Below are 72,089 nucleotides of genomic sequence, written 5' to 3'. Positions count from 1 at the left end.
AGCACTGCTTTTGTCTTTATATTTCAGATTACTGTGCCGTTCAGTACTAAAGCAAAGGAATGAAGGATTTGCATTTCATTTCATGCATATTTTTAATCATGTCTCTCTCGCCCACCCTACCCAGCGTTCCCATTTTAAGTCTGCTGAGATTCTCGCTGAGTGAGTGGTGCAGCTCTGAGCCCGGTTAAGTGATGACTGCCGGTGACAGATTGTCCTCCGCCACATTGCGAGCACTTTTCCCCTGCAGACCATCCCTTTTTCATCTCTTCCCGAGTGGACATGAGGGCTCACCCGGCAACACAAGACAAATAACTCTTCTGCTGGTCTAATCACTCTTACCAACTACAAGTCAGCTTACCTTCTGCACCTGACTGCACTCCACATAGTAGCGGACTCCATATCAACCCTGCTTCCTCTGTCACTTCCTCACTGTCCGAATTAGACTCGCTAGAATCAAGCTGAGATGTGTGCGGGTGTCCAGCCACTTGCCTCAACTATGAGTCCACCGAGAGTCACACATGGAAATCAGACCTTTTACACACTGTCAACTATGAGTCATTATCCATTAAGTCGGCTACGGTGCAAAAACCCAGTTGAAATGTGGCTTTTAAGAATATTCGTTTTAACCTGCTGAGCGAAACCTCTCCAGGTAATAGAACGTGAGCCTTGAAGGAAGAGAAAGAGAAAGCCTATTTACCAGGAGGGGGATTTTCAGCAGTTACGGTATTTCGCAAGAAACAAGTGGGCTATCTGTAGTGGTAACTAGCTACTCTTAACTGCCTATTGCTTGGGCGGATGTGCTCGTGTAAAAGTGGATGTGAAAGAGGAACAACGGTTGAGTCTAGAGTCATGATTCATACTTTCACAGGTGCTTTCAGCGAATCTTGAGCCCCCCCCCCCCCTTCACTGCCCTGGGCAATTATGCTGTTTTGAAATGCAAATGTGTGGCATATATGTGTATGGTGTGGGTGTGCACGTGGGTGGATGCATGCACACCCATGTGTACGCGTACGTGTGTGCCTGGATACGCATTCACGCGACGTGTGTGTGCATGTCTGCATGCGCGTCTGCGGATACCCCAGCGCCCCATAACTTCACTTGAAAGCGTCTAAATCCACAGGCACTCCAGAGCGGCAGCAGTCAAATACATTAACATCAGACGGCTCTGCTACCTTGTGCTCAGTAGGGCCACTGAAGGACCCTTCAAAACGCAGAGCAGACAGAGAACATAACTTCAATTAGCTAACGATTAGCATTTTAGAGGAGTCTGTGTTTGGGTCCCTTGGGCTTCTTGCGCTCCCCACCACTCCTTTTTTATTCAAATACACAACTTAAAAGTTAGTCATATCTAATCCCAAAAATGGGTCTTTTTCCATTTTATTTTTTTTTCTTTTAAAGTTTTTGCAGGGTATATAATTGACAGGTTATGGAAGAAGGTGTACCGCTATGTTCAACAATCATCGTGGGCAGCGCTTCTCCTGTGCTCCTCGGGGACAGAGGAGACCGAGCTGAGGGCTTTCACAACTGCCACAAAGCCGCATGATATTGTCTTCTCTAATTTAGTCGGTGATTAGTCAGTCATACTAAGCCTCATTCATTTAAACAAACGCCTCTCTGGGGGTAGCCACAACGGTTGAGTGGATTTGTGGTCATGGCTGGAATTATCATGTTGTGTTGTGGTTTGGTCTTCTCCATAAGAGACGCCTCTATTGATTTGCTTCTTTTTTGTGTGTGTGAGTGTGTGTGTGTGTGTGTGTCTGACTGCTGTCACTTAAGTATGGCATCTTGGCGCTGGGTAGGCAGGGTATGCCCATCTGCTTGCCACTTTGATAGAGTGTGACGGCACAAAATCATATTGTGCAGTGGCCCTAAACTCTGAGTGAGCTTACACCTCAGTCCTATGCCATGAAGAGCAGGTGAATTTCTTCCCGAAGACGTCACCCGTGGTCCAATGAAGTGAATTTCACTCCCAACGAGTAACCCCCAAAGGGCAAATGCGCGGTACATTATTGTGAATTCAGAATCCATTCTTAGTCTCTCAACATCCATGGGAATATGATGTCAGCCCTTATTATTGCTAAATTCAAACTCCACTGACATTTGCATTTTATCTTCTTGCAACTCTATCTGGAGATTTTGTAATAATAAGAGAAGGACGTGTTGGCAGATATCGTTTATTAATGTGTTCATGGTTACAATATCAAACACAAAGGGAGATTAATTAAAAAGAATAACCTCAACCCAATTGATTGAGACATCGACTCAGTTAAGGGAAACACCCTCTGAAATGCCGAAATTATGTATTGATTTTCCTCCTGTCTCTCGCACCAGTGCTTCTGGGTAAGTACCTCCTCGATGCAGCTGCTACAGCTGCACTGAGAACTGTCAGGGTGTTTTCTGTCTCTGGCCTTCAAGGCACCTGGACTCTTACACCAGTGACTTGTACTATAACGTAAAATCTCTTCGGCATTTACGCTAGACGCAATTCACTAGCAAGGACCACACCGTCAACAAGATGCATTTGAATGATTTGTTGAAGGAAAATGGTTGATGTGCGTAGTTCTTGTAGTTCTGCTTGCTGACTGCGTTGTGGAGAAGCTTCATAGGGAATCCGTGGACCCCCTTGGGAACCTACGAAGAGGAGGAAAGAGGAAGAGACAGAAAAATAGGGTGGTGGTGGTGGTGGGGGGCAAATAATATGAGAGCTGAAGGTGGAGGAGAGGGTTAGGTGGGTATTTATAGGACTGCAGGAAGTGGCGCAGTTGAGGTGTGGTCCTGCCCCTGAAACTCGCTACATAAGCTTCAATTAAAGGCTCCATCCCATTGCTGAAAAATGGGTTTACGGCAAGAGCAGATGTTCTGTGTCTTAATAAGATATGTAGTGTACTACAACATAACACAGCACAACACACTGTGGCCCCTATCAGCTGGAGTTTGACTGCCAACGTGGCCTCCCGTAGTTATCCAATAAAAGTCGGTTGTAGCAAAGATAGTTTAAAGGAACTTCTAAAGGAGCTGCTTATCATATTAAGTTACAATTCAAAGGGCATCCGGGAAGCGTAACGGTCTTTTCCGTTGCCTACCAACACGGGGATCGCCAGTTCGAATCTCCTTGAAACCTCCGGCTTGGTCGGGCATCCCTACAGACACAATTGGCCGTGTCTGCGGGTGGGAAGCCGGATGTGGGTATGTGTCCTGGTCGCTGCACTAGCGCCTCCTTTGTCGGTTGGGGCACCTGTTCAAGGGGGAGGGGGAACTGGGGGGGTAGTGTGATCCTCCCACGCGCTACGTGGAGTCGTGTCTCTTCCCTGGACCTCGCTTTAGGTTGGAATGCTTGACTGCCTTCTGAAAATGGAAGACAATGAGTACCTCATATGAAATGTCTTTTTTAGGACAATGAGCCTTGTGGGCTTTAGAGAGAGATGAAGACAAACTGTTGATGACAGTCCCCAATTCCCAAGTTATAGAATAAATGTTTTCCTCTTTTTTTTTGGTCCAGAAAAGAACTCGATCCATCATTAAGTTAAGTAGCCCCCTTGCTAAAGACAAAACTTTTTTTTCTAGGTCTAGTTGCTGCTCATTTGGATGAAAGGGACCCAGAAAGAGGGCCATATGTCCTCGAGCTTTTCCCGCCACCTTTTTTAGTGTTCAAATTGTTCAGAACCCAATTTACACACAATATAACAGAATTACCCAGCATACTAAACAACAGACACACAAAAAGGGTAAAAATTGATTCAAATTCCAGTGGTGTGGCGTTGGCTCACTCGGTTGCAAAATTGAATGAAGAAATAGCTGTGGTAAATTGCTCTGAATGTGGCCACTGAAACCGATACTGTTTTCTTTGCTTTGCTAATTATTAATTACCCATCTCCATGCATATGTGTTTGTTCCTAATTGTATTTGATGGATGACTGGCAGCTTTGACACCTCATTAGACCAGATTAATTGGACGACACAATATTTATGTCTCGGCAATGGCCAGTTATCCTATCATCTATCATTGAGATGATCTCACTGATTGAAAACCACTGGTCCATGTAATCCTAATTATTTGGAATTAGAAAAGAATTTATAGCTTCTTGTGGCGTTTTCCTGTGATGACGGCAAATTGGAAACATTAAATGCATAACGAGGGGGAAAATGAGAGGGAGACACAATCACAGAATTAATGTGGATGAATGTCGGAGAAAGGGGGGAAGGGCACGTAAAACAAATGAGGCACACCATATAGATCCACGGTTTTTCACGGCACACTATTGTCATTGACAGAGACTGTCGGAAGCGATGTTTTCTCCAGATCTGGGTGCAAAATGTATATCTGTAACTGAAAGAGAATGCCCACAGGAAGCCAATTTTAGAAGGATGTGGGGTTTTTCATTGTCTTCTTCACTCTTAACCAAACCTATATACTCTCCAACTCCCTCTCTGCTCACTTCCAAATATGCTTCTGCAGAACATCTCGATCCATATTCTTGTCTTTTATTAAAAAGTTGGCTCGGCACTCTAAAACATTTCTACTGAACTTCATATAACCCTATAACTTCTGCAAAGCTTTGGCCCTCATGGGAGGAGCACAAACTAAAATCCAGCATTTGAGCTCACACAGAAGCAACAAGGCCCAGAAGAGGGGGGCTTTTACTATCATACAATATGGAAAAGCCTCAAGGAACAGACTTCTTTCCCAGGTAGCGAGAACGTCCTCAAGCTTATTTTTTCCCCAACTTTTTCAAGTTTATAACACCATTAGTTGGCTCCCTAGTGGTCTTGAATGTGGGAGCCCTGATTGAATTAAGCTGTTTCCTTCTTTGAGACATTTTGACAAGCTTACTTATACAGCAGTCAGTCACCACCATTGTACGCCCGATTCACACAAAAGCACACGTGAGTGCACTCTACATCTAAAGCATACGCCATGCACACACATATATGCAATTACACACACACACTCACACACACACACTGAGTCTGACAAACTATCTATACAAATCTGCTGACCAGAATTATTCAATGGGATATGGACCAAAGCCATTCTTAGAAGTCTTTCTATAATGCTGTTTACACTATAGTATTTTAATCAATTTAACTTCAAGATACACTTGGCTCAAAATACTGTTTGTAGTTTTAAAAATAGGACAAATGGTCTTTTGGAATCAACTAGGGAGAGGTTTAATCTCATTGAATGGAGCCAAAGCCAGACATTTAACTCCACACAGTAGAGAATACAAGATTATAGCGCCCTGATAAAACCCTTCCAACACCCGTTTATTTTTATCCTCTATTAAGGCAGCGATATCCTTAAAGGCTGCCAAAATTATCCTGTAAAAATGCTGACTGGGAAATATGAAAGGTTCCAGGCAGTTCTAGTAAGCAATCTGCGCGCATGGTGGAGCAATGTGACTGCTGTGCTTGCTATACCAACAGGGGTGACCCCGGCTGGATGGAGAGGTGAGACCAAATGAAAGTCAGCCCTGCATCTTAGGGGAGCCAAGTCTGGAATACCACACCTTTCTTCATAAATGAGATTTACTGTTAAGTGGAGACTCCTTTACATAGATGGCTGTTCAGGAGGTTATTTTAGGAGGACTTTCATCAACACCGTGTAAATATGCTTGCAACACTCACACTTTTACCACTGCTGGATACTGTACTACTGCCTCTTATGAGTCACAGCATCAGCTAGGTTAAATTTAAATGTCTCTTAAGATGCCTGCCGCTATTTAGTAGTCACGTATAATTAGCAGGTATATGAGCTTTATTTTGCATTACTTCATATCATAGATCGAAAACCTATATCAGTAACAAACACTTTTTTTAGTTTTCTGAATTGTGCTTTAGAACCTCATGTAAATGGCTTTTATATTTGAAAATACGATTTACAAGAAAAGATTAGCATTATCACTAAATCCAACCGAGCGCCGTTGCAGCCACAGAATATGCTACGACGATTTTGAGCTATTTCAATCTTCCTCATGCCCTGTTGAGATGTTATGATAATGATCTCGTCATTATCATGGGACTGAAACAAGCTAAGTGGATATCAAACACGCTGCTGCAGCTCATTTTAAACAAAGTTTTGTACCCAAGTTAAACATTCTGCAGAGTGAGGCTCATAACTGAAGAGTTGTCAGCGTCCTGGGGGTGTACTGAACTAGATGTTGGACTGAGAAACGAGCCCAGCCTCGAGCTGCGTGATGTGAATTCAATGAATGCATGCACACATTATTATTATAATATTATTATTATTACTATTATCAATCACAAAAGGTTGGCAAGCTTCCAAAGAGTCCTGCCATGCCATGAGAAAACATATATTCAGCTTTAATGACGACAGTGGAAACCGACTTGAGTTTCTGACCCTGGTAGTGCTGGACCCACAGTTTTCAAAGTGAGCATTAGCATTAGTATCCAACACAACTACATGTAAATTGAAATACTATCAGCAGTGTTTAGAAAAATATAAATTACACCTTACAGGGGCGTCCGGGTGGCATGGCGGTCTATTCCGTTGGCCTACCAACACGAGGATCACCGGTTCGAATCCCCGTAAAACCTCCAGCTTGGTCGAGCGTCCCTACAGACACAATTGGCCATGTCTGGGGGTGGGAAGCCAGATGTGGGTATGTGTCCTGGTTGCTGCACTCTGGTCGGTTGGAGCACCTGTTCAAGGGGGGGAGGGGGAACTGGGGGGAATAGCGTGATCCTCCCATGTGCTAAGTCCCCCTGGTGAAACTCCTCACTGTCAGGTGAAAAGAAGCGGCTGGCGACTCCACATGTATCGGACGAGGCATGTGGTAGTCTACAGCCCTCCCCGGATCGGCAGAGGGAGTGGAGCAGCGACCGGGACAGCTCAGAAGAGTGGGGTAATTGGCCAAATACAATTGGGGAGAAAAAGGGGGAAACATCCAAAAAAAAAGACATTCTGCAGAGTGAGGCTCATAATTGAAGAGTTGCTAGTGCCCTGTGGGTGTACTGAATGAGATGTTAAACTGAGAAACGAGCCCAGCCTCGAGCTGCATGATGTGAATTTAATGAACGCACACACACACACACTTTTTACTATTGTTATTATCAATCAGAAGATTTTGGCAAGCTTACTAATTTCAAAAAATCAGTCACTGCTATAACCACACACAGACCAGCAACAAAATGGAAATACATGCACATCACACACAAACAAAAAAACAACCACGGGCACCCCCCCCCCACACACACACACACACACACACATTCTACATCTGATTTGTACATGCATATGATATAGGTCTGTAAATCCTCCATTATGCTATCACTGGCCTGGAACCATGTCCTCTGACTGTTCACAAGGTACCATGGTATTTATCATTGGCTTTTTCAAAAGATGCCCTTCCTCTTGATAAGCACAGTAGTAGCTGCTTGGCAGAATCTGCTCATGACTAATTCCCATGCGTTGATGTGTACTCTATACATACTATTCATTTATTGTTTACCTCAGAAGGAGTTAACACCAATTTTCTCTGGGGAAAAGTCTTATTCATGCAATCGATCCCTTGGTTTGGCTCGTTTGTGCGGCCGACCGTCAATGTCAGCGTGTAAAGTTACTTATCTTAGTGCTAGCTATTTGAACTGTAGGGTCTAGACAGAGTGGGCTTGCTGCATGCACATAAGCATCGTAGAGCTTTAGAAGCTGACACTATGAGGGCGGTTTTTGATAGCTATCTTATTGGAATGAACTTGAGATGAATCTATTGATTAATTTTTTTCTGGATGACAATGATATCCTGGCTTTGTTTTAGAGGCGAATACATTGAGGCCATCTTGCGTTATGTAGGTGATGTAAGATAAGCAACCAAAGATTTGACTGTTGCCACTGAACTGTTGAAAAATAGAGCTAGGGGGTGAAGCATGTGGGGTTAAAATGGTTTTATTTATTTATTTATCTATCTATCTATCTGTTTGTTTTTTCGATTTTACCCCCTTTTTCTCCCAATTGTACTTGGCCAATTACCCCACTCTTCCAAGCCATCCTGGTCACTGCGCCACCCCCTCTGCTGATCCGGGGAGGGCTGCAGACTACCACATGCCTCCTACGATACATGTGGAGTAGCCAGCCAGTTCTTCTCACCTGACAGTGAGGAGTTTCACCAGGAGGATGTAGCGCGTGGGAAGATCACGCACCCCCTCCCCGAACAGGCGCCCTAACTGACCAGAGGAGACGCTAGTGCAGGGACCACGACACACCCACATCAAGCTTCCCACCTGCAGACAGGGCCAGTTGTCTGTAGGGACGCCCGACCAAGCTCACACCCACGGAGATTCAAACCAGCAATCCCTGTGTTGGTAGGCAATGGAATAGACTGCCACGCCACCCAGACACCCTTTTGTGAAAGCTTTTATCCAGAGTCTTGGAATGTCATGAGAAAACATTCAGCTTTAGTGACGACGGTGGAAACCGACTTGAGTTTCTGACCCAGCAAGTGCTGGAGCCACAGCTTTCCCAGTGAGCATTAGCATTTGTATCCAACACAAACTACATGTAAATTGAAATACTATACGCAGTGTTTAGAAAAATAAAAATTACATCTCACACATCAATCTAAATGTACAAAAGACAGGCAAGGCAATACATGCACCATTTAAATAAAGTGAAGATCCATTGATATTGATGTTTCCTGCATTGCTTGCTGCCAATGATTTCAAATCATATTCTCGTTGAAGTAAGAAATTGTCAATTGAAATTTCACATGGCTATACAATATGAAATGTGGGCCCTTTTCAAATGCTTGCCATCAACAGCAAACACTACCTTTCCCTAATTTTGTGAGTCCAGCACATCTTAATCAAGATATTCGAGTTGTCCCTAATTGATGCCACTGCTTATGTGGTTTAGTTTAAACTGTCCTCAGTTAAATACGAAATTAAGAGGCTATAGATAGAGGCTAATAGCATTTATTAACCCAGCGTAAATGGGCAGCGGGGCGAACATGGTCCTCTGTCGGACTGATCTACTCCTGGTGGCTCACTCAGCATTGCCCAAGGAGGGGAGAAGAACATAATGAAAAAATAGCAATTGCACCCAGCTGATTAATGCAGCCCCGTGGCTATAGCAATTATCCCTCTCCACACTCCTCCAACAGATGAAGGAAACAAGTATGTGTCCTAGGAAGAGAGAAGGTGTAAATGATGTAAGACTCAGAGGAGTAAGATTCACTTAGAAGGGACACTTGCAAAAAACAAAAAAAAAGAAGAAATTCAGATCAATTTTGGTTTCAAGAAAACGAGTAGCTCAGTAGGGGTCAGATCACAATGAGCATTAATCAGTTCCATTACAAACTACCTTGCATTGCTCATTGATAAATCATTCAAACACCACCAATCTAGCAACTTACTGCAGGTAATTGAATGTGTTGTTTAAAAACTGCTCCTTGTTCCTGCTAAATCGTGCTGAGTTCACACTTACACTGTCAGTTTGATAAATTTCTTGTCATTTTGAGCCTCAAGCTAAATAGAGTCCCTATGAGCAACGGAAAGTAATAAAACTTTGAATTATGCATCTCATGACACTTTCCATATGTTGAGCAATATATAGTGTAGTTCCCTGAACCCCAATTAGCGGCCAGTGGGCCAGGTCTGGCCCGCAAGAGCCAAATGTCTGGCCCGCGCCGACCCATTGGCACGAACACACCTGTCATAACATGTGAAATAAAGTGTGTGCTGCTCTACTTTATTTTGACCTCACCCCACACCGTACACTTGACCTGTGCCATAGAGCACACGTAGACGTAAGACATACTCCGCACTCTCTATGGTCCTTGACTAGACAGAGCCACTCACCAGCTAAGTCACAGATAATCAATAACTCTCCTAAACCAAGAACATGGCCTGCGCGAAAAAGCATAAAGTCGACCAGGAAAACCGTCAGTTCAAATCTGACTGGACTGATCAGTTTTGTTTTATTTTATCGGACCATACCAATGCCAAACCCGACATGCTTGATATGCATGCAGACTGTAGCTGTGCAAACCAGATAATCTCAAGGGACACTTCAACACTATGCATGCTGCCAGTTTTAACGCCAACTACCCTAAAAAAATCAGATCACTGCAAACAAAAATAGCAATATGATATCATATAAGCACTCTGTTTCTGTTATCTGTAAATCAACATCGGCACTAGAGTGCAACAGCAGCATCATTGCATGTTTCATGGAACCTTGCTAAAGCTAAGAAGCCATTCGCTGATGCTGAGTTGATTAAAACGTGTGCAATTGATATGGTTGGCGATGTTTTAAGTCATGAACAGTTGTGGTGCTATTAAAGTGGGTACCATTGTCAGCTAACATGGCAACAAGAAGAGTAGAAATTTTATTTGAAGAGTGTTTTTCCAGTCCACTCACCAATTTGAAGAAAGCAGAAACCATATCACTAGCCATAGACTCGTCCTGTGACCGAACCGATATGGAACAGCTATCTGTGTTCACAAGATTTTTTGATGGAAAGACCTTTCGCTAAGACCTACTTTGTTTGCTTCCTCTGCCTGGGTGCACAACCGGGGAAATTGTCTTTAACGAATTAACACAGTTCTTTGAGAAGAATGGCTTGGATGTGAGCAAAGTTGTGTCCATTGTCACTGATGGGGCTCCGTCAGTGGTGAGACAACACAAGGGCTTTGTAAGCAGTCTTTTCGCTGTCAACCCAGCACTCTTAGCATTTCATTGCATTATCCACAAATCAGTGTTGTGCACTAAACTATGTGGGGAATTTAAAGAGGTGATGGATAGTGTGACGAGACTGGTAAATTTCGCTCGCGAGAGTTCTAATCTGCAACATCACCTTTTCAGAGCATTGCTGGAGGAAATGTCAGCGGAACACAAGGATCTTTTGCTGCATAATGATGTTTGCTGGCTGAGCAATACCATGTGTTGGAGAGGGTGTGCAAGCTGCGCAATGAGCTTGTCATTTTTATCCAGACTCTGGAGCCAAAAAGCCCAAGAATATCAGAGATTTGTAAGTGACAATAAGGTGGTGGCATTTTTTTCCCACTATTCAAGCCACTTATCCCAATTGGGGTCACAGGATGCTGGAGCCTATCCCAGCAGTCATTGGGCAGCAGGCAGGGAGACACCCTGGACAGGCCGCCAGTCCATCACAGGGCCAACACATTCACACCTAGGGACAATTTAGTATGGCCGATTCACCTGACCTACATGTTTTTGGACTGTGGGAGGAAACCGTAGCACCCGGAGGAAACCCACACAGACACGGGGAGAACATGCAAACTCCATACAGAGGACGACCTGGGATGACCCCCAAGGTTGAACTACCCAGGGGCTTGAATCCAGGACCTTCTCGCTGTGAGGCGACCACGCTAACCACTGCATCGCTGTGCCACTTGATGGCATATGTTATTTTTTTTGTTGGACATCGTGTCTCATCTAAATATACTTAATTTGCAATTAAAAAAGAAGAACAACACTATTCCAGACATGTTCAAGGCGGTTGATGCGTTCCGATCAAAGCTGAACATTTTGTAGAGATTCACGGGAGAAAGTTGCTCTTTCCACATCTGCAGGAACATTGTGGGAAGAACAAAATGCGGCAGGATCCAGCGATGAAGGACTTCATGACGAGCTTGGCAGAAAACTTCAAGGAACGATTTGAAAGCTCCCCTAAACTCTCAGGTGACAGCCTCCTCTTTCTGAGACAGCCGTTCTCCAGTTTGGCTGACGGCCAGTGGACCGCAGAGGCCAAAAAGCTGGTACCTTCCATAGATGAGGCAAATCTTCAAATGGAGGACTTGGAGATGGGAACATCTGATTTGCTCAAAGCACAACATAAGGATGTTGGGGTGAGTGACTTTTGGATCAACATGATTCCCAAAGCTCGATTCAAAAACACGAGCGCTATTGCAATGCTCCTACTCACAATTTCCCCCGCACATACATATGTGAGTCATTGTTTTCTTCAATGGAATCAATCAAAAACCAGGAAAGAAACAGACTCTCCAGTGCACATCTTGGCCAATGCCTCAAGCTTGCCACAGTAGAATACAGGGCTGACATCAGGAGGATTGCCTCATCCTGTCACTCTCACTTCTCACTGATTGGTGAATGAACATCCATTTATTTTTGTCCATAATTAAATGGTTGGTATTGGACTAATTTTTTTTTTCAGTAGTGCACTTTTGTCTCTTGTGTGACCCTCAACACAGGCTTTGAGAATCCTTGGCCTAAACTACTACGAATAATAATAATAATAATAATAATAGCTAGCAGTTAATTTAAAAAGTGGAATGTTAGCGGTTCTGTGTAAGTAAAGGAGAAGATAAATGTAACAAATACATTTGCATATTACACTTTACAAGACAGGTAACACATATTACATTTTCTATCAAAATTTTAATTTCTAAATTATATTTTATTGTTACTATATAGAGGTGTGTTGGCCCTGTGATGGACTGGTGGCCTGTCTAGGGTGTCTCCCCGCCTGCCGCCCAATGAGTGCTGGGCTAGGCTCCAGCATCCCTGTGACCCTGAGAGCAGGATAAGCGGTTTGGATAATGGATGAATGGATAATAATAATAATAATAATAATAATTGTAATAGCAGCAACAACAACATCTGCACATAAAACAACTTTTGCAGGCGTAGTGCCTACCAACACTGGGCTCACCGTATCAAATCGCTGTGTTACCTCTGGTTTGGTCGGGCATCCCTACAGACTCAATTGGCCATTTCTGCAGGTGGGAAGCTGGATGTGGATGTGTCCTGGTCGCTGTACTAGCGCCTCTTATGATCAGTCGGGGCGCCTGCTCAAGGGTTACAATCGGATACAACTGGGGAGAAAAAGGGGCAAAAAAAAAACTTTTCCTGGCGTAATGGAGAAAAAAAGCCCAGGCGTTTTGGCCCTTGGCTTGACATGCATGACAAAATTTGACCCTTGGGGAAAACTAATTGGGGAACCTTGGTGTAGCTGTATCACACAGAAACTATACAAAACTGGCACTGTCCTTTCAATTGTGTGAAAAAACTGTGTCACTCCTAATTTGATATTCATCACTCAAGTTTTTCAACTTTTAGGAGACAAGGACCGTCTCATTTTGGTGTCGTGGGGCAAGGACTCTGAACAGTGGTGGTTCTAGGAATTAATAACTGGGGTGGCATAAGGATGTCTAGAGGTCCCAGAAAGTTGAATCAGCTCATCTGGACACAACGTTTAGTGGGAGAAATGTTTCATCACTCATGACTTCGTCAATCTCAGCTGACCGCAGGTATCCCCAACCTTATAAACAAAATACAGTTGCATAACGACCGAAACCGGCACAGTTGCATCACAACCAAAACCTGTGATTGGTTTCCTATGTAGATTGCTGTGACCATTAAATTACATTTACAATGGCCATGTATACTATTCACAGAGGACTGGGGAATAGTTGCAATCACAGCATTGTAGGTTGGTCACAGATGTACTCTTTGCCCCCCTCCACAGCGCGTGGAACTTTTTTATATGCATTAATTAATATTCTACTAATAATAGGCTTAAACATAAATAAATAGGCTACATGCATACACATAACTGTTGATGATCGGTCTCCTGTTTTGCAGAACCTTTATAGTCAAGTAGGCTAACATTAACAATGACAGATACACCGATCTGCCAAAACATTTAAACCACCTGAGGCCACTGCCATCAGGGAATACTGTTGCCATGAAGGGGTGTACTTGGTCTGCAACAATGTTTAGGTAGGTGGTACATGTCAAAATAACATCCACATGAATGCCAGGACCCAAGGTTTCCCAGCAGAACATTGCCCAGAACATCACACTGCCTCCGCTGGCTTGCCTTCTTCCCATAGGTCATCCTGGTGCCATCTCTTCCTCAGGTAAACAATGCACACGTGCACCTGGCTGTCCACATGATGTAAAAGAAAACGTGATTCATCAGACCAGGTCACCTCCTTCCACTGCTCCATGGTCCGGTTCTGATGCTCATGTGCTCATTGTAGACACCCTTCATTGGTGTAAAGGGCTCATCATGGGCACTCTGACTGGTTTGTGGCTACACAGCCCCATATGCAGCAAGCTGTGATGCCCTGTGTGTTCTGACACACCTGTCTATCATAGCCAGCATTTTCTTTTTCAGCAATTGGAGCTACAGTAGCTCTTCTGTTGCATCAGACCAAACGGGTTAGCCTTCACTGCCTTGAGCACTCCATGACCCTGTCGCCAGTTCACTGGTTGTCCTTCCTTGGACCACTTTTGGTAGGTACTGACCACTGTATACTGAGAACAACCCACAAGACCTATCGTTTTGGAGATGCTCTGACTCAGTCATCTAGTCATCACAATTTGGCCCCCAACAGTCGCACAAATCCTTACACTTGCACAGTTTTCCTGCTTCCAACACATCAACTTCAAGAACTGACTGATCACTTACTTCCTAATATATTCCACCCCTTGACAGGTGCCATTGTAATGAGATAATGTTATTCACTTACCTGTCAGTGGTTTTAATGTTTTGACTGATTGGTGTAAATAGGACCTTTTTCTGAGCTCATTTACAAAAGTTAAGGCTATTAAGTAGTCAAATGCTCTAAGCAACCACCAAACAAAATGCATGATTCAAACCCTGGGTTCTATCTTCCTCTAAATTAACTCAAAATGACTAATAATAATTATATAGCATACTGTACATTATAGCATATACTGATATAATAAGACAGCATGGATGTTTTTGGGTAAAGAATAAAGTTCTGACCATATTTAAAGTGGTTGACATTGACTTTCTTTCCGTGGTACACCAACATAATACCAATTTACAGGCTTATTTTAATGTGAGGAGACTAGCTTGAAGTGACTAGATAAGTAACATGCATCATTACAGAATTAGTGTGAATGTGATTTTTGGACAAAGCAACAATGTGTATTAACATCTTTAGGTTTCTGAGCTTTATTATAATAAATAATGCTCTGACCTGTAACTAAACCTGTGCAAGTATTTGTGGTCATGGCTCTATAACAACCCATTCAAAGAGCTGATGAGGCCTTTTGCCAAAAGGTAGTCTACTTTGAAATAATAATAATAATAAAGGCTATTTGTTAGATATGAGGTGGTGGCAGACTGTCTCAGGTTGTAGTCTTGGCTGTACACATTACATACTGTTCCCTAATACAGTGGTTCTCAACCTTTTTAGGCACAAAAGTCATAACAGAATCACAAGGCACACCAACTCACAGTAATCAATTATGCAGATTGTCTCAAATGTCATGATTATATATATATATATATATATATATATATATATATATACACACTCACCGGCCACTTTATTAGGCACACCTGTCCAACTGCTTGTTAACGCAAATTTCTAATCAGCCAATCACATGGCAGCAACTCAATGCATTTAGGCATGTAGACATGGTCAAGACGATCTGCTGCAGTTCAAACCGAGCATCACAATGGGGAAGAAAGGTGATTTCAGTGACTTTCAACGTGGCATGGTTGTTGGTGCCAGATGGGCTCGTCTGAGTATTTCAGAAACTGCTGATCTACTGGGATTTTCACGCACAACCATCTCTAGGGTTTACAGAGAATGGTCCGAAAAAGAGAAAATATCCAGTGAGCGGCAGTTCTGTGGGCGAAAATGCCTTGTTGATGCCAGAGGTCAGAGGAGAATGGCCAGACTGGTTCGAGCTGATAGAAAGGCAACAGTAACTCAAATAACCACTCATTACAACCGAGGTATGCAGAAGAGCATCTCTGAACGCACAACACGTCGAACCTTGTGGCAGATGGGCTACAGCAGCAGAAGACCACACCGGGTGCCACTCCTGTCAGCTAAGAACAGAAGCTGAGACTACAATTCGCACAGGCTCACCAAAATTGGACAATAGAAGATTGGAAAAACGTTGCCTGGTCTGATGAGTCTCGATTTCTGCTGCGACATTCGGATGGTAGGGTCAGAATTTGGCGTCAACAACATGAAAGCATGGATCCATCCTGCCTTGTATCAACGGTTCAGGCTGGTGGTGGTGGTGTAATGGTGTGGGGGATATTTTCTTGGCACACTTTGGGCCCCTTAGTACCAATTGAGCATCGTGTCAACGCCACAGCCTACCTGAGTATTGTTGCTGTCCATGTCCATCCCTTTATGACCACAGTGTTCCCATCTTCTGATGGCTACTTCCAGCAGGATAACGCGCCATGTCATAAAGCTCGAATCACCTCAGACTGGTTTCTTGGACATGACAATGAGTTCACTGTACTCAAATGGCCTCCACAGTCACCAGATCTCAATCCAATAGAGCACCTTTGGGATGTGGTGGACCGGGAGATTCGCATCATGGATGTGCAGCCGACAAATCTGCAGCAACTGCGTGATGCTATCATGTCAATATGGACCAAACTCTCTGAGGAATGTTTCCCAGTACCTTGTTGAATCTATGCCACGAAGGATTAAGGCAGTTCTGAAGGCAGAAGGGGGTCCAACCCGGTACTAGCAAGGTGTACCTAATAAAGTGGCCAGTGAGTGTATATATATATATATATATATATATATATATATATATATATATATATATATATATATAGTCATTAGAGATATTTCCCCTACATGGCACACTAACAAATGATTAAATCAGACAGGCAGCAATGACATCACTCATCAAAAATATGTAGGCCTATGAGTCCGCGGTGGTGTAGCGGTCTAAGCATCGGCTTTGAGTCGATGCAGTTGCACATTGGGGACCAGGGGTTCGCACCCCGGTCTCGTCAGATTCAACTATGGCCGGACTCGATGAAGCAGCAATATCGGCGACGCTGTCTTCAGGAGGGGGGTGAAGTCGGCTTGTGTTCGTCTCATGAATGCGTCTCTGTGTGTGGGAAAAAGCAGTGGTTCGGCCTGGATTCGCCTTGTCACGAAAGCAGCGAGACGTCTCCTTCGAGACTGCCGGCCGGAGAGAAGCAGTTGGCGAACGTATGCAGTACGAGGGAGGGTGTTTGAACTAAAATAGGGATCGATTGGCCAATAAATTGGGAGAAAAATGGAAAAGTCAGAAATAAATGTATAAAAAAAATATGTAGGCTTATTTATATGAATCAGTACAAGAACTTGCAAGATGTGTGCTACACATTATTGTTCAGATTAAATAGGAACAGCAAAAAATAATGATTATTATGATAAACCAATGTATTTTATAATTTGGGCACGATATCAAGGCCTATGACTGCAGTAAGAAAAAGATGCCTTGTTGATGTGCAATCAGAGATTGCAGAAACAGATACTTCTATGTGTAAGTAATAGGCAGCTGATTAAAAAGAGCAGATATTGTACAGCATTTGTGTGCATCTCTTATCCGGATTGAACAAGTGGCATGTTCATATCACTAGCACCTGTAATAATCATAATACAGAATTTACAGAGGGGTGTGGACTTGGGCAACAGTCATCAAAAATAAATAGAGAGAGCAGGAGAGAGGAAGCATACAGCTCTGGCAATACAAAATAGACTGGGCAATTTTATTTATTTACTCGCTTAATTTTATTTTATTGATTTTATATTTTTTTCAATTTATTCTTACTTATCTAAAATTCTTTTTATGTTTTTTAAAAAAAGGGGGAAAATAGACTGGGCAATCATAGCAGCCGTTATCTTTCAAGGGTAGAATTTAACTTTCAGTTTACAAAAATACTAGCTGACTCATTATGTGGCTATATCAGGACAGAATTAGTGGACTGGAGAAACTGAAAAATCAGTATTAATGTAGCTGTCTCATTAACATCACAACTTCTGGGGGGGGGTTACCTGAATCTACTACGCAGCTAACGTTATCTGTGGAAGGGATACTTTGTTTCTAAGAGCCTCTTTAGGCAAAGCGGGACGGACCAGAGGGGAAAAAAAGTAAATATATATATACACTGCTCAAAAAAATAAAGGGAACACATAAGCAATGCAATGTAGCTCCAAGTCAATCACACTTTTGAGATATCAACCTGTCCAGTTAGGAAGCAACACTGATTTGTGAATCAATTTCACCTGTTGGTAAATTGTCTAATTTCCACCAGGTGGAAATTAGACAATTTGCAAGACAACCCCTATAAAAGGAATGAATTTGCAGGTGGTGGCCACATACCATTTGCCTGTCCTCATCTTTTCTGGCCGATCTTTGGTTAGTTTTTCATTGTGCTAGTGCCCTCACCACTAGAGGTGGCATGAGGCGGTATCTGCAACCTACAGAAGTTGCTCAGGTAGTGCGGCTCATCCAGGATGGCACATCAATGCGTGCTGTGGCAAGAAGATTTGATGTGTCTCCCAGCACAGTGTCCAGAGCATGGAGGAGGTACCAGGAGACAGGCCAGTACACCAGGAGACGTGGAGCGGGCCGCAGGAGGACAACAACCCCGCAGCAGGACCGCTATCTGGTCCTTTGTGCAAGGAGGAACAGGAGGAGCACTGCCGGAGCCCTACAAAACGACCTCCAACAGGCCACTAATGTGCAGGTTTCTGCTCAAACAGTGAGAAACAGAATGCATGAGGATGGTATGAGGGCCCGACGTCCACAATTGGGGCCTGTGCTCACAGCCCAACACCGTGCAGCCCGATTGACCTTTGCCAGAGAACATCTTGGTTGGCAGATTCGCCATTGGCGCCCTGTGCTCTTCACAGATGAGAGCAGGTTCACACTGAACACATGTAACAGATGTGAGAGAGTCTGGAGACGCTGTGGAGAACGTTCTGCTGCCTGCAACATCCTCCAGCATGACCGGTTTGGCGGTGGGTCAGTGATGGTCTGGGGAGGCATATCCTTGGAGGGCCGCACAGACCTCTACGTGCTAGCCAGAGGTACCATGACTGCCATTAGGTACCGGGATGAGATCCTCAGACCCCTTGTCAGACCATATGCTGGTGCAGTGGGCCCTGGGTTCCTGCTCATGCATGACAATGCTCGTCCTCATGTGGCCAGAGTGTGTCAGCAGTTCCTGTATGTCGAGGGCATTGATGCTATGGACTGGCCTGCACGTTCCCCAGACCTGAATCCAATCGAGCACCTCTGGGACATCATGTCTCGTACCATCCGCCAACGCGATGTCGCACCACAGACTGTCCAGGAGTTGACCGATGCCCTGATCCAGGTCTGGGAGGAGATCCCTCAGGAGACCATCCGTCGTCTCATCAGGAGCATGCCCAGACGTTGTAGGGAGTGCATACAGGCACGTGGAGGCCACACACACTACCTTGCCTCATTTTGAATCATCTTGAAGAATTTCCACAGAAGTTGGATCAGCCTATGTTCTCATTTTCCACTTTGATTTTGAGTATGATTCTGAATCCAGACCTTAATGGGCTAATGATTTTGATTTCCATTGATCATTCTTAGGTTATTTTGCTCTAAACACATTCCTCTGTCTAATAAATAAAGATTTTCAGCTGAAATATTTCATTCATCGAGGTCTATATTGTGTTTTTAGGTGTTCCCTTTATTTTTTTGAGCAGTATATATATATATATATATATGTGTGTGTGTGTATGTATATATATATGTATGTATGTGTATGTGTATATATATATGTGTGTGTATATATATAATATATATAATATATATATATATATGTGTGTGTGTATATATATATATAATATATATATATATACACTACCGTTCAAAAGTTTGGGATCACCCAAACAATTTTGTGTTTTCCATGAAAAGTCACACTTATTCACCACCATATGTTGTGAAATGAATAGAAAATAGAGTCAAGACATTGACAAGGTTAGAAATAATGATTTGTATTTGAAATAAGATTTTTTTTACATCAAACTTTGCTTTCGTCAAAGAATCCTCCATTTGCAGCAATTACAGCATTGCAGACCTTTGGCATTCTAGCTGTTAATTTGTTGAGGTAATCTGGAGAAATTGCACCCCACGCTTCCAGAAGCAGCTCCCACAAGTTGGATTGGTTGGATGGGCACTTCTTGCGTACCATACGGTCAAGCTGCTCCCACAACAGCTCAATGGGGTTCAGATCTGGTGACTGCGCTGGCCACTCCATTACCGATAGAATACCAGCTGCCTGCTTCTGCTCTAAATAGTTCTTGCACAATTTGGAGGTGTGTTTAGGGTCATTGTCCTGTTGTAGGATGAAATTGGCTCCAATCAAGCGCTGTCCACTGGGTATGGCATGGCGTTGCAAAATGGAGTGATAGCCTTCCTTATTCAGAATCCCTTTTACCCTGTACAAATCTCCCACCTTACCAGCACCAAAGCAACCCCAGACCATCACATTACCTCCACCATGCTTAACAGATGGCGTCAGGCATTCTTCCAGCATCTTTTCATTTGTTCTGCGTCTCACAAACGTTCTTCTTTGTGATCCAAACACCTCAAACTTGGATTCATCCGTCCACAACACTTTTTTCCAGTCTTCCTCTGTCCAATGTCTGTGTTCTTTTGCCCATCTTAATCTTTTTCTTTTATTGGTCAGTCTCAGATATGGCTTTTTCTTTGCCACTCTGCCCTGAAGCCCAGAATCCCGCAGCCGCCTCTTCACTGTAGATGTTGACACTGGTGTTTTGCGGGTACTATTTAATGAAGATGCCAGTTGGGGACCTGTGAGGCGTCTGTTTCTCAAACTAGAGACTCTAATGTACTTATCTTCTTGCTCAGTTGTGCAACGCGGCCTCCCACTTCTTTTTCTACTCTGGTTAGAGCCTGTTTGTGCTGTCCTCTGAAGGGAGTAGTACACACCGGTGTAGGAAATCTTCAATTTCTTAGCAATTTCTCGCATGGAATAGCCTTCATTTCTAAGAACAAGAATAGACTGTCGAGTTTCAGATGAAAGTTCTCTTTTTCTGGCCATTTTGAGCGTTTAATTGACCCCACAAATGTGATGCTCCAGAAACTCAATCTGCTCAAAGGAAGGTCAGTTTTGTAGCTTCTGTAACGAGCTAAACTGTTTTCAGATGTGTGAACATGATTGCACAAGGGTTTTCTAATCATCAATTAGCCTTCTGAGCCAATGAGCAAACACATTGTACCATTAGAACACTGGAGTGATAGTTGCTTGAAATGGGCCTCTATACACCTATGTAGATATTGCACCAAAAACCAGACATTTGCAGCTAGAATAGTCATTTACCACATTAGCAATGTATAGAGTGTATTTCTTTAAAGTTAAGACTAGTTTAAAGTTATCTTCATTGAAAAGTACAGTGCTTTTCCTTCAAAAATATGGACATTTCAATGTGATCCCAAACTTTTGAACGGTAGTGTATATAGTGTATATATATATGTGTATGTATATATATATATTGCGCACAGTAGATTGTCTCGGCACAGTAGAAACAAACAAGCTGACCAAATGCCTGTCCCACAGCGAAGTGGAAACCGATGACATGGCTGAAATTTTGGGGTAGCCTCTGGGGTGGCCAGTCAGATTATAAGGGTGGCACTGGCCACCCCCTCAAAACCGCGCATGGCTCTGAATACAGAGGGACCTTGTAGTCCTGCAGAGAAGGTCTTATTTGAGGTTTGGCAATTTCCTCTAAACCAGATTCAAAATCGGATTCAAAATTCAATTTTAGTTTGATGATGTCATCAGTGGTCTTCTCAGGACTGTCACGACCCCGGCCGTGTCTCCGGTTGTTTCCCTCGTGTTTCTGTTTCTCTTTTTCCCAGTGTCTCCTGTTATCCTGTCTGTCTCTCTGTGTGTGTACCGTATTTCCTTGATTATAAGTCACTGTTTTTTTTTTATTCGTCTGGCCGGTCCTGCGAATTATATTCCAAAGCGACTTATACAATGAAATTTTGTGGGACAAATACATTGCATTTCAACTAAGGTCACTAGCCCTGTTTAGTCTTATGACTCAATTGAAAATACTGTACTATAGTGATGCGGGCGAGTTCAGGTAAGCTTACTAGAAAGTATCATGGGCTCGGGCGGGTGGGTCAAAAAGTGACAAAGCAATATTCCTAGTAAGCTATAAATAACTTACAGAAACATTGCGAGCAATAGGCAAGGCGGTACATTACTAGTCCACCTTCTCTTCCCCTCTGTCACTCTCTCTCTCTCTCTCTCTCTCTCTCTCTCTCTCTCTCTCTCTCTCTCTCTCTCTCGCTCTCTCTCTCAAACACACACACACACACGCACGAGCAGCTTTACCATCATTTTCTCAATGAAGCCATCCTGGCTACAACGACCCACCGGGTTTTCGAGATGAGGTGGTTGCCTCCCAAACTAACTGCAGAGAAGACGAGGATACATCACCTGTTTCTGCACTCAGCTGAAGAGCTTGGCCTTGTGTCAGAAAGTGAGACTGTCCCATAAAACACCGCTGAAGCGAATGAAGATGATTTCTTCATCTTCTCTGACCAGGGTATGGGTTAACTACTCTCACTTCAGTGTCTTGAGCTTAAACTGCAATTTCATGAATTAATCATCAAAAATGAATATTCATCAATCAAAAAATGAGTAGCTAGTTTCATGTTATGTTTTTGAATATTTTTGTGATATTAAAAATCTATATTAACAGTCTTGTTTCCCTGTTTGCCTCTACTGTTTCCAATCCCAACAACAGGAACTGAGAGCCAGTTGGGCAGAGAGATGTTGCCCAGCCACAGCAAAGCAGAGCTGGAGACCCTTCACACTCTGGAGGAACCCAGAAAGGACCTTCCCTCGCTGGATTCATATCCACTGATTAAGCTATTCTTTGTGAGATTCAACACCACTTTGACATCATCAGCACCAGTTGAGTGTCTCTTCTCCTTAGCAGGCATGGTTTACCACCCTCACAGAAGGCGATTAACAACTGAACTGATGGAGAAATTAGTTGTGCTAAAAAAACAACTAAAACAGAAATAGAAGGACTACAATGTTTGGGGGTACACAAAGGAATATACTCTCTTTTTTTAGGTTGTTGTTGGCGGCATTGGGGGGAAGGGGGTGCTTCTCTTTCTCTTCTCTTTTCTACTGTATCATACTCTGCTGTAATAGTACTGTTATGTCTTTTGCACTCGTTCAGTTGGTTGCTTGTAAAGTTGGAGATCTCAGAAATGTATTTACTCCACTGCACTTATATATTTATCGCTCTTGAAAAAGGCATCTGCTAAATGCCCAGTCTTATCGTCTTTTGAAAGAACTAACTGGCCTAACTGCTCAGTTCCCCCAGTTGCATTTCAACTGGCTGTTCACTCAGTCAGTCAGTGGTCGCTTTGACTGACAGAAACCACCCAGCATGCACCCCTGAATTCACAGCCTCCCACCTCCAAGATATCCTGATCAGCCACTTCAACTCTATGATGTGGGGAAATTAGAAGGGCTCATCTTTTCAATGCAGGGGGGTTAAGGTCAGACCTATATTGAGGCTACTAAATGCCTAAAATGTGAAATCGGTTTATCCAGAATGTATTTTTGTATTTTATAATGACAAATTACTTGTATTTTAATTAAATATATTTTCTCATATCAGTATTTTGTATTTTATTTTGATACATTTGATGAGCAAGTAACAAGATACTTTTTGATGTATTTGTGCCCGTCTCTGTTCTTTTTCTTCTTCTCAGTTTACAAATCACAGACACCCTCACATGGTCTCTTAACTCCTATTACGTCCTCAAGAAGGCACAGCAGAGACTATTTTCTGATGCGACTCGTGAACTTTTATGGCAGTAGCTTGGAGAGTGTCTTGACAGGCTGTATCACAGTGTGGTTTGGCAAGCTGACTGCTCCAGGACTAGCCGACTGATTCGAAGGACTGTAAAGATGGCAGCAAAAATCTACCACATCTTAATAATATTTATACCACTCGCTGCAAAAGGAAAACCCAAAACACCATTAATGATACCAGCCACCCCACTCATGTTCTGTTCTCGCTCCTTCCATCTAAAAAGCGAGAAAGCTAATCCTTCATCGCCACACAAACATGTCGACGATGAAGAGGACCCATCCCTTGTGTTGGTGGTCAAACTTATTGAAACTTTCTGAGCTGAAACCCGTTGCTCAATTGGCACTTTGCAATCTACTATGGACTCTTTTGGTTCATGTCTTCACTGTGGTTGAAACCTCACTGTAAAATTGTGATGACAGGATTACTGTACTCAAGGCCAAGTGTGAGGCACTGGAGAAATGCAACAAGTTGCTAATTGCTAAAATGGAGGACCTGGAGTTGAGGGGCAGATATCAGAATATATGCATGTTTGGTATTCCAGAGAACTTTGAAGGGCCACGAATCACGTCATCCATGACGGACTTTTTAGCTGAGACACTAGGTGTGGATATTCCTAACGGACCAGAGATGTTAGACTCGAAACATTGCCTCATTTCTTGGCCAGGCTCAGGACCAAATGCTCCCCCTAGACTTATAATTGTATTCAGGTTTGAATAACTGCACACACAGAGAATAAACAAAAACAAAAAAGTACTCGAGAGCTCTGTACCGAGGCTGCCATCTCCGCCTCCATCTTGATGATGAGTGACGAATAGCATAACAGTTAAAACAAATATCCCCTTCCTCTGATACATTCTGCATTTGAATCACTCCAAGGAGCCACCATCTTGTCCAAACTCAACCTCAGAAACTCCTACCACCTGGTCCAAATCAAGGAAGGAGATGAATGGAATACTGCTTGCCTTGCCTGAGCGGAACTGTGAGGTTGCAAACAGGGAACTTCTTGCAGTTAAGCTTGCCTTAGAGGAATGGAGATACTGGTTGGAGGTAGCAGAAGACCCATTCATCATTTGGACGGATCACTAGAACCTGGCCTACATCCAGAACACCAAGCAACTTAATGCCCATCAAGCCTGTTGGGCGCTGTTCTTTGGACCATTCAGTTTCACTCTCACTTACTGACCCAGTTCCAGAAACATCAAGCATGACAGTTTGTCCCTGACAGTAATCCATCTAAACCAGATACCATCCTTCTTTCATTGTGTGTGGTGGCTGCAGTGACCTGGGAAATTGAATCCCTCATCAAGGAGGCCCAAAAGACTCAACTGGGCCCGGGGAATAGCCCTGATTACTGTAATTTTGTACCTGATTCTGTCTGCTTACAGGTCCTTCAATGAGTTCACACCTCCAAGTTTGCCTGTCTTCTTGGTATCAGCTGAACCCTGTCCCTTCTTAAATGGTATTTCTTTTGGTCTTCCGTGGACGCTGACACCTCTGCCTTTATGCTCACTTGCACTGTATGTGCTCGCAGTAAGTCATCTCACCAGCCATCGACTGGACTACTCTGTCCCCTTTCAGTCCCAAGTCAACCATGGAGCCACATTGCCTTCAACTTTGAAACTGGCCTTCCACCTACCCTCTCAAGGTAATACCATTATAGGTTGTTTGCATATGACGTCACGAACTACAGATGGAGGGCAGGAAGTGGTTTTCTACATAGGAAGCACTATCACAAACTTTCAAAATGCCTATGTTTGGCGTCATTAACTCAGAAACCACAAGGAGTTTTTATTGAGTAACAAAAGTTGTTGTTCATGAGGGGGGAAAAATGCAAGAAATTTACCGAAAACGCCGGAAAAAATGGCTTGTGACCCGTCGTCTGCGGTTGATAACGCGTGTGTGTGCAGTGACCATTTTGTCAAAAAAATCACTCTTCATAACATAAGGATAATGTCCAAAATATCTTACTTTCTGTTTATACCTTTCTCTCATAATATCATCTAAACTAGCACAGTTCGGGCTAAACTAGCTCCATCTCGTCCATTCTGCTTTTCACTTCCTGCCCTCCATCTGAATCTCGCGCGCTATCAGTATCACGTGACTGAAAACAAGCTATACTCAGCATTGTAGACCTCCAAGACTGTACATTTCATGCCCTTACCCAAACTTCCCACAGCCTCAGAAACCACTTACCACAATATTATTCATCTCCACGAGATCCCAACTGACACCATCTCTGACTGTGGACCACAATTCATGCCCCAGATATGGATGGCATTCTGTCAGGCTCTTGAAGCAACTGAGAGTCTCTCATCAGGTTACCATCCTCAGACCAATGGACAGACGGAGCAGGCCAACCAGGACCTGGGAGCTGCGCTCCATTGTGTCAAAGCCCAGCACCCCTCCTCCTAGAGTAATCATCTTCCCTGGATTGGTTATGCTCACAATTCTTTACCCAGTGCTCTCACAGGCATGTCACCCTTTGAAGTAAAGTCTAATCAAGTCAATTTTATTTGTATAGTCAAATATCACAAATTACAAATTTGCCTCAGGGGGCTTTACAGCAACACAGCATCCTGTCCTTAGACCCTCGCATCGGGTAAGAAACAACTCCCGAAAAAAAAACCTTTAACAGGGAGAAAAAATAGGATCAAATCTCAGGGAGAGCAACAGAGGAGGGATCTCTCTCCCAAGATGGGCAATGTGCAATGGATGTTGTGTTTACAGAATTTACAGACAACATTGAAATAGGATAACAGAATTATGATGGAACTATAAATTATATGAAGAATATGATGAGGAGGATGCCAATCAGTGTCAAGATACCACTGGAACAGCACAGGACCAATGCCACGTGACCAGCATTACCATGTAGATTAAATAAATTAGTCACACATCTGAGTGAGAGAATGTTATAACATTGAAACAGGACAACAAAATTATATGGATTAATAAGATGTATAAAATGAGAATGTGATGAGGGGAATGCCAAGTAGTGTTCAGGTGGCAACCACCATCACCATGGAGACCTAGGAGGAAGATGGACTGCACGTGCACACAAGGGAGACTCACATCCCACCATTCACACACACAGAAGACGAGAAAGCGAATACGTCATTCAGAGAGAGACGAAAGAAGTGAAAGAAGAGAACAGTTTGCAATAGTCAATAATCTATATGCTATAATCTCATTGGCAGAATAGTGCTTGGTAAATTCATTGAGACAGAAACTGTGCAGTACAGGCTGTGAAGCACTCAAAGGCAACTAATTGTAGGCTAAAGCAAAAAGAAGAATTTTAAGTTTGGATTTAAAGGACTCAACAGACTGTCTGATGGCAGCAGGCAGGTTATTCCACAAGAATGGGGCCCGATAGGAAAAGGCCCTGCCACCAGCTGACTTCTTTTTAACTTTGGGTACACACAGGAGCCCTGTATTTTGAGAGTGACGAATTTGAGATGGGATGTATGGTTTAAAGAGATCAGACAGCAGAAGCACCTTCAAGTCTGATCTAACATGGATAGGAAGCCAATGAAGGGAGGCAAGAATTGGTGTAATATGGTCAAATGTTCTAGTTTTAGTTAGTTAGGATTCTAGCTGAAGCATTCTGAACCATCTGAAGACTTTTAGTACTAGCATGTGGCAGACCTGAAAACAATATTACAGTAATCAAGTCTGGATGAACAAATGCATGTATTAGAGTCTCTCTGTCAGCCATGGGCAGGAAAGACTGAATTTTGGCTATATTATGTGAGTGAAAAAAGGCAGTCTTGGTGACTTCTTTAATGCGCTTATCAAAGGAAAGGCTGGGATCAAACTTAACACCAAGATTTTTGGCTGCCACACTTAGTGAAATCGGGGTTGATGATTGTTGTTGTTACTTGATCAAATTGGTGTCTGTGTCTAGCAGGGCCAATGACCAGCATCTCAATTTTATCCAAATTTAAAAGCAGAAAGTTTAGTGACATCCACTTTTTCACAGCAGCCAACCAGGCCTCTAAATTAATCATTTGAGTATGATCATCAGCCCTAACAGGCACATACAGCTGAGTATCATCAGCATAGCAATAGATACTATGTATTCCATGACTGCGTATAATTTGGCCAAGAGGTGAAATATAAAGAGAGTTCCCTGGGTTATAAGCCACCCCTGTTTCCTGCTCAGGATGATGAAATTGCCATACCCTTGTTCCATACCCATTTTTGCTGCTGTCACAAGGTGTGGAAAGGTGCCAGCTTAGCTCTGCTCCACTCAGCCAACTGCAACCAGTGTAATGCTGACCGTCACCAGACTCCAGCACTAAACTAGCAGCTAGGTCAGAAAGTTTTGGCTTTTTTCCAAAGACATCCCGTTAGAGCCTGAATCCAGAAAATTAACACCCCGCTACATTGGACCTTATGAAATAGACTATATCATCAATCCCTTCACCGTTAAACTCAAGTTACTTCCCTTTGTGAAAATTCACTCCATCTTCCAAGTCTCCCAGTTGAAACCAGTTTCTGTCAGTCCCTCCTGGTTTGTGGCTCATTCACCTTAACTGCCCAGCCTGCCCACTTGTCTTCCATCAACTCAACAGTATATCTACTGCGGTTTTCCATCCACTCATCGCCAGATCATTGTTTCAACCACTGTGGTAGTCTTGTTCTCGGCCACTCTGCAACTGTATATTCAGTTATTCTTTGTGTTGTTTGCATGACCTGTGTTTATGTCTCCTTGTGCTTCCAGGATCACTACTCTCTGCTTCTCCTGCCTGTCTGCTTGCGTGCCTGCCTCACCTGCTCACTTTTCTTCTGCCGGCCACACTCACTTCCTTGTCTTTCTGTCCTGCTCAGCTCAGCTTTGCCATCTACCATTTAACTCAGTCCAGCTCTGCCATCTGCTATTGACTCTCTACTTTCTGCCTTGCCTGCCACTCTCATGCCCCTTTATTCCTTCAGTAAACTCCTTTTAAATTACTTACTTCCATCGTCTGTCTGTGTCTATGGCTGCTTTTGGGTCTGCCTCTACTGATCATAACAGGGACGGGCTTTATTCCATGGAAACACCATGATACATCTATGTGTTGAGAGGTCAGAAGGTCAGAGATGACCCCAGTTTACTCATGAATCAGTATTTTAATTACATATACCCTGCGTGACAGGGAAATTGTATCCCACGGCCCAAAACAAAATCTCATTACTGTTTATTGACAGATAATGATTGGCTCTTTTTTCACATTTCAGACACAAAACACCAACGCAGCACACCACACACAAAACATGAGCACAATCTCTGTTTCACATCAGCTTTTGGGATGTTCAGTTTATGTTAAGATCAGCCATGTTTTCTGTGAAGCCAAAAAAAGGTGTGCACGTGTGTGTGTGTGTGTGCACGAATGCAACTGTAAAAACCGTGAAGCCTGAGCCTGAGCTTATTATTGAAGTCATCTTAAACTACCTTCAGCAGTAAACAAAATTACCTGCGTTACTCGTCTCTCCAAGATAAAGGCCATAATTCAAATTTTGGAGGAATTTTGAGAAGGGCAATATTGCTGGTAATAGGAGTGAAATACACAAAAATGGGATAGAAATCAATATTGAGTACAAGCTGGAGAGTAATGAAAACATACATACAAGCCTTAACATGTTGGCCCCTGTTTATTTACATGCCATAGAGCACCAAGTTTGTTTCGCTGTTATTCTATTTAAAGATCCGATCCCAAACTCCGGGCCAGAGAGCTGAAAATCTGTTTTGGTTGAATACAGACTAAATGATTGGATTACTGCTCCTTCGTCCGGCAGTAGCGTGATGGCGGGATTACAGCCTGTGCGGTCTATGGATTTCCTGTCAGATGCCATGAATCCCAATGTCCCTTCTCTCAGTAAGCTGAGTGGCTGAAAGGAGGGATGCAGAGGAGGGAGGGAAAACGCACGGCCACAAAGCTTCAGATTTAGACTTCCAACATGGCCTGCCTCAGAATATCGCCAATGTAAACGGGCGTGAAGATTAAAAAATAAATATGCTGATTTATTTTTTTTTAATTTGTTTTTTGTAGGAATCAATAATTGAGACGCAAGTTAAAATCAGACACAGAGCACTATGATTATGAATATTGCTTACTGATGCTCTTTCCAATTGAAAATATGTTCAATTTTCCTCAAATTAGCTGCCCGAATATTTACCTAGGTCATAACACAACGTAACAAATGTGTATTTCAGTTAAGGTGAAGAGCTAATGGAAGCCATTAAGGGTTAACTTCTCTTTTAATTATCAGCCAAAACATTAGATAGCTGTAACAGACTTAACATTCCTACATGTGTTTACTACTTCATTTTTCTGTATTTAAATCTAAGGTGAAATGACACGTGCAGTAGGCTCTTCCTTCCTTCTCTCTGTCTCTTGCGCTCTCATTAAAAATAAAAACATATCTCTTGTATCGATTATGTCTGGATGTTTTCTTCTGACCACAAAAAAAAAAATCTGGCTTTTTTCCCCGTAGGAGAGTACATTAAATCCTTAAATATTGATCAAAAATTTAATTGAGAAAGCATGGCCCTTTTAATAAAGCAATCAGCTTTTGCTCCTCTGATTTTGATTTGGACTGACATGTAAAGAGAATGTACTAATTCATACATTCTTTTTATTTAAAAGACAGTTGGGAAAACAGACTCTGTCCCCGAGGCTTCTGGCGACATAGCAGCAACGCTGTGATCAATAAGAGTGTGTGATGGGTTTTGTATTGATCAGGAAAATGTGGGTTGATGAAGTATGGGGGGGACTTTGCTTCCTCCTCTGTCGACTGGCAACACAGCGCAGACGTTTTAACGGTGCAGGTCTCCAGCTGCAAGTCCACTCAGGCCTCTGTATCGTGACCATCGACGGCAGCACCGCTGTCATCTTCGTCGCCCTCGTCGTTATCAATGCTGTCATTCTCATTGTCACTCAGTTACGTAGTTCCTCCCTCTTGTTTGGGTTGTGATTTCACAGTCTTAGATTGTGAGACTCTGTCATGCCAAATACCTTCAGAGATGGCTCTGCCGTCACTTCTGTGTAAAGCTGTCTGTGGTGAGGGAAATACATTGCAAAAAAAAAATAGATTAGCGTTTAAGTGTAGGATCTTACCTCTGTGAGCTGCGTCACTGAACAGACGTGTCACTTAATGTTTCTCAGTCTCCCTCTTCTTTCTGTTTACTTCAGGTTAAAGGAGCTACGAAAGGGTGAGTAGTGAACACTGAAAATTAAGCCAACGATAACAATTTCTATCATATTCATGTGTTTATTATGTATTTGTTTATCACTTGGTGTCTTACAATTACATTAGATGAGTTTCAACTTTAACATTGTTGCTTGAGCATGATTTGGAAGACAATTAATGCTTACATTTATGTCTCTTTATTCTATGTAGTGTGTGTGTGTGTGTGTGTGTGTGTGTGTGTGTGTGTGTGTGTGTGTGTGTGTGTGTGTGTGTGTGTGTCCCCGTGCGTGTGAGCATGGGTGTGTGCATGTGTATTTTGTACTGTTCCCTTGTGAATGACGGGACACTGACTGGTTGTCAATTAGCCCATCCCCTTAGAGCAATCAGCTTACCCCATTGGCCACGGCCAGGCCGGCCCTCTTGACATCAGCCAATCACAGCTGTGCCACATCCATCAGGCCCCTCCCCCTTGTTCTTAAAGCTCTCCTGCCTCTTCAATGGAGACTCCCAAACCGGACTTGCTCTGCCTTAGTGCGCTCTCACCACTGCCACTCTCTATCTATCTATCTGCCTCTTTCTCTCTTTCTCTCCCTTTCTCACTCCCCTTTCTTTCCTTCCCTGGCATCTGCTTGCCGTGCCTGTTTTCTCTCCACCTCAGTTTCTTTTTCTCCCCCCTTCCTCTTCTCTATAAATATCACCTTAAATCTGTGCTGTCTTCATATACTCACAGCCTGAGGCGCAGCACCTGAGCAGACTGGAGTTTGTCCGGCCAAGGCAAAGGTGTTTTGGTGGGGTGCACAAGGGAGGGAGGGGAAACAACACCCAGGAACATCTGAAAGACATTTTGGCGAGAGATGTGGAGCCTCAGGAACTGATACTTTTCTCCAGCATCCCCCCTGTCATCTGTTTATTTGTTTTTTATTTTTGTTTTTTATTGCAATACCTGGAATGCTTAACGTGGACTGATGGATGTTTCCGAACTGTGCATCCCAGACCCTCTCTGCTACCACAACCAGTAGGTGCATCTCTTTTGATATATCTCTCAATTTAGTCTTTCATCACTATGATTTTCACCAGCTCAGGTGCCGTAGGAGTTTGTGTGTTTGCTTTGTTTGCTTGTATGTTTGCAAAAAAAGAAACAAACAAAAGAAGAAGAAAAAGCATCAACCAAAACAGTCTGTATCTCATATTTCAAGATGTCTTCATGCAAGATGTAAACAACTTATAAATGCGAGGGCGTTCCCCGATATTATCTTAGTTTCCCCTCCTTGTGTGAATGGGACGGCAGTACTTCACTTCTAGCAGGGGAGGATATCGACTGTACGCGGTGTTGACGGGCAGGAGAAGTTTGGAGTAAGGTACCCCAGCCTCTGGGAGGGTGTTTTGGTCTCAGAGTTGGCCCCACACATCCACAGCTTTGGATGAGGATACAGGGCTCTTAAGCTCAGGAGAGAGGTGCAGGGAACTGCCGGAGGCGGAGAGCGATCCCGTTCACAGCAGCTGTAGTCTGACAGTAGCTCCTGCAAACAAAGCTGCCACCGACCAAGTGTGTGTCAGAGAGTTTTTCACTGTACGAGGGACCAGAGAGCGAATGAGGGACATAATGTATAAACGGGTGGATGGGGGTTACCATTCGTCTGTATTTCAATTAATGTGCTTTATCATACATGATTAATAACCTACAGCATATACTCCTCTTCCTCAAATTTAACAGAGTTTTAAGACCATCATTTTGTGTATTTAGAAATAAGTTCCCCGCGTTCTGGTAATATACACAATAAAGATGATTTTAAAATGTATACCGATTTTGCGATGAATAGGTTAAACTTTCTCTTTTTTATGATTTATAGTTACTGAATAGCTTTCAAAGGCGGAATTATGTTGAAGTTCTCCCAAAAATGCAATGGAAGGTGCAAAGTGCAAACTGACAGAGGATTATATGAATTACAAAAACCAAATGAAGTTTGATAGTGTTGCAATTTCAGCAGACCCCGAAATAAAGGCCGAGTAAATGAAACACAAAAGTAACTCGTGAAATTAGCAATGGAATATGCAAAATAAAAAATGCATGGAGCAACAACGTTGACTAACTATGGCCAGTCTTTCTGCATGCCTGGAAAGAGCTAGGCCCTGCGCTTCGCCTCATTATGACTTGATGAGGAGACCCTTCATCGAGATCCTCTTAATGTTAAGCTGTAGATGGGATTGGAAAGGTTTAAACTGCTTGGCACTTTTTACCGGACGGTGATTGGGAGCGTCACAAACTCCATAGGGCTCACAGCACATCTGAAACCTGCTAAAAACCCGCTGTGTGTTGGTGTTAAATAAGAGTACGGGGGATTTTATTACTTCTATCTGCCGTGCATCTGTTACTTTGGCAGTGCATCTAAAAGAAAAGCCGTTTCTGAAAAATAAAAGAGTTTAATTAGTTGTACTTGTGATGAGCCATTCGCTGTGTATACCCTACAATTGTTTGGCCATCAAAGACTGATTTAGAATGAAGTTAGTGGGAGTTATATATATTTATATATCTTTTTTCTCTCTCCAAGAATTAAGATGCATACCAGTGTTGCAATGGGAGCATGTTGAATATTTCCATACAGCGTTGAAATATGTTTCCCTTTGATTAAAATATTTGTTTTTAAAATCCTTTTTATAACATTAAATTGTAAAACTTTGACGTTGGACCAGTGTTATCGGGCTGATTTGCTGTGCAGTAAATGATACGGTAGGATTAGAGATTTAAGTAAACCGTTCAGTTTAATGAGCCCTACAGGGAAGGGTACAGTCCACACCACCACTGTAAAAAGGTTTCTAAATTAATACGTGCACTGTTTAAAATGATTAAAACAGTATATTCATGACATTGTTTCTGTATGAGTGGATAAAGGTGGGTTTAGAGGGATATTTAACGACAAGTGGATGTCTGTAGTATTAACTGTACTCTGTAGAACAGGAGAATTTATCAACTGTTTTGACGTCTCAATAACAAAGAAGTAGCAGCAGTAATTCATTCCACTTTAATGTCTTCATATATATCAGGTTCATGCATTGTCTTCTGAAAGCTTTGATATTCAATATTGCAAATCCTGCGCAAACTGCAGTGCACTCCCAAAAAGCCACACAACCTTGAGATCTTATTTTTTGCACACTCATCAGTCCCAGATATGTATACTGCTGTATAAAAAAAAAGTGTTTAAGTTTTGTTTTGTTTGTTGTTGCAAGTTATATAACACAAAACGTTGAATTTAAAGAAAAGAGCAGATAAAAAGTTTTAAATAAGTTTCCAGTAAAGTCTGTTAACTGTAAGGTAGCTGTATATAAGTGTGCATAGAACGTGTGTTTGAATTTATTTTGTTTTGTATTCTGGTTTTCTTTGGTTTTTTTTGTGCACGTGTGTGTGTGTGCATGATTGCATGCACAAGTTTGAATGTATGTAATGTAAGGGGGGGCGTCCCATGCATGTGTGTACACACACACACACACTCACACACACACACACACACACACACACACACACACACACACACACACACACACACACACATATATATATATATACATATATATTATATATATGTGTGTGTGTGTGTGTGTGTGTTATATGTATATATAAAATGTGAATGTTTGATTAAGTGTAGTGTTCAGAGTGTCACTTTTGTTTATTGTGGGGCAGTCAAATCCTATTTGTCATATGGTGGAGGAAGAGAATGCATTTGTTTGGCTTCTAGACAATCTGTCCACACTGCAATCTCGACTGTAAAATCTGCAGGTTCTGTAAATGCTGAAGTTTTTGTTTTCATGCATTACTTTTTAAACCGGTCCCTTAGCCTGCCCACTTACGTTGCCAAAAAATTGGTCCTTGCCTTAAAGCTGTGTTTCCTCTTATAGCAGTAAAGTTGTTCATATAAGTTTATGATGTTAATCAAAGCTCATTCAAGCACCATTAAACTCTGGTTACAGTTACTGCAGGAAACTGAACTGCAGGAACTCTTCGGCTATATCTTAACTGAAGGTCTTGCATGAGGCGATACTGTCACATGAGACATTTGTGGGAAATGTACAGCGATGCCCATGCAAGTCTTTGTGTAAATCTGTGCTTAGATGGGTTTGGCCTCGGGGAATGCCATTAACCCCAAGGGGATTTTTTTGGCCAGACAACCTGCCCATTAGGCAGGGGCAAGAGGTCCTTTGTCTGTAATGTCCACTTCTCACGCTACACCTCTCATAGAAGACCAATGCATGCTTTTCATCAGACTCCTTGAAGAAGTGCCAGGATGTGTCTTTTGTCCACAGGAAGGATTCGTGCTTGAGAATGACTTCAGATGACTCTCAGGTTACGTATATATTTAAATTGAGCGACGTTTTGTACCCGAAGCCTTCTGCGCAACCATTTTTGAAGGTTTTAACTCAAAACTGCTTCCCCCTTAAGATGTGGCGAAACTCGGATGTCGTCACCATTGGCGATTAAATCTGAACTCATATACTTTTTAACGTTAAGTGTTGAAAATTAATCATTTTATATTTGAGTTATTGATGTTTTAGTTTTATTATAAGCGTTTTTTTTTTAAATTTTTTTTTAAGTATAACAGGCATGGATCCAAATTCAAAATCACTCGCACCCTTAACGTTTCTAAAAATTGGAGGAGAAAGGCTGGACCAGAGGAACCATCTACATAATTCTGACTCGTGCCATCCTCCACTGGTTTCTGTCAGCTTCAATCAATGAAACTCAATTTACAAAACTGCTAAGGGGAGTGAAATAGTTTCATCAAGCGAGAGAAAGTGTGTTTGCTGAGTGATAAGTTGTGTAAGATCCCCGTGATATACTGACCGTTTTGATACAATTCGTCATGGCACGTTTTAAGGGACTATAACGAGCGAGCCTTGTGCTAAACTGTAATTTCATTGGCTGATGTGCTTCTTCATGTTCCGTTCGCTTCATTTAATCAGACACCTGCCACATTTTTCGGTCTTTCCACCTGCCGTCCCAGTGTACTCGCCCTTACCAAAATCACCGACAGGAATGCACAGACACAACCAGCGAGGCGTATGTACACATGTGCATGAGTACACACACACACACGTGTGTGTGCTCATGCACATGTGTACATATGCCTCACTGGTACTCTCACACACACACACACACACACACATCAAACCAAGGAATCACACACACATTGGCCTGGGATCTAATTTTAGCGGCACCGTGTCATGGAAACACCTGGCTGTGTCTGTTAACAGAATCCCACAATCTGATCATGCATCTGCACAACATTTACTCTCAGTCTAATAGTTTACTTCCTCATTTAACCATATCTTCATATTTGAATGTGCAAACATTGTCCTCGTCTTGTCGGTCAGCTTGGGATCAGGTGTTTGCAAACCAGCGCCTGTCACGCCGCCTCATCTAACTATGAGATGTGCTCCTCCTTTTTTAAATTAATGAGGTGACTGAACAAAGAATCTCAACTCAGATCAGATTTGTGATGGAAGATCAACACCTTTTTGTAGACGAACAACTTCTCGAATTTATTTGCCTCCATCTATCCTTTTCTTGAACAAAATAGCAGTGCCTTAACATGTTTTTAATCCATCCCTTGAATTTGTTTTCAATCTACAATTTCAGAAAACAATAATTCAATAATTGCACTTTGTGAGATATATAGTCGAATAAAGTCACAATTGTAAGGAGGTTGAAGTTTCATAATTTAAAAAATTTGTCAGATATTTTTGACTCAAAGGAGAGCACCTTTTTCGGTATCGGAGTGATGTGAGAAGATCCCCCGTCTGATCTATGTGAGATTTACTTTCCTGAACGAACTTGTTAAATTCCTGTGTGAACGCTTACTTTTTCAACCGTCCGGCTAAAATGCACTGAGTTTCGAAGTCTCGGTGCAGGACTTTTTTTTGCTTTTAAACCACACCGGCAACGACACTGTTAATGGAAAATCTTGTTTCGACGGTTTTAAAAGCCATCGTTTCATATTGCCTCCCCTCTCTGCAACTGTGAGTGAGGGAGCCAAAGTGGGTCTGCTACTGCTGCTGCTGCTGCTGCTGCTGTGATTTGGCTTTTCTTCTCATAACACGCGAAGCACCTTCCTCCACTGGTTGAAAATTTTAAAAGGAAAAAAAAAATTCACTGCACTGTAAATGACACCGGGCATATTTCAGCCAAATTGAATGGAGTGGATTAAAACCAGATCTCAAAGGGGTGTTATCTGAACTCCCTTGTTAAGCTGGATTGGGGGAGGGGGGGTGCAGGGAGGGGAGGGGAGGGGGGGTGCGCCCAGTAAAAACCGAGCAGGACTTACGTGTAAGAGAAAGCCCAACAGAATCCATTAGTCTACTGACGGATGGAGGGAGCACATGGTGGAATAGTGCTGGATTGTGTTCACACTGTGGGGGGAAAAAAAAAAAAAATTAGAGAAATGTCTCTTGTCTTTCCCAAGAAGCTCCTCTTTTACCCCTTGGCATTTAACAATGAGGCTCGGGGGGGGGGGGGATTGCAAGAAATTGTTACCGAAAAAAAAATGTTAAGAAAAATAAAAAAAATGAGGCACATCCCTGTCTTTTGTGTGTGACACTCTTTCCCTGGCGTTCAGAGTGACATGTTTATTAATGACAATGGCTGCCGCGAGGGTACAGCTGAGCTCTATGGGAGAGTGGTGCCGTGCGACGGCGTTGGAGGAGAAATAACTTCATTACATGTCGTGACCTCCTCTTGATATAGATATATCCTTTAGGCACACTGTCAAGGTCTCAGAATTCATCAGGATGTAGATGGACGCTTCATGCGGCCACTGTACAGTCACAACCTGGATGCCATTTTTGTGGACAGGCTGAGACCGGGAGACACACAAGCTTATTCAAGGACTCCTCAGAATCGGAATGAGTTTGTTTTATTGATCAAATAAAATTAACACAGATATGCACACGGGCACGCACGTGCACGCCCGTGTGCTCACACACAGCAGGGTGTAATTATAGAGTGCGGGTTAGCTAACATGTCTAATTTAATGGGCCTCATCATTGCTTCACAAGGTCCCACATTGTGAACTTAATTCCACTTCGCCACGTTAATTTGCATTGTGTCAATTGACCGGAGTGCTTACTGTATCAGCCTGAGTCTCACTTGAAATTCAGCCTGTGCTCTAATATCATTAGGCAAATGCAAAGTTGTGTCATTTACACATTTGAAGGGAAGAAGAAAAAAAAAAGAAAAAGAAAGAAAAGCCAATTTGCGTCGGACAAGACCTGCTTGTGATTATCAGTGGATGTTATTACTGTGGAGAAGCAGACGTTTGAAGGTTACGTTCCTGGGCAGTAATTGAAATGCAAAATAACATTAGGATCGATGGCCATCTCTGTTTATTTATGAAATCAATATCGTAACTGTCCCTCCCGAGTACTCCTCTGATTCCCAATGACGGCTTAAGTCTTTGCTCGTTTATTCTTTCTCCCACATAACCTCCCCCCTCGGTCTGTTTTAAAGGCAGTTAGGGGTGTGTTTGACTTTGCAGGGAGACCAATTTCCTGGAGGTGGTTGATGTGTATGTAGATGGGGGTTGATACTCCAGGTAAGGAGACATCATCCATGTGGGAAATCTATGCAATCTCTCCTTGTGGCAATGACATTGAAGAGGCCATATGCTAGAAGTTCTGTCAGGGCGTGTGTGTGTGTGTGTGCGCGCGCCTATGTGTTTCAGTGTGTGCGTGTATGTGTGTGTTTGTAATGTATGAATTTCAGTGCGGCACGTGTGTGTGTGTGTGTGTGTGTGTGTGTGTGTGTGCGCGTGCATGTGTGTGTGTGTGTGAGAATGTGTTTTGGTGAGAAAGTGTACATGGAAAAGTAACACTGTAAGCGCTGAAAACTTATGTAAGATCGAGCCCACTTGTGTTAGTGTGAAGACATGCAGAGGCAAGAGACTATGAGCCAGATAAACAAACAAAACTGAAAACTTTGAGGGATAGTCAAAGTTGGTAAAGGTATGCAAAGTTAACATCCTTTTTTTTTCGGATTTCTTCACCCCTTTTTTCCCCAATTGTACTTGGCCAATTACCCCACTCTTCCGAGCCGTCCCGGTCACTGCTCCACCCCCTCTGCCGATCCGGGGAGGGCTGCAGACTACCACATGCCTCCTCTGATACATGTGGAGTCACCAGCCGCTTCTTTTCACCTGACAGTGTGGAGTGTCACCAGGGGGGACCGTAGCGCATGGGAGGATCACGCTATTCCCCCTCCCCCCCGAACAGGCGCCCTGATCGACTAGAGGAGGCGCTAGTGCAGCGACCAGGACACACACCCACATTCGGCTTCCCACCCCCAGGCACGGCCAATTGTGTCTGTTGGGACGCCCGACCAAGCCGGAGGTAACACGGGGACTCGAACCAGCGATCCCCGTGTTGGTAGACAAGGGAATAGCCCGCCACGCTACCTGGACGCCCCAAGGTTAACATCTTAATATGTTTCAAACACAGGTATTCGCAATATTAAATCAAATAATATTTTTGAGTTCTTCCTCACATGGCACAACGTGTCTTTCCATCTGAATAAAATATATACAGTATTCTGCACGGTAGATATTATTTATTATCTATTTACATTTTTAGAAATCCTACATTTTTTAATGACCTTCATTTGTTCCAACTGTTTTTTTTGTTAATGTTGTTTTTGCATTTTAACTGTTCAGCAACATATACAACCTCAGCCCCCCCCACTCCCACCCCCCTTCCATTTACATGCACTTTCCAGTCATTGCAGCCTCTGACTAACAGTGTAATCTATGTCAGGCGGGAAGGGACACTCAGTTTAAAGCTGATAGAGTTTGCCCCAAACAAGGACAGCCTATCATAGAAAGATTAATGAACTAATTTCATGCATGGCTCCTTGCCTCTGTCCTTCTGCGCTTCCATGTTGGAATGTGTGCTTGTGATTTACGTCGTGTGCCGTGCTACAAGCTTTACCCCCAACAATAATATTTCTCCTCAGTGGATAAATACATGCTGAAATATGGAGAACTGGATTAATTTTTTTTAACCCTTCAATGGGCAACCAAGCATAGCATGACGGCCCTGTCGTGTGTACGTTGAGTGTGAATTTAGGATTTTTTTTAATGTTTTTTTGCTTTTGTTTTTTAGGGGGCCTGCATGGCTACATATATTGTGCTAAAGACTAAGCCATAAAAATGCTTTTCATGGTTTAGAGAGGAGGTGGATGGACTCAGGATTAATGCAGGGGAGCGGGGGATCTGCAGCACTGCCAGCATGAGTAAGCATGCCAGCAAACACACACACACACACACACACACACACTAGACAGGACATTTAGACAGGACATTTTTACACCCATCACAATGAAATAAAAAAACAACTGGTGTGGCTACTGATCTGAGTGTTTTTGGCATTTCAGTCGCTATCTCGGTACTTGATCTCATTGTTCATTCTGGAGTGTGCCTTACTTTTTACATACAGTACCGTCTAGATGCTCTCCTTCAGTGTTGTGTTGGACAGACAGTACCCCACTTGTCTATTGCCCGGTGGCGCCCATTGTGGGACCATGCCGGACGTTCAGAAACGGGGAGAGCAGATGACCTTCACGTCCGTCTGATGAGTCCTGCTTGTCTGTTCAGTTTGGGCCATTTTTTTGGACAGCGAATCAAACGCTACCCCATTAGAAATTAGATAAAGTGCATTGGTGTTTGTTTGCGTGTGTGTGTATGGACGTGTGTGTGTGTGTGTGTGTGCGTGTTGTCAGGGGAGTTTGGGGAAGGCAGGCTGCTGCAGTAACAAAACTGTTTTCTTTGTGGAAAAAGGGGGAACCAAATTATGAAACGATGAAGCTACTATTTCTGTCTTCAAGAATTTGTGGTTAGTGCCATTATGTCATTTTCTACAGATTTGAAAGGTGCCATTAGAAATTTTCATTAAACCTAACAAAAAACATCTCCCTTGCGTTACTGCGTGCTAAGTGTGGAATGAACTACTTTTTACATATGCCACAATGTACTATTCCATAGGGGATCCCCCCTGTCTGGCTGCAATGAAATCAGGAATGATGTATTAACTGTAACCATGCCGCCCTCTCCAGTTCCCTCCAATGGGAGAAAAATACACCTTCTAATTGACTATGGGTGGAAGTTTACTACCACGAAGATTTACCTTGAGTCCTTTGAATCTTTTATTAACCGCAACAGCTCCTGAATCAAGCCCAACATAATGTAGTATCGCTCCATCTCAAACTATGTTAACAGTCCCGACTGATTAAAAATGCATAAGGAATGTCTGGGACCCATAAGAGGAGGGTTTATTTTTTCATGCCTCCATCTGAAACAGGAAGGAAGCAGAGGATCAATAGATCTGATCTGGGCCCTGGGGTAGAAGCTATCTCCTCCTCGCTCTACCCCTGCGCCCCATAGCAGTTAAAAGAGAGGTTTCATGTTGTCAGGACCTGATGACTTCATGGCTTTATATAAACACTTGCGCATCTAGAGAGCGGAGGTAACGGAAACGATTCGCCAACAAAATTGAATTTGAATAAGTAAGCGCCGCAACAAAAAGCTAAGATGTCTGAGGAACAATATCAGGATGCTGTCTGTCTGGCCACCGAGTTACCCAACTCTCATCCAATATTTGAAATTAATAAGCATGTGGACCAATGCTGTGCTTAGATCAGCTCCCCGCTACTATGGACATCAACTACGGTTCTAACATCAGTATCAGGTGGATTTCCTACCAGCCATAACTTGTTTCATTTAAATGAACTTATATCATTTAAACTGCAATAAAAATCCTTGACAAAATCTACTATCACAGACAGGAATAAAAGTAATGAATTTGTCATTTGTATCGCAAATATCAACATGAGTTCAATATGAGTCGTAGCATAATTTGAACACAGAATATAATGTGACATTTTTCAACATTGTTTACTCTCAAAAGGTTAAGGGTGAAATTGCAATTGGGTAATTTAATCCTAAATCATTTCCCAGGTGGGGGGGCGGGCTCACCCACACCACCACCCTCATCAAATCTTCCTCCAACGTCTCACTTAAGTCCACTGTAACCTAGCACCGTCCATCGGCGAACCAACCAGGACTATTGATTGGGTCATGTATTACCCTATCTATGGTCATGCATATGCTGAGCGTAACACCTCTCTCGGTCCATTAACGGCCTTCTGAAGTTTCCTCCATTCATTTACTTCTGGCATCCTACCAGTTCTGGCCATTGTTATCAAGATGCACGGGGCTTCTGTTGACATGGTCATTAGCTAGCATTTTGCCCGAAAGAAATAAGCCGCCTTGGTTTGTCACTTAGCATTCCAGCACATTATTGTTTGCTTCTGCAATATGATCTGTTCAACTCTCATCTGAACCAGTTTCATGCATAAACGTTGTGCTCCATCACCAGTAGGCATCTTGAAATGAAATGACCGCAAGATTAAGAGAGAAAGCAACATCTTCGGTGTGACCGATCAGACTAGTTATTGGCAGAAATGTCCATTATATTGAATTGCTGTCTGGTATATTTCTATTATTGTGTTTGGTCCTTACCTTAAACTATCTTTGTTTCGGGGCGTCCGAGTAGCATAGCGGTCTATTCCGTTGCCTACCAACACGAGGATCGGTGGTTCGAATCCCCGTGTTACCTCCGGCTTGGTCGGGCTCCCTTACAGACACAATTGGCCGTGTCTACGGGTGGGAAGGCGGGCGTCCTGGTCGCTGCACTAGCACCTCCTCTGGTCAGTCGGGGAAACTGTTCGGAGGGGAGGGGAATAGTGTGATCCTCCCACGCGCTACGTCCCCCTGACGAAACTCCTCACTGTCAGGTGAAAAGAAGCGGCTGGCGACTCCACATGTATCGGAGGAGGCACGTGGTATAGTCTGCAGCCCTCCCTGGGTCGGCAGAGGGGGTGGAGCAGCAGCCGGGATGGCGCGGAAGAGTGGGGTAATTGGTAAAATGATATTATCTGGTTAAATTTAGCCAACGTCAGTATTTTACAACCTCATTTCCCTAGGCTGCAATATATAAGAGAAACAGACATAAATGTAAGATTAAATGTTGACATATATGAAATAAGTGTGCTCTCAATTGTAGAAGTAACTCTATATGTTGTATTAACACATAGGCAAACTTAATGAGTACATGCGGGTACTCTATGATGGACAATGATAACAGCCAATGAAATGCGCTGAGATTGTCATGTGGTCTGTGCGTCTATAACGCTGCGTCTGTCAATAAAGTTTCTCTTTCTATGTTGATTCCGGTAAGAGCAGAACGGACGCCCCACTGTGTATTTATTCCTCCGTAAATTAGCATTTATCTCGGTCTAGCACTGGGTATGCATGCAAGAATCGCTGAACAATTAAACTCTGACAACATTAAATAAATGAAATGACTGAATGTATTTGCAATTACAAAGAAAGCTCAGCTCGTAGCCTAAAATTTTGTTTTATGGAAGCCGTGGTAACTTAGCTGTCATGACATGATCAGGGGGGAAAAAAGCTGGATTGGTCAGGAAACTTGCCTCGGGTGTTATCACTGTGTGTAGGACAACCAGGCCACTAAAATATAACAATTGTTGGCTATCTAACACGAGACTAGGCTAGTTTGGTGTCGCTAGCCAAGGGGAGGCACAACTAATGCCCCTTTCCCACCAAAATTAGCGCGTATAAACGGGGTTTTAAATGCTGGATTATCTGTTAAAAATTGGCGATTGACCCCTTTCCCAATGCCGGTAGACGAGTATGCCTTTCTTTTTTGACGCGTCACGTTCGACGCCACGAACGCGCGCCAGTGTCGTAAATGTCGTGCCAAAAAATTGATCGTCCGCCAAAAACTGATTGCCGTTCGCAAGCTGTATCCGTTTATCTATTTCAAGTTATTTTGAGGCAGAAACAACCTTTCAGTCACAAGGTAGGAGCTGCAATCCCTTTTTGGCAAGTGGAAACAAAAGCCAGATGTTAGCGGGAGTTAGTTGGGGGGGGGAGGGGTGTTCCAGTGGGAAAGGGGCATAAGCTATCATTGCTAATGGTTTAGTGCAATGCAAAATACGTTAGCTCTATAACAGCCTCTGCTCATTTCATTTTCACGTAACTTGGAACTCATATAGACGTTTACAGACCTCGTTTTCCTGGCTCAGCATGAGAGGATATTTGTGCTTCAGATTCAGCCCCTTTGCCGGTATAAAAAAAAAGGTGCACGTATCCATTTTTTTCTTCTTCACGCTGACTGATTGTGTGAGCTCGCGTTTGTAACCCAGACAGTCCTGTCAGCCAATAAGAGACGATTATTTTCAAATTTTCCTGTAAACCCTCCCTGATTGGTCTTGCATCCGTTCATTTGAGATAAAATACAACACCCCTTTCAGTGAAGATACAAAATTACAACACTGCCATCTTCTTTTACTGATGTTCAGTTATGCAGTGGCAAACGGCTCGAATTGGAGGATTATTCGGGGCTAAAGAAAAAAATGCCCGGCTGGGCGATGCCTCTAATCGAGGGTCATTACGTCAGTGTGTACCACTTATAGATTTGAAAATGGCCCTCTTATTAAACAAATTATTTTGGTTTGTTGAGTGTTTTATTATAAGTCATTACTGAAACTGACCGTAGCCCTTGCCATGTGATTGTTTTCCCAGGTTGTTAACCAGAATGCCCTCTGAGGACCGCCACCTGTCCTCCAGCTGTGGCTCCTACATCAAAACTGAGCCCTCCAGTCCCTCTTCCTCACTCGTAGACACCGGCAGTCACCACAGCCCCAGCGGTAACTCTGACGCCAGCGGTGGGTACGTCAACGGCACCAACGGACGCTCGCACGCCCTCGATTCCCCCCCAATGTTCAACCCAGGCATGCTCGGAAGCGGCGGCGCTTGTCTGCGTCGCTATGAGGACTGTTCTGGTGGTGTGGCGGACGACTCGCCAATCAAGTGCGAGTATATGCTCAATGCCATTCCCAAGAGGCTGTGCCTGGTGTGTGGTGACATCGCCTCAGGTTACCACTATGGGGTGGCCTCCTGTGAGGCCTGCAAAGCCTTTTTCAAAAGGACGATACAAGGTATTTCTTTTTCTTTCTTTTTTTATTTGCTCTTTCACCTTTCAGTCACCCCACCTGCCCTTTCTAGCCAATGTCCTCTCAATCAAACATGGCCAAGAATAGATTTTTTTTTAGAATCTATCTCTATCTATAGATTCAAGATTCTTTATTGTTACGTCTCATTATAAAAGTATAAGAGAGTAAAATTCTTGAGTTTAGGCTCCTCAACACTGCAGCAACAATAGTAACTGAGCAACGACAAAAAAGAACAAAAAAACAGCAACAATAATAGTGTGTGATGTATGTAAGGTCGTGTGTGTGTGTGTGTGTGTGTGTGTGTGTGTGTGTGTGTGTGTGTGTGTGTGTGTGTGTGTGTGTGTGGGTGGGCCCAGCCCCAATAAGTGTGCACGTGTGTGTGCGTGTGTAGTCTGTATATCCGTGCGTGTCTGTTTGTGCCAAGCTACCTCTGTGTGTGTGTGTGTGTGTAAACCGACGATCTGCTGAAGATGCCTATACTTCCTAGGCGATCAAGCAATACCCAGAGTATAAAATCTTACAGAATGAACAACTGTTTTGTCCTGCTCTGCTGCAGCTGTTGCAGTGTTATGAGAAAATCCTTTAAGTGTTAATACAGAAAAATACTATTTTTTTCAATAACATCAAAATACTGTTTTGTTTTTGTTTTTACCATTGTCAAAGAGTTGGAATTGCCGAGAGTAAATATTAACCTAACCAGGGATCTGCTGTCAGGGGTGGCACGTGTTGGCCTGTGCTGGCATCCAGTGCTGTGCCCTCTGGGAATTAATGCGGTGTGGTGATTATCAATGTCTACAGACAGCATTAGGTCTATACTGTAAATCTGCTGGGTTATGATTTTTGATGTGTTTGCGTGAGTTGCCCAACTGGCATGGACACTGCCATGTGTGGCTGATGTTACAGCATAATCACTTGAAAAGGGATAATAACCCCCCCATCCCCCGAAAAAAAAAAAAACTGTGATGCAGAAATATGAATGTCACTGTTTGTGACTGCAGCTGTGCATTCAGACTACAAGCATCCACATCCTCCATTCACTGTCCCCCCACTCGATTTGGCCCAGCTGCCCTGCGTCAACATCCACACATCATTTGCTGCTGTTTATGGGATGATGGCAAAATGTATTTTTAATTTTAGCGGTCACAATTCTCAGAGCTGTCAAAATCAGCTAAGTCGTCAGCTTGCTTGTAAAGTGAACGATAATGCTGACATCTTTCACAATTCCGCTTGCTGTAGGGATACTCAGTAATTTGAATAATATATTACTTGCATACATGCAGCAATTAGATACAAACACGCAAAATTTAGAGACCATGAGAGAAAATTACAGTGTAATGTGTAATCATGGCCTCTTACTTGAAAAAACATTTTTTGAAGGTTATGGTATAATCTGAGAAAAAGTTTTGTCTTACTTTGGTGGATAAAGGAGGAGTTGTCAACTGCAGCATAGAGGAATTATTTGAGCGCCCAGCCAGAATGATTCAATTCGATTCAAATCAATTGCAAATCACTACTTCAACTTAACTCATTCCTAGATTATCTTGATCATATCGCATGACCTTTTGTTCTTCTTTTACACTTGAAAGACTGCACGTTTCTAACTCTGCATAGTTGCCTCTAATGGGGGGCACACTTAAGAACTGTAAACAGCCCTCCTGTCTGACTTTGTGTTGTTGTGTTCGAATGCCCCTTCTTCTTTCTCTTGTTCTCCTTCTCCGAGGACAGGCCCGTAATGAACCTAATCTGTCCGTCATTCGTCCTGAGCCCCGGGAGTTTCAGTCAATAACAATCAGTGTTGGGTGACTGTAATTAAGAACCAGGCATTTTCGTTGGGAGAAAGTCGGCAAGGAGGGTGGGAGGTTTGGATCTGTTCTTTGCCCCCAGGCCCCTCCAACCTCCCCCACCCCCACCCCACCCTCCCCTTCCCCAACCCCACCCAAGGGGGAGGAGATAGGGGCCAATTAGAAGCTCGGGCACGTGTCGTAGGGGCATTAACAGAGCAAGGGGAAAGGAAAGGAGAGAGAGAGACATAGAGGAGTCCTCCAAATAAAAGAGAGCGGGGGGGACATGCGGTGAGGGACGCGGCCGTTGACTGAAAGGAGAAGCCCCTTTAATGGAATGGTAATCAGGGAGGGGGGGGGGGGGTCCCGGCCTTGGGAAGGAGGAGGACAAGGAGAGGTCCGGCTTGAGTGGAGATGAGTGTGTGGATAATAGCATGGCATAATAATATATCAACATGTAGAGGGAAAATAAGAGAGGTTAAGGAAGGATATTAGAGTGGTTGAAATGTCCTTTGAGGGAGAGAGTGAGAGAGCGAGAACGGTGGACACAAGACCTGATTAACTAAGAGGGTATGCCGACGGTGAGCTTTTAGAGGAAGGCAATTTGGGACTATTGTGGATATTTTGCCCCACCCCACCCCTCAAACACACACATACACACACACACACACTTGTCGATATTTTGTTGACAATAATATTAAAAGAAAAAAAAAGCTTTCATCTAGACAAAAACTGTCCAGGAAATTTGACCTCAGGTTCGGTGTGTAATTTAACGTGTTGAAATATCAGATGTTGCATCTTAACTGATGAATCTACTTATTCTTTTCTTTTTCTTTTTTTTTTGGCAATCACATTCAGTTTTTGTATCTACCTGAAAAAAATTTCAGACTGCAACTTTTCTTTTTATCAATGTCGGGCTTGTTACCCTCTCCAGAAAAAAAAATTAAATAAATTATCTGCTGCTTGTTGCACATTTCAAAAGTACTCCTTTCGCTTACGCGGATCACTCGCCTCGGTAAGAGTATTTTTCTGTAGCCTTTCAAAATCAGGATGACAGGTTCATCTCGTTCCTGTGTTTCTGTCTTGAGTGTTCAAGGTGACTGAATGGTGCCGATGTCCCATGTTCCTATCAGCCTATTCCCAGATGTTGTGGAAAATAAGCGGCGATACCTCCACCCAAAGAAAGTTAACTTTTCTGTCATTTCTCTTGTTGAATAATTCAACTTCAATCCAATATTTGAATGGAAGCTGCTGCAAATGTAAACCCTTTTTATTTATTTTTTCAATCTTAATGTTATGGGAAAAGTAGTAAAATTCAGTTTGCTGTCACATTGCCCTATGAAACGTGTGTTATCACCCAGCACCACTCTTAATGCACATTGCATTACATTAAAAGTTATCCCAACATTATTATTTTTTTCAATTATATGTATAATAATCAACACTAGCTGTTATAGCATTGTGGGGTTTGTTTTGTCATGTACTGCTTTTCCCCCAGCTTAAACCTCTCAGTTTAACCAACTTTACTCGCGCCAAATGCAACAGCCACCACTGCCAGCATCCTGGCGTGATGCCACGGGCCCCTTGCGGTGCATGTGACCCCGCTGGCACCGCCGATGCCGGGGATCTTGACAAATGTTGGCACCTTCTCCTTGACCAACAGGGTGGGGGTGGGGGTGTGTAACTGGCAGATCTGCAACAGACAACACCTGGTTTGCCATTTTTAGATACCATTAATACATCTTTAGACTTACGGGACATTGTTTAAACAGTCAATCAAGACATCTGCCGGCTCCGGAGAGAAGTTTTTTTATCACGGGGCTCTCAAGGTCACATCAGCTTTTGAGGGGGAGCGTAGTGGTCCAAAAAACCTGGTGATGAACAAAGAAAGAAAGAGTTTCACGACTGCAGATAGGATACAGCCACTTTTTTTTTTGGTCTGTTTTTGGAACGGGGTGATTATATTGCAGAGGAACTATCTTCCATAGTGAGCCAACAACTGTCTAGACTGAAGTGAATAATGCAGCGAGCCTTGCTACATGATACAGGATGCCTTGATTGGTATTTCTACACCGCAAAAACTAAAATCCTAGCAAGTAGAAGCATCTTGTACCAAGACAATGAATCTTATTGTGTGTCTAATCATCTTAGTAAGCAGTTTTTGTACAAGATAATTTGTCTAGATTTAAGAAAATTCATCTTGATTTGTCTTGCTAAGACACTGTACCTGTTTTAGGTATCTAATGAGTGTAAATTAGCTCAAAATGTTAGATTTCAGGATGTCATGTCGGTGTCATCTGCAGTGATGATATGAAATCCAGATTCTTTTGTGTTATTTCAAGAATCACACTTCTGCATTTTCCACAGCACTTGGTCCGCTGGAGAACATTGTGCTGAATGCTCGGCTGTGTGTCCATGTCTTGTGCCATTGAGGGAGGGCAGCTTTGCCATCATCCTTTAGGTTACAAAGAATGGGTTGGAAGAGGTCGTGGTGAGCCTTGCGGAGAGGACGCACTGCATTAATGAAGCTAATTTATCTCTGAATCAAAGTGGGGGTGGGATTCTGGGGCGGGGAGGTGCTTTTTACATGTCCCATCAAAATGCGACTAAACCCTCCTCCTTTGAGACTGTCACATGGGGGTCACCTTGGGACAGGTGTGTGTGTGTGTGCGTGCGCGCGCGTGCGCTAGTGTTTCTGTGGCCCTGCGTGTGTATACCTGTGCGTCTGTGTGTGTAAGTGCTCAAGTGTGAGTGCATTTATGTCTTTATATCTTATGTTTCATTGCTCACCTTAGTCTGTTATCTTAATGTGATTGAATGGTTAAAGATCGATTTTGTATACATTTACTTTAATTTTGTGTACTATTTCATGCAATAATCTATCCCTTCTACAAAAAAAATGAGTTCGTGAATTTAATTGTTGACGCTATTATTTTTTTTCCTTATTTTCCATCAGGGAGCATTGAGTACAGCTGTCCAGCCACCAACGAATGTGAGATCACCAAAAGGAGACGCAAGTCTTGCCAGGCTTGCCGCTTTATGAAATGTCTTAAAGTTGGCATGCTGAAAGAGGGTGAGTCTTAATCATCTCAACCATTGTGTAATTTAGTTTTTGCTTTTATGATGTTAACTCTTTCACCCTCCAGTGTAAAATATGTAAGATTTCTTTATTTTTGGTATCTTATACCTTTTTTGGATAGCGACAGTGGAAGTAGACAGGAAATGGGAGAGAGAAAGCGGGTATGACTTGCAAAAAAGGTTACTGGCTGGATTCAAACTGGCGACCTTTGTTGTGACCATGTGGTATGTGTTGTAACCATTCAGCTACGGAGGCGCCCCAATATGTATGATTTCGGGCACCCGGGTGGCGTGGCGGTCTATTCCGTTGCCTACCAACATGGGACTCTCCGGTTCGAATCCCCACGTGTTACCTCTGGCTTGGTCGGGCGTCCCTACAGACACAATTGGCCGTGTCTCCAGGTGGGAAGCCGGATGTGGGTATGTGTCCTGGTCGCTGCACTAGCATCTCTTCTGGTCGGTCGGGGCACCCGTTCGGGGAGGAGGGGGAACTGGGGGGAATAGCATGATCCTCCCACACGCTACTTCCCCCAGGTGAAACTCCTCACTGTCAGGCGAAAAGAAGCGGCTGGCAACTCCACATGTATCAGAGGAGGCATGTGGTAGTCTGCAGCCCTCCCCGGATTGGCAGAGGGGGGGGAACAGTGACCAGGATGGCTCAGAAGAGTGGGGTAATTGGCCAAGTACAATTCGGAGAAAAGGGGGGGGGGTCCCCAAAAAAAAGTTTGATTTCAAACAAGATTGTGGACCTTTGATTCTTCCAAGAATGGCTGGCTCTCAGCACATTGAACCTGATAAAACAGAAGCAACATGAAAAGGACTCAATGTATTCACAACATTATTGATTTCTTTGCTGGTATCGGGAATAACTACAAACATCAGAGGAGCCCTGTGGAATTGCGTCTAAAACCACGTTAGATAAACCTCGGGTACTTCCCATCTCTGTTTGTATGTTTTGAATCAACACAATACACCTAGAGATGTTTACACGTGTGTCTGCTTTGTGGTGGCTGACTCACCCGATCCTCAAATCTTATTCCAGCCATGGACTTAGCTAGGAGGATGATCAGTGGTGGTGAGACGAGGCGAGCCAGCCACCGAGCCTCAGGGAGACACGTGACATCACCCACCATCTAATGTCTCCACTCGCTGCCCAACCAGCTCGGTATTCAGCGTGGAAAACTGCTGAGCTGGTCGCTCCGAACAAATCCAGCTGAGTAGAAAGTGTAACAGTAGTCTTGAAAAGCACAAGCTGTTCCCACAAGACTTTCCTCCTCTGGGTCTCTCTCTCTCTCTCTCTCTCTCTCTCTCTCTCTCTCTCTCTCTCTCTCTCTCTCTCTCTCTCTCTCTCTCTCTCACTCTCTCCTTCTTGCTCTCTTGTCCCTCTCTCTCTCTTGCTCTTTCTCTCTCTCGCTGTGTTTCTCTCTGCTCTTACCTTTCCCTCTCTGTGTCCATCTCCTCCCTCCTACTCTCTTGCCTGGCATATTGATCCGATAAATGGTTTCCAAACATCCCACCTCACTTCCTGCGTGTGTTGTTTCTCCCCCAGCGAGAAACCTTTGGGAGTTCGGGGGGAAAGCTAGCCGATAGATTTTCTCTTTTTTTTTTTGTCTCTCTCAGCTGAAGAGGTGTGGGGTGTTTTTTTTCTTTTTTCTTTTTGTTTTTTGCATCCTGAGAGTTTGGCTAGAATAAACCATTGTAAGCTCACGGAAAAAGGGTTTTATATTGAGTTGACTGGTAGCGCATGGAAAGTTGAGCAATAGTTGTTAGAAAACTAGTATAAATGGTCCCAGTTCTGGAATTCAACACACTTTCATTCACATGCACAGCTATGTGATATGTTGTGTTTCAATTTTAATACAGAATTTAGGAAAAATAGTTTGTTTGGTTTTTTTTGTTTTTTTTTGGAATCCCCCCCGTTTCTCCCCAATTGTATCTGGCCAATTACCCCACTCTTCCAAGCCGTCCCAGTCACTGCTCCATCCCCTCTGCCGATCCGGGGAGGGCTGCAGACAACCACATGCCTCCTCTGATATATGTGGAGTCACCAGCCGCTTCTTTTCACCTGACAGTGAGGAGTTTCACCTGGGGGATGTAGCGCGTGGGAGGATCACGCTATTCCCCCTAGTTCCCCCGCCCCCTGAACAGGTGCCCCGACTGACCAGAGGAGGTGCTAGCGCAGCGACCAGGACACATACCCACATGCGGCTTCCCACCCGCAGACACGGCCAATTGTGTCTGTAGGGACGCCTGACCAAGCCAGAGGTAACACGGGAATTTGAACCGGCGATCCCTGTGTTCGTAGGCAACGGAATAGACCGCTACGCTACCCGGACACCCCAGAAAATTATTTTAAAAACATGCTAATTACTCATTTTCTAAAAAGAGGAGGAATATGCTAACAGTTTTCATAAGACTGCTTTATGTTAGAGGCATACAGACTGAACTGTATGTCAGGATTTTGGTATTCTTCTGATAATAGAAGTCACCTTTAATTAGTGCAAGTAGTTGTATTTGTCCATCTGGAAGGACAGGCCACCCTTTGCACAATCAAGACAATCCTAATCATTCGCAAGCATAACCTTTTCTCCACAGACTGATAGCTCTCTCCATCCTCAACGTCTCACCACGAGGCTTTGACCCTCAGCCAAAACAAACCATGTTGCCAAAGAAATAAAGCTGAGACTATTAGCGCAGGCTGAAGGGGGAAAATCGCCGGGCATTGTTTGTAGCGGGCCATGCTAAGCCGTTGATGCAGACAATATGTGTGGAAGGGAACCTGACTCTGTAGCCTCTGCTGGCCATCGCTCTTCACACCGCATCACAGCCACCGCCATGTGCTGCACAGTGGGTGATTCTCTGAAAGTGACGGCGTTCAAGTGAAAGGAGAAAAAAAAGGGCATTAAATCACTTCACAGTGCTATGGAATGGCTTTTCACAGACTTGGGGGTGGTGAGGGAGGCCGAGGAATGGGGACTTTGATCACGGTATCAGTGGGGGATGAGGCCTGCCCTACTTCATGTAATGAGATCACCATAGAACAAGTGGCGGAGGGCTGGTCATGGAAAATGAATAATCACGTAGTGAAAGATGAGCCCCAAGTGTCATATATGAAGAAATCTAATCTTAAGGCATCTTGGATGAGAGATGACTAACAACCAGGCATCCACGGGACAAATGAACACGAGAAAAGGAAAACATTTTCATGTGTAACCTAGGATGACATCACTGGCTTAATACATAGTACTAAATACAACTTTTGGGTTGCATTGTAAACAGTCTAGACTCGGACATTTCATAACAGTTATCACAGCATCTTTGTTCCTGTGACTTTTTCATTAAGAAAAAAAAAATTCCCTTTGTTATTCACCCATTCATGACTCTGTATTCCAGGGTCAACTTGTTGTAGACCTCTGTCAGTCACCAGTTCCCAAGACCCCATATTTATGTGTGGCATGATGACATGACATCAGTCCTGCAAAAGAAAAAAATCCCAGAACAGTCCAAAAAGTCCCTCTAAAGTCCTTCTAAAGTTTTACAAATGAGGAAAAAAATCACAGAAGCATGTTTCCATTGTTGCATTTGAACACATGTTTGGGGCAAAATTTTACATGCAAAACATTTTGTGTCAACATTTTCCTCCATAATCAACATTTTGTTTTGACATGGCTTTATAATGGTAACAGTGAAAAGCATTTTTTTCAATATAAATTTAGGTTAATTTGTAAAACATATTTGATATTGATTTTAAATGACAATGGGGCGGCACAGTAGCAAGAGGGGACCTAGGTTTGATCCCAGCCCTGTTTTATGGAGTTTAGCTGTTCTACCCGAATTCACCCACATTTCCTTCCAAAGTCCACAAATATACCTGTTAGTTGAATTGGGGACTTTGAAGCATTGATAGATGTGAAGGAATATGTATGTGTGTGTATGGGGGGGTGACTGACTGACTGGCTCTCTGTTCAGGGTCACCCAAAGTCTGCTGGAATAGCCCCATGTGACCCTAAAATAGATTAGGCGTGTGTGTATACTAAAATTTGAAAGAAAACTGATGTATGTAGGTTTAGTTGTGTGGTTTTATAAATTGCCTCATGATTATTTGTCAGTTTCCAAACACCGGAAAGTTATTTATTTGTTGATTGTGGAATAGATGTGTGGATGGTGGGTTGTTCTCTGTGGGACACATTTATTTATTTACGATATTGTGTGTGTGTGTGTGTGTGTCTGTCTGTCCTTGTGTTTATGTGCGCGTCTCAAGTGAGGGCAACATCAATAGGAATTATAGAAAATTAATGGATAACACGGGCTCTTTCGCAAACAAGACTTTGTTGCTGTGTTACTGAGCAGTGGGTTGGCTGCCTGGGAAACGAGCCTTGCTCATTGGCCCCGAACACGTCCAGCTGAGCCCGATAAAAGGTCACGGGCTCAATGGAAAAACTCTCACGTAATTATAACTCACAGAAGGTATGGTGTTGCTCACCGCTGCCAGAGCCCTGTGCCCAAAGCTAATGTCAGTGCTAATACCCCATCGCATTACTGTATGGTGTTTAATGTTTTAAAATAAAGTGAGCACAATAAAGATTTGTTTTCGACTGATATTTTATCCAGCATTTTCCATACCAATCACTGCTGCGCCATTGGGACTACACACGTTTTCAGAGTACAAATTAGCACGTAAGAAAATGCACGTTCTGAGTTAGTGTAAACAACATGTAGGGAACGTTTCCGACATTTGAATCTAAAATCCAAACTAAATGGATGGAAATAACGTGCCATCTTTGGTCTGAAGTTCACACTTGCTACTTATAGGTTTCCTACGGTGTGTGTGGTGTATTCTGTGCTTGGCGGAGATTTCCCGACACCGCTGTAACATTGTGGATGAATACAAGCGGCCAGACTATTTTGGCAACCTATCCCACTGTCTCGCCCTCGGCCCCGACCACAGATACGAATCAGCAGTCTTTCCTGAGCGAACGTGGCCCGCGGGATAACATTACAGCCTTATTTTCATCCAGCCACATACACAAAAGATTAGTAAAGCCATATCCAATATCACAGACTGTCACGTCCCTTCCCAATCAATACGCTGAGATCAGAAACCAATCAATACACCGAGATTACACAACCAAAATAAAGAAACGGCAAAAGTGTATACTATAGATGCCTGCTTGTAAATTGTAACCCCGTAAATTGGGGAAAATATACAAGCTTATTTGAGGAAAGGAGTCGTGTGGATGTAGGATGGATCAGGAGACATTTAGTTTGGTTTCTGAAGAAAATTTAGATTGCGCCTGGTGCCCAACCCATGTCTGTACATTCATCATACATTAAAGACAGACAGCTACATGAGCCCTTGGCACCTGCTTTCTTTGCCCTTGTTGTACCACCAGCCTGCCTATCTTTTAGTGCGTGTCATGCAGCCTTGTGTGCTTTCAGGGGTGTCAGAGTAACAGGCACATTGTGAGCCCACCCGGGCGGCCTGGTTTGGCCTGTCCTCACTGTCTGGCAGGTGATAGATCAGATGCGGAGGCTAACACGTGTTCCTCTGCAGAGGGGGATTTAGAGAGGTGCTGACCCCTTTACAACCCACTGCTACACACACTGGAGTCGCAGTACACAATCGCATTTTCATGTACGTACACACGGCAAATTTATATCACCTCTGACAAGTGACATGAAATGGGGCCCCGAGGAGCAGGGTTTCTGCAGGTTAACCTCTCTCTTGTTTTTCTCTGTCTGTCTGTCTGTCTGTCTGTCTCTCTCGCTCTCGCTCTTGCTCTCGCTCTCTCCCTGTCACACTCTAACACAAACAAATTTGTGTGAATACCACACAGCCAGCTAAACACATGCTATGCCAATACACCAGGGGTCCCAGATCGACCCATCCATCTCCAGCCGTGCATATGTTTCCGATTACGAGCACATTTGTGGTCAGGGTGGCTCTGTAATACGCAATAATACCCTCTCCGGACACGGTGGCTTAAATTTATGAAAAGGGTAAAATGGGATAAAGAGAGGGACGTCAGTGTGTACTGTCGTGGGAGAACAACCTCCGCTTTGTCTCGTCATCCCGCCGGGAGTTAGCAGGTGGGACGCAGTCTCGACACAAGATTCCCCCTCATCTCATGCCTGTTGTTTTTTTTCTCCTAACCTCCCTCCCTTTCTCTATCCATCCATCTCAGACCCCATGAGAAGGATGGATGACGCCGAACATGCAATGTTAGACAGTCTGATGTTGGCAGTGATCTGCAGGATTTCAGGAGGAGGCTCCCTCCTCAGTTTTCAGTAAGGGGTCCCCGCAACTTGATGGTAGAGAGCAACCGTGTGTAAGCAGAGGGAAGTGCGTGCGTGCATGCGTGCGTGCATGCATTTGTGTTGAGGGGGATGGCATCACTCTGACCAGCTAAAATAGGGATCTCCTAATCTCCCTTTGGCAGCGTTCGCTAGCCACCCCATTCTGACACATTCTCTAGAAAGAAGCGTCTCTGACAGGTGAGGCACTGAAAATAGTTCATTGCGTGAGATAACGTATGCCCACGTGCAAATGTTTGCGCACACACACACACACACACACACACTAACACGCATACACACATGCACATACACACATGTGGACACGGTGGAAGAGAGTAATGTGCACACCGTACGTACTGGCAGCCACACAAAGCAAAAAAGGTGCTTCGCAGGGAATGCTCTTCAAGGTAGCGCAGGTCAATACAGGTATTGAATGTGGAAGCGGGTGCTGGGGGTCAGGTGGCCCTAAAGATTGCTCTGATTCCTATGCAAACACACTGCATCCTCTTTCTTTATTCACATGCACGCACATGCGCGCGCGCGCACACACATATATATATATATATATATGGGGGGGTTGGTTGAAGGACTGACACCCAATAAGCTTGCATCCCAGACTGCCCCTCTTATAGCTGGTAGTAAAACACAATCATTTGCACAGATCTAGTCACAGCCAACACATGCACACACCCATACACACACATGCACGCACGCACACACACACGTACCCTCTTACACCACTCCCGCCTACCCCTCCTCCGTCCCACTCCCCATCCACTTTTGCCACACTACCTAACCCCCTATCCACATTTTGGCTGCCACACTTAACCATAACCGTAAAAAATGGAGACAGATGCTTTTAAGATGATCTGTGCACCCGCCTGGTCTCCATGTCACCATAGCTCTCACTACCAAGACACGGGCTCACTCTTGGACCACAATGTGTCAAAGCACATATGGGGCCAAGGTTTGGGCCATGAGAGGCGTGGAATGTGGTGTGGATGATGACACAGGCCCAGAGAGTTGCCCCCCCGTCCCACCCCACCCATCCCCCATCACCCCCCCCCCCACACACACACACACACACACTCGCCCCCTCTGCAAGGCCTCATCCAGCTGTCTTGTTGTGGTCAGATTCTCAGTACTGGGCTGTATCACATGGGGAGGGGAAAATCCTGCAGCGGTTGGATCAGGCACTGGCAGAGGACAGGGAGGGCTGTCGGGGAGGAGACGTATACCTGGCACATAGGATGAGAAAGATGCAGACAGACAGAGAGAGGAGTGATGAAAAAGGGCAAAAGGGGAGAGAACGCAAGATCTTACAAAAAAAACCCCAAAATGAGATGTTAAGACAAAACCAGCTTGTTGTTTGGATTGTCTGTCCATCCCAATCTTTAGCATCTTCTACTCCCTTTATCTCGTTCCTTTTCTGTCTCTTTCTTTCTCCACACGCGATGCCCCTCTTTCATTTCCTGATGTTTTCCTCTCTCATTCATTCTGTTTGCTGCTCTCTGGTCTGTGGCTTTTGCCATGCTGCCGAGCTGTAAACTGAAACCGGTTAGCACCGAGCTCTTAATTCCTGTCAGCGTCTATTAATTATGGACCAGTTGGATGTTCCAGTTCAAACAGGCCCCCGCGGATCTTGGAATTCTGACTCCGGCTGTTTGGTCGCTTGTTGTTTGTTGCAGCCACATGACCCTGCAGCCCACAGCAGGGAAGCCAGTGTGTGTGTGTGTGTGTGTGTGTGTGTGTGTGTGTGTGTGTGTGTGTGTGTGTGTGTGTGTGTGCGTGCGTGCGTGCGTGCGTGCGTGCGTGCGTGCGTGCGTGCGTGCGTGCGTGCGTGTGTGTGTGGATGTCAGGGACGAGTCTATACTGTGGATTTAGGGCATATACCTGCTTAATATATTTCTGTATTAGACAACCTCATTGTCCTGGAAGCCCATTCCCACTGCTTATTCTTATTTTCTTATGCCACAGACTAGTGTCGTCATTCACTATGGAGGAATTACTGAATTAATCTAAATGTCTGAAATACTGCAAGGGTTCCTGTGTGTGTACAAATTATAATTAAAAATGTGCCTTAGCAAAGAATATTAGTACATATGACTGCAAAAGCTCCTGGTATGGCAAAGCCAGAACCCAGCAGCCTAACTGACTAATTAAACCCACATCCACGTGTGTTCTTAGAGGAAGAAGTCTATTTACAAGCCTTATTGATTACTTTAAGGCGTACAAATGGAAAGCTGTGTTAGGAGAGGGGCTCTCGATTTAGCTTCAATCTGCCAGGCATAAAATGATCTCACTGTGTTTGCTGGGAAGAACGAGCTCCCTCTGGGCATTGTGGGTAATTAGGTTAGTGGATAGTCGGTGTCAGGAAATTGAAAGACCATCCTAATCGGATTCTTTTGTTTCCAGGGGAATCAGAGGAATTTATGTGAGTCACTGGGAAAATCTCACACGACTCAATTCCTCTTGTCTATGTAAAATCTGTTTGCTCTCCCGCCACGTGCAAACAACTTTTAATACCACAGCGTAACGCAAGCGCATGAAGTGCATTTGATATTACCCGTGCCCTTAGAAAGCGTTCAAGGTAATCCCAGATTTGTTGAATTTGTATTCTAACTGGATACTTACAGTCCTTTAGCGTTAACAAGAAAGTATTGAACGGCTTTTTATTTTGAGTCTAAGACTTGAAAGAGAAGTAACAAAAAAAAACCCTCCTTTATGTATGTAATACAAAACAATTACTACTATATTTAAAAGTACCAGATGTTATATGACACATTTTCTATTGTATTCATGTTTTCCATAATAACAGCAGCTGTTGAAGAATGATAATGTTAAATTACAGTGAAACTAATGATTTTGCATCCTACCATTATGCAGTATTTCCCCTCTAGCTCACAATAAGCAAATGTTATTGTGTGTTTTTTTTAACTTCTTCTTATTTTAGTAGTAGTAGTGGTAAGGACTTGCAGAGGAAGAGGAGGTATACAAAATGTATTTAACACTGAAGATTGAATGTATAAAAATGGTCAAATTAAGAGAATTGTATATTTGTATAGTGTAAATTGTATATTTGTATAGTGGCTGGCCGATGTGACTGAACAGCCCCCCCAATACACACACACACACACACACACACACACACACACACACACACACACACACACACACACACACACACATATACACCAAAACATTAGAGGGGCCTCTTTAATTTTTGCTGTTTTGGTATTCTGTATAATATTTGTTTGGATCATTTGTGGTACACTGTGATAGACCTGATTTTTCTGTATATGTTGGGAGAAATATTACCAGACATTACTTGAATTCCAATCTCAGAACTTGTTTAAAAAAAAGTTGTTCTCAGTTATGCTGTATGTTACTGTCATCTACATGATGATAAATTGTATATTACAGTGATAATAATATGATTTCACTTTGCAGGGGTACGTTTGGACCGGGTGAGAGGAGGACGACAGAAGTACAAAAGGAGGTTGGACACAGAGAACGGGGGTTACCTCAGTCTCACCATCCCCCCTCCAGCAAAAAAACCACGTGAGTCACTCTGGTTGTTGTTGTTGTTGTTGTTTCATATCAAGCTTTTCTCCAACAGTGAATGTAGTGTAACATAACTGCTAAACTTAGTTTGGATCATCATACACTGGGAAAAATTAAATCTAAGCAAATCCCAAAATCTCACATTCATTCTTAATTATTTTTTCTTAAACTGAATAAAAAAGTCCATCAGTGTCTTGATATAATCCTTTGTGTCTTTGGGGAATTTTCTTAAATCACCAAAAGTGAGTTGGAATAATGCAAAATTAATCCATTACTAACAACAACAAAAAAAGATATATATATATCGCAAAGAAATTCCTGAAATAAGATTATTAACAATGGAAACAAGTAAAATTACAAATTCTACACCATTTTTGTTGTACTTTTGAGAAGAAAACATAATTTTAGCACTGAATAGAGGCTCAAATCACTTGTTGAGAAAGATTATCTAGAATAATACTTGTAGTGTGCAACAAGGAACTTCAAGGGCTTGTGAATTTTTTTAATTTCATAGTTGTTGTTGTTTTTTTTTTCATTTTAATGCATCCAATTGCTATGATTATAACTGGGCATTTTTCCGATATATACCCCTGTATTCCTGTAAGACATGCAATATTTGGACATGCAGGACTTGCATTTCCTTTTTTCTCTCTTTTTTACCATTCCTCCCTCCCTTCCCTTCTCTCCCAGTGACTAAGATCGTCTCCCATTTGCTGGTGGTGGAGCCGGAGAAGATCTACGCCATGCCTGACCCCACCATGCCTGATGGTGACATAAAGGCCCTGACCACGCTGTGTGACCTGGCCGACCGCGAACTGGTGGTCATTATCGGCTGGGCCAAACATATCCCAGGTATGTAAACATGATCACAAATGAATAGTTAATGATGTGATCCTAAAAAACAAGTTTCTTTAAAGGAAAATTAAATTGCAAGACTATTCAGTATTTCTTCATTCTCAACATTTCTCTTTTTTTGGGTTTTTTGCCCCGCTGAAAGTGTGGTGTGAGGATCTATATAGTACCAACGAATACAGTGAATTGCAATTGACAAACTCAAAAACACAACCCTTTATTACCATTTAACCCCTCCTATTATTTTGAATTGATGAGATATTAAATTACATGAAAGTGGGTCTGGATTTCTTTGACTTGACTTTGATAATATTAGCCAAACTGATCACTGATGTTGAAAACTGTACCATCAGGGGACTATGGTAGCATGGTCAATATGGAGAAAAGTAATTATACTTTTGATTGTGTAAGAAGTGTGTTAGTCCAAGTCCAGTGTTGAATTTTCTGATGTCTTACAGTATAAGATTGTTGGAAAAAGTTCATTGGTTGTTGCATGCATGCACATTTGGGCACAAGTACACACACACCCAGGCACACAATCAAACATGCACGGGGATGCAAACACATTCACAGACACACACACACACACACACACACACACACACACACACACACACACACACACACACACACACACACACACACACACAGGTTGATTAACATCTGCTACTCATCTGCACCTAAGGGAGAAGCCAGCCTCATATTCTAAAATCTAATCAATAAAGAGCAGCTGAAACCTTTGATTTGACTGGGTGGGGTGTGGATGGAAGGGGGGGCTTGGTCTTGGATGGGGGGGGGCGCCCCTATGTCAATGTATTCCATTTCAATCCCAGACTTAAAGAAGGCAATCCTCTTACTTACTTAAGGAGACTACACAGGGTTTGTGTGGTAAAATTGATTTATTCAAGGCAGTAATACTTTCAGATTTTGTCCGTCTGTGTTGACGAATCCTTAAATAAGGCTTGTTATGGAAAGATGCTTGGATCTTTTCTTTTAACCCCTTTCACAATGGGGAAAAAAAGATACTTTCAAATCCAATATGTGTAAATGGAACACAGGAATGTGCTCTGGAGAAGATAAACTGATGAAATTTATATCCATATTTAAAATTACACACGTAATCAATTCAACAGGGTGCCTTGGAGTGATTTGCCAAGCACGAAACATATACAAGGAAATATAAAAGTATTATATTCTATAGTTTAGTCGTTGTAGAGTCAAATACATTTCTATTACTTCCATGTTGTTGAAAAACAAATCCCTTTTTGAATTGTTGTAATGTGCGTTGTTGTTCATTGCCGTGAAATTCACATCCTCATTACAGATGACATGTATATCATGGCTTTTTGACTTTTTTGTACCCGTAGAAGTCCCGTATTTGTTCATTTCCCAGCTGGCACAACCCTAGGCAGCTGTTTAACTTTCCTGCCCACCCATTGTTACCTCTAATCACTGATCTGTGGTCAGAGTTACCTTTTACACCCTAATTAATGCAATTTGGTGTGGGTGAAGGTGCCTTGGTGTCAGATCTGCATTTGGACCCTCTGAGGATTGACGCTGTAGAGCCGCAGGGGAGTCGTGCAGTCTGATTAGGAGATTAGGTGGTGGAGTGGCCTTGGGGTGGGAGGTAGGGGTGCTGGCTCAGCAGTCTGGAGTTTACACAGGGACTAGGCTTAAGCAGGGACAGAAGGAGCATTACTGACCCAAATGCCCACTTCTCTCACAGATGCCTTTTTGACCCCGAGAGCTCACCAATGTGGATATGTTGCGAGCCCGCTTTGTTCCAATGAAGAAAATACTCGCAAATCTTTTTTTCTGAGTTTAATAAATATTTCGGTTTTAAGCATGCGGAGGTGAATTCAAGAAAAGACACAGTCGAGGCATCCGGGTAGCGTAGCGGTCTATTCCGTTGCCTACCAACACAAATCCCCGTGTTACCTCCAGCTTGGCCGGGCGTCCCTACAGACAATTGGCCGTGTCTGCGGGTGAGAAGCCGGATGTGGGTATGTGTTCTGGTCGCTGCACTAGTGCCTCCTCTGGTCGGTTAGGGCACCTGTTCAGTGGGGGAGGGAGAACTGAGGGGAATAGTGTGATCGCCCCATGCGCTGTGTCCCCCTGGTGAAACTTCTCACTGTCAGGTGAAAAGAAGCGGCTGGTGACTCCACATGTATCGGAGGAGGCATGTGGTAGTCTGCAGCCCACCCTGGATCGGCAGAGGGGGTGGAGCAGTGACCGGGACGGCTCGGAAGAGTGGGGTAATTGGCCAAGTAAAATTGGGGAGAAAAGGGGGGGGGTAGTCCAACAAAAAAAATGTAGAGAAGAAATAAACTCAAGCTGACCATTTCTCCCTGTAACCGTTGATCTTGTTTGCTGCGAACGACTAAATCTGGATATGAAGGGGCGAGCGCGGAGACATTAAAAAGTGATGTGACACTCTGGGGACATTTTACCCCCGGCCACCAGGTCACAATGTCACCAAGAGACGATTAAGACAAAAGGGGTCCCTACAGTTTAACATTTTGCTCCTGTCATTACACTCATAGCCCACTGCGCAAATGGCTTTAACCATGAGGTAATAAGAGTCATTACTGTCGATTGCACCATTAATGTAAAAGTCCTTCAACACCCAAATGTGTAGACCTGGGTAGAAACATGCAGTGTTTGAGAGTTTTTATGTTACTCTGTCATTTTGAAGGACGTAACAAATATTTATGGTTAAATGCTTGGTGAGTGACAATTATAGGACGCGGTGTAAATTGTCTTAAATCTATTGCTATGGAAGTGAATGCAAATTGGGCTGAATATCAACACATAACCGGTGGCTACCCGAACTAAATAAAACATTTTCGTTACATTTTTTAAAATGTTTTATTCAACTAAATCACACTCCATGTAAATAAAAATGGGCTACCTATTGGTGGCAGTTAGTTGGTGTGAGGATATCCCTGTACATGAGTACCAGAGACACGCGTTCAACATGTTTGTTTGAATGGCTGTAACTCATCACCATGCAGCCGTTGATTGGATGTTACACTTACACATGCTGTTGTGAAAACAGAAAGAATCATTGCATGGTTACCGGGGGTCAGAGGTGGCCACTAATTTTTGCAGCTGCTAACACACACACACACACACCGCATATGACACAAGCGCTCCATGTGCACATTCACACACACGCGCTAGGCTACAGCAGTCAGCGCCTTGTGATACTTCTGTTCAGTTCAGAGAATTTCTTGCTTTCTCTTTGATTTCCTCTGTCTCTCTCTCTCTCTTCTCTTTCTGTATCTCTGTCACTCACACATATCAGCTCTCTCTACCTCCACATTTCTTAGACGCTCTCCCTCTGCCTCGTTCCCCTGACTCTCCCCCTCCTACTCCTACCACTCGTATAGGGCCCCCTAGTCTCATTATTACCTCTGTCTTTTTATTAGGCCCATTAGGGCTCTTAGGAGGCCTGTAATGATACTAAATGAATAGAGAGTGAACTGCTGTCTGTTTTAGAGCTAGGTCTCAATGACAGTTTCAGGCTTCACTGCCGACCACTCTGTCATTCTATTGTACTGAATAGGGATTCAATTACTCACCTGCTCTGTACCTATACTGTACCGCCGGAGCAGGTTTTTTTGTTGGGGTTCTTTGTTTGGGGCGACAAGCAATACTTGAAATCAAACTTTTTATTTTGAGATGCTGATACTTCATCATAGACTCTTATGGTGGACAAATGTGATGCATACTGTCTTACAATAGGAGTAACAGCAGCAGTATGGGTGCATGTCATCACGATGCACGTAATCGATATTACCATTCACTGTCATTATCCGTACCGAAGCATGTTGCGATACTAATGATGTTACTTTGGGTGTGTTAAAAACGTTCAGCATCCCTTGTCTCCCTCCACATGCTCTTTTCCACAGCAAGGGAATGAAACAGAAGAGACAGGGATATAGACATTCCCCCAGTTTGCTCGATATTGTGTCATGTTTGGTCAAACGGCAGTAAATCGTGTGGTGAAATATTGATATTTCATCAGGGAGAATCTCCCTCCGTAGCAACACTTAACTCGGCCACCTCCGGGCGCAATACCTGAAGCTCTGGGGCAACCCCCAGGGAGCCCGGAAGTCGCTCCATCACTTCAGTAAATTGAGTGGAAAGAAGGGGAAAAAAGCAGGCTGTGGAGAAGAAAGGAATGATGAAGAAAAGATGGAGACAGTTGAAGTGGCTGACAGATAGCTGACGGTTCTTTGTTCACAATGTATTAAAAAAAAAGTGTAGCAGAGGAAAAATACCTGCTGAGCGAATGCAAATGAAAAGGAGCTCCCAACGTGGCGCACTCCATTATATTTCAGATAGTTCATTCATTATTGCATTGCCAGAGCTCAAGAGAAGTGAAATGTCTTGCTCTTTTCTACAAATAATAATGCATTTTAACATGATTGAATCATAGCTGTTTTAAGTGTGGTATTATAAATAGGATCAGCACTTCTTACTCAGGTTATCGTACGCTTTACTTTTAGCTCACTTTCCACATCAGATTTTTGTTTTAAATTTTATCTCCAACGTGACATATTGTGCTGTGGTAATGTATGATCTTCCCCAAATATTGAAGTGTTTGTGTTTTGTTTTTTACAGAGGAGATGTTGTCCACCTAAAGTGTACTGTAACAGAAAGTATTTTAGACACTTGCACGAAACCAGAGTAAACGTATGAATTCCTGATGCAGCCTATGGCATCAGCATTGTGTAGTCCCCCATCCCAACCCCCTACTAACCATGTACCGGATGTCCTCCATCAACTGTCTGTTTGTCAGATCTGAGGCTTGGATCGATGCCCCTTTCGCATTTGGTGGACTGATTACAATCTACTAATCAATGACACCCCCAGCACTCTTTTCTCTCCCTCCCTCATTCCCCACCCTCCCCCTCCTCCCCTCGTTCTTTTCATTTGCTTGATAAGAGCCATTGGCAGGACTTCTTTTAAGTCAACCTGCCCCAGTCCCATCCATGCAACCTCAGATTTAAGTAAACAGAGTGGTAGGTTCAAGGCCCCGGTCAATAGACCAATCACCCTCCTATTCACCATAGAAAGGTGAAATGTATTGTGGTGGTTTGGCTCCTTTCAGTCGTCTCCCTGTTTGATGTGGTTTGTGTGAATGTTTGCAGAGAGAGTTGATGAGTCAACCTCTTAGCAGAAGGCATTGTTACCGCCGAGTCCAGAGGAGTTGAATGCAGGGCCGCAAAACAATTGAGAAGGAGTTTACAAGCTTTTTTCCAGTTTCTCTCTCGGACCTCAGTTTAAGTGGAGTCATAAAAAGTTTGGGGTAATAATGTCTTATGTAAGAATTCAAAGCTGCTTCAAGATATTGTTCACTGATTATCTATCGGTCTCATTTTAATTCTGATGCCTCTGTATGACCGACATAAGCAAATGAGACCATCAGTAAAAAGATTAGATAATCCGGTCGGATTCCCCGCGAAATCTGATGAAAACGATTTACGTCACACACACGAGATACAAAGCCGCAATTAGCGGTACATTACCTCATAGCTGCATAGCTTCAAAACACAGATTTTTCCCTTTCTCTTCAAAACAAAAACTACCAGAGTGAATGGAGATCTTCGCAAAAAGAGGTGATGCTTATGGGAAATGAGTTCATTCCTCTGCATAACTCCACCGCTTTTGTCCACAGTGAGAACTTTTTTTTTGCCCCCCCCCCTTCTCCCCAATTGTATCCGGCCAATTACCTGACTCTCCTGAGCCGTCCTGGTCGCTGCTCCACCCCCTCTGCCGATCCGCGCGGAGGGCTGCAGACTACCACATGCCTCCTCCGACACGTGGAGTCACCAGCTGCTTCTTTTCACCTGACAGTGAGGAGTTACGCCAGGGGGACGTAGCACGTGGGAGGATCACGCTAGTCCACCCAGTTTCTCCTCCCCCTCGAACAGGTCCCCCTGACCGACCAGAGGAGGCGCTAGAGTAGCGACCAGGACACATACCCACATTCGGCTTCCCACCCACAGACACGGCCAATTGTGTCTGTAGGGACGCCCGACCAAGCCGGAGGTAACACGGGGATGCGAGCCGGCGATCCCCATGTTGGTAGGCAACGGAATAAACAGCTACGCTGCCCACAAAGTGAAAACTTTAATGAACTTGTTCCCTCACATAAAAGACAAGTGAACAGTATGATATATGTATAAACATTAGGGGAAAAAAATGGGTCTCAATATGGTGGTCACTTTTAATTCTACACTTTTGTTTAAGTTGACACAGGAGGTAAGAGGAACTCGTTTCCACATATGATTTATTTTCTTCCTTCAAATGTTCCGTACAGTATATCCCCTCAACAATGGGATGATATATTTACCTACCATTATTTAATACATTGTCATATCGGGTTGTAGGGTCACATTTCCTTTCATATTTATGAAGTAACCGAGACTCCACACAGTTCAACCTGATGAGTAGTTTTGTCATCATTAAATGGACAGTTCTGGGCTCGGTAGCAGGACTGACTGTTGACAGTTGAGGGCTGGAGTAGCCGCGGGTCATGTTTCAAAGGCCTTAGCCCTCTGTTAATTTATATCCTTCCCCTAAGCCGCCCCATACAGTGAGCGGCCTCCTTTTAAGACAGGCTCTTCTGAAGGCGCACAGAAATATACAGTATAGCTAACACACACACACACACAGCCTGAGAGCCCACAGAGGCCCCGAGACTGTCAGTCTCCGACCGTGGGGTGAGGTTAACGGGTTGATCTCATGCTTTGTCATTTGTCTATACAGAGTGACTGCACACTGTGTCGTGCCGCTTTCTTTTTTTTATTATTACAAAAAATAAACTTTTGAAAAATTTGGAATAAATGTTCAGTTGATACCCCTGAAAATAAAACTCGATTCAAGTTTAAAAAAACAACAACAAAAAAACCCCCTCAATTCCTTTCTTAATCCGGCAGGTTTTTCCAGCCTCTCGCTGGCTGACCAGATGAGTCTGCTGCAGAGTGCCTGGATGGAGATCCTGGTGCTGAGCATCGTGTTTCGCTCGCTACCCTGTGAGGACGAGATAGTGTACGCCGAGGACTACGTGGTAGACGAGGAGCAGGCGAGGCTGTCCGGCCTGCTCGACCTGCACGTTGCCATCCTGCCGCTGGTCCGACGCTACAAGAAGCTGCGTGTGGAAAAGGAGGAGTTTGTCACGCTCAAAGCCATTGCCCTTGCCAACTCAGGTGAGGTCATATGTTAAAACACACAGATACAGGTGTATGCACTCACGAAAAACAACACGAGTACAGGCCGACACATGTCACAAATATGAAATCTTACGTTTAGAAAAATTGGGGTGGTTGGAACCTGCAAACTTGCCAATGAGTGGATATAGATGAATGATAAAGATACTTTTAAGTATATTGGCTGAAGGATTTGTTTTCTTTTGAGGTCAGGAACGTATGCTATCCTTATTATTCATTATTATGGCCTATGTCTCCGTAGTACATCATTTAAAGGGATAGAAAATGTGACGTAAATACAGAAACATGCATGGGCTGGTAGCTTGTAATATTGAGAGCCCATAACAGAAGTTTCAGGCATGTTTTACCATTTATGAGAAAGCTGAGAGCACGTTTGTATGTCTGCTGTAATGCCACTAGGAGGCGCCGTGCAGTCTGCTGGACGAGCGATGCGTGCCGTTACATAGACTCAATGCTGAGAAACTCCACCGGTGTCAAACCACAATACGGAAACGACAGGATGCATAAGCTCAAATCAACATCTGCAGATAAGATACTGGATAGTGACTCAGAATTAGACTAACAGGGACCTTTAGTGGAGGAAAATGGTGGAAAAGACAGTTGTGCTGAGCTGACATGACGTCAGAGCGTTTACATACATAATGCAACTGAGGGATTTCTCTGTGTGGTTAAAAATTGTTCAGTGGCACCTATGAAATTGTCAATGATAAGGGAATACTCAAAAAAGGTTTGGAGAATGTTCACCAAGAGAAAAAAATATAAAACAAAGATAACACGAACAACATATTGACTCAGCTACATACTCCCCCCTGAACTTCTCAAAACTGTTCTAGTACAAGTCAGCAGCTGAATTCTGGGTAACACTAGCCTAGGTTGGGGGCGGCACGGTAGCCCAGTGGTTATAGCGTGGGCGTCTCGCAGCAAGATGGTCCTGGTTTCGAGCCCTGGGGTAGTTCAACCTTTGGGGGTCATCCTGGGCCGTGGAGTTTGCATGTTCTCCCTGTGTCTGCGTGGGTTTCCTGCGGGTGCTCCGGTTTCCTCCCACAGTCCAAAGACATGTAGGTCAGGTGAATCGGCTGTACTGAATTGTCTCTAGGTGTGTGTGTGTGGGGGGGGGGGCGCTGACGGCCTGTCCAGGGTGTAGCCCCGCCTGCCGCCCAATGACTGCTGGGATACGCTCCAGCATCCCCGCAACCCTGAGAGCTGGATAAGCAGTTTGGATAGTGAAAAAAGAAGAAAAAAAATAATAAGGGAATACTGCTTTAACTCTGACTTTCAGAGAAAGACATCTCATTTTCACTTCTTTTATTTTGAATCATTCACATGAATCATCAGTTTGCATCATCATCTATTTACCTAACTCTTTTTTTGCCATATATTTCTTTTTCTTTTCAAAATGACAACGCTGAGGATATAATTAAAACAAGCAAAAAATAAAACAACAGTTGTCAAGTGATGGTCTATCTCGTGAACCAATCACTTCCACAATAAAAGGTTCGTGATAAGAAGGGACGAAAAGGTCGGGAAAATGGCTATTTAATTAAATGCCCGCTGTGCATGCGTATGTATGTGTGCGCACATAGCCTATGTGTATGCATGTGTGTATATGTCTATATTTTAATTTGTGTGTGTGTGTGTGTGTGTGTGTGTGTGTGTGTGTGTGTGTGTGTGTGTGTGTGTGTGTGTGTGATTGTCACATTGCGCTCTCATTCTCTCCATCTCCATAACAGTAGCTGCCAGTGCACCACAGCCCGGGGAGATATATTTAGCATTTCATTAGGAAAACAGGAGCTGTCAATAAAATGTGTTAAGTGGAGTGGAATGAGCGTTGGGGAGCGACGAGCCTCGTTTGTTCCGATGTGAAGATGCCGCTCTCGTATCGACAGTTTGCTTTTCATGAGGCCGGGCCTGTCCCCCCCTACTAATCGATGCCTGTTAGGAGTCTTTTCTCCTGCCTGACTGAAAAATGAAAAATGCTGAGCCCATAGGTTTAGTCCTCAGATGACAAACTCTCCACGGGAGAGTGGGTTGTGGAGTGGGGGAGGTGGGGGAGAAACGGGGGGTGAAACGGGGGTGATGGAAAGACGCAGGGATGTTTGGAAAGTGTGAGAGAGCATGGGGGAGGGTTGAAAGGGAGGCTCAGGAAGGGTGAGAGGACAGCTTCGGCTCGTTTGAACGCTGTATCAGAGAGCTTGGGCTCCAGGGGTCCTGTGGGTGTGACAGCTGTGGAAATTCATGGCCATTGATTTTGTAATTAGCGGAGTATTGACGGGATTGACGCCAGGCTGCTGACGGATTACATGGAAATTGTTTCTTCAAAGTTAGTTTTGCATTCCTCCCATAACCTCCTTGAAAACACAAACACACACACACGCACATACATATATGCACATGCACACATGCATATGCTCGCACACACACACACACGAATATTCTGTCTCTAGAATGTACACACTGACACACATGAAAATGTGTGTTTTCCTCTCTCTCTCTTTCTGACACACACACACACACACACACACACACACACACAGCCAAATGGGGATCAGATCAGTATTAACATGAAGGTTTCAAATGAAGAGCGCTGGAACACATGTGCGGTCCACATAGCCTACTTAATTTCCCAAGATAGAAACGCAATTTACACAGAAGGCGACTGGTAAAAGAGACTTAATCAGTCAGTTAGGAACATAATTAGCCTTGTACTTTCCTTTTTTCTGCCTCATTTACACGATCATACACGGTCTTACTTCAGTCCACAACTTTTGAGACGCACAGCGGCGCCAAGGCTAATTTAATTCAGTTAGCCAATGCAAATGACAACCAAGTTTGGTTTAGCATTCGGATTAGAGAATCGTTTTGGATTGGATGAAACACGTTTATTGTGTTTGAATTTTCATCACACGATAGAATTTCTATAGAGTGAATTTATTATGTACTGACTTCACGTCTTGCTGGATGCAATGTTTTACCCGTTCATCAGTCAGTTAACGGGGTGGCCGTGAAAAAAAAAACAGATTAGAAATGGCATTTAAATGCTTAACATTGCCTGTTTCACTGAAAGTCTGACCATAAGTCAAGGTGCTTATAACATTTAAACAGCCTGTCCTTTGGAGGGCAACCACATTTTTTTTATTTTTTTCCAACGTATACTTGGACGTATACATGCAGAACAGTTTTTAATAAGTCTCAACTGGTTTTATTTTAGAATCTATACATAAGGGGGACAACTGCTCTTTCTTATGGAAATGAAGGCCATCTGCCGCCATCGTTCAGCTGAACGATATCCCTGTAATGCAGCCATCTGAATTCATTAGCACGGGGATGTATGTGGTCCATAATACCGAAAGAAATGAATCTTTTTCCTGTCTCACAATTATTTATACAGTACCTCTAGCTCTTCTTCCCACCCTCCCTAGAGTCCTGGCCATGCACAGGCATTTATTTAAGGAGAGTCATTAACCACTTACAAGTGAAAACCTCTCTCCAAAATTGGATGTTTGCATAGAAAGGCTGCAGAATTTAAAGCAAGCGCAGTGTTGCTGCAGATTACCAAGTTGTTGGTGAAGCAGCAGACCTCAGCATGTAACACGAAATTGTGAATTTTTTTCCGAATCTCTTGTAGTAAAAAGAGGTATCTATGAAGTCTTTATTCAAACCATGTAAAACAGTTAAATTGTTTGCATGTTTTACTGTACTGTTGTACATTTCTAATTTAGTCTCATCTGCCCACTTTTTTCTCTCTTTGTTTGCTCGTTTGTCTCTCTTTCTTCTTTTGTGTCACCATTTTATTCTCCAGACTCCATGCACATAGAGGATCTGGAGGCAGTCCAAAGGCTCCAAGATTCTCTCCATGAGGCTCTGCAGGACTTTGAGGGCTCCCAGCATGCGGAGGACCCTCGGCGGGCAGGGAAACTGCTAATGACCCTGCCCCTTCTCCGTCAGACGGCCGCCAAGGCTGTTCAGCACTTCTACAGCATCAAGATGCAGGGCAAAGTCCCCATGCACAAACTATTCTTGGAGATGTTGGAGGCCAAGGCTTGACGATTGGGTCAGATGTTTGACAGACAGCTGCATCACCCAATCAAGGCAACAGACAGCCCATAACAATAAGGTGGTGCGCCAATTGAAAGGATCAAAACTTGGACTACTTGGTTATTTTGACGCCTCTAAATGGCAACAAACATAATGAAAAAAGGGACAATTGGAAATGGTTTTAAAAAGGTAAATATCAACCTGATTGGATGTGGGATCACGATAATGTATATAAAGATGATGTGTACAGAAATTGGGCAACCGAGGTCTTGTTATAACCAGAGACCCGCTGCTCTATATCACCTGAAGCTTCTGTGAATTTGTTTCTTATCTTATTTTCGTCACAAAATGGAAGTG

General features: G+C 43.5%; 1 protein-coding gene across 1 annotated transcript; it reads left to right on the top strand.

Annotated features, from left to right (window-relative positions):
* The first annotated feature begins 31,775 nt into the window (after nucleotides 1–31,775).
* On the top strand, nucleotides 31,776–71,741 carry LOC130125084 (steroid hormone receptor ERR2-like). Its single transcript, XM_056294532.1, has 7 exons — nucleotides 31,776–31,825; nucleotides 44,454–44,869; nucleotides 49,622–49,738; nucleotides 59,491–59,601; nucleotides 60,295–60,456; nucleotides 67,407–67,676; nucleotides 71,497–71,741. Exons 1-7 carry the CDS (start codon nucleotides 31,776–31,778, stop codon nucleotides 71,739–71,741), a joined length of 1,371 nt encoding a protein of 456 aa, XP_056150507.1.
* The last annotated feature ends 348 nt before the right edge of the window (nucleotides 71,742–72,089 follow it).

The sequence above is a fragment of the Lampris incognitus genome, chromosome 15 (genome assembly GCF_029633865.1).
Source record: "Lampris incognitus isolate fLamInc1 chromosome 15, fLamInc1.hap2, whole genome shotgun sequence".
Lineage (NCBI taxonomy): Eukaryota > Metazoa > Chordata > Actinopteri > Lampriformes > Lampridae > Lampris > Lampris incognitus.
This window is presented reverse-complemented; position numbering and strand designations above follow the sequence as displayed.

Coding starts and splice junctions, on each gene's coding strand:
- LOC130125084 (XM_056294532.1), top strand. CDS start 31,776: ATGGATGTTTCCGAACTGTGCATCCCAGACCCTCTCTGCTACCACAAC. Junction 31,826..44,453: donor CCTCTCTGCTACCACAACCA/GTAGGTGCATCT, acceptor TTGTTTTCCCAG/GTTGTTAACCAGAATGCCCT. Junction 60,457..67,406: donor CTGGGCCAAACATATCCCAG/GTATGTAAACAT, acceptor TTAATCCGGCAG/GTTTTTCCAGCCTCTCGCTG.